This window comes from Pipistrellus kuhlii, unplaced genomic scaffold (assembly GCF_014108245.1).
Source record: "Pipistrellus kuhlii isolate mPipKuh1 unplaced genomic scaffold, mPipKuh1.p scaffold_m20_p_2, whole genome shotgun sequence".
NCBI classification, from domain to species: Eukaryota; Metazoa; Chordata; class Mammalia; order Chiroptera; family Vespertilionidae; genus Pipistrellus; species Pipistrellus kuhlii.
The window spans coordinates 90,674,639-90,746,727 of NW_023425515.1; the positions used below are offsets into that span (position 1 = coordinate 90,674,639).

Genomic DNA, 72,089 nt, shown 5'->3' on the forward strand with positions numbered 1-72,089 from the left:
AATTCTTCTCATTGTTTTTGAGATAAAGACCAATTCCCAGCTTGGTTTGTTCTGTACATCTTCTCCTACACCAATTTAGCCCTTTGCTCTCTATGCTGCACCCTCACTGACTTTTAACTTTTCAGATGAATCATGATGTCTCTTCCAACAGGATAAGCATCTGGAATATATTTTCATTCATTCAATAAATATTATTTGAAAGTGCCCCTTTCACCTAATTAATTTCTATTCAACCTTAAAACCAAAGCCCAAATGTCCTCTTACTCCTAGTACAAGCCAGGTTTTCCTTGTCATAAACCCTTGCTCTTTTTCTTGAGAGCCCACGAACAATATTTGCAAATGTATACTCTCAGGTGTGGTTTTATGACTGTCTGTCACTGTCACTGGCCTGTGAAAGCTTCAGGTAATCAGAAATCATATCTATCAGTTTTTGCTTCTTGCTGCATGCTCACTACCAGAAAGGTGACTAGAAACTAATGTTCTATTAATATGTCTTAAATAAAAGTTTCCTATAATAATTTAAAAAATATGAATTGGTTTAGAGTTATTATTATATATTTCTAAAATTAAATATATATACTAGTAATTCCTTCTTTGTGGCTCCATCTTAGTAAACATTGTAGTCTATTGCTAAATTTCTAGAAGTAAATGTTTTCTTATAATTTTTGTTTTCATTTATACTTCCTTTGCTTCATTATTTCTTGCAATGTATTGCTCAGAGAAACAAATGTTTGAGCCGAAACTGGTTTGGTTCAGTAGATAGAGCATCGGCCTGCAGACTGAAAGGTCTGGGTTCGATTCTGGTCAAGGGCATGTGCCTCGGTTGCAAGCACATCCCCTGGTAGGGGGTGTGAGGGGGGCAGCTGATTGATGATTCTCTCTCATCGATGTTTCTAACTATCCCTTGCTCTTCCTCTCTGTAAAAAATCAATAAAATATATATTTTTTTAAAAAAAGTAATGTTTGAGATCATGATATTAAGTTTGTTGAAGTTACTCAATTAAAAGCAAATTATCTTAAATCCTCTTATAGACTTCTAGACTGGCCTTCCACTAAAAAAAGAAAGTGCTTATGTGAAGAAAAAAAAAAAAAGAAAAAAAAAGATGGCAGCCTTCCTATTAAAGATTCTTCTTCTAAGCATGACATAAAGAAATAGTCTGTCTTCCCTTGAATTTTATTTAGTCGTAAGTTTTTAGCTCAAGTTTCAATTATAAGAGCTGGTAAACATTAATGCTGGAAAAAAAATGAATGGCTGCTTCCAAATAACACACTATTCTTTGAGAAAGATCACTTAAAACAACAAATTCTTCTCAGTCCTATTATCAGTTGTTATGAAGTCTTCTTTGAGTCATTTATCTTTGTGATTATTGTTTTTATACATATATTGGCAATTAAACAGGTAGGGCAGATGGACAATAACTAAAAAAGTATGCATGTATATAAAAGGACTCATTATACTACTAAAATATTGATGATAAAAAACTGAATTAATGTGTTCATTTTTATAACCTTAAAGAATTCATGTTTAATTAGAAGTGATATATAAATTATGCTGTTTGCTAGCACTGTTGATTATCATTCCCATTCTGCCAAACTTAATGTAAAACTAGTTGTTAATTTTCAGGCCAGTAGTCTGCTCTTTGCCAAGACATATGGTGATTATTGATATGAGTCAGTGAAATATCAAACTTCACAACTGAGGGCTTTCTATGTGATATCTTAAAGTAATTTTCAAGATTTGACATTATTCTCAATATATGTTTTCTCCTTTTATACACCAAAAATAATGTTTGTGATATAACTTTTAAAACATGCTATGCATGAAATCTATTTCACATTCAGCTGCATGGTTATTATTTTCATAAAGTGCAGTTAGTATTAGAGTAGTATGACCTTATAGAGTGGTAAAGAATGACTTATCTTTTGCTCAAATCACACCAATCTGAATTTTTCTCACTTTATAATACTTGGAGACCTCTGGGTTAGTCTGACCTTACATAAATAAATATAGCATATCAGCAGCCTTTCACATGCCTGTTTCAAACAAAACTTCATGCCAAAATAGCCAAATAGCCACTAACTTCAAAGTAAGTGATATTTCATTGAGGTAGTACTTGGCTCTACCTTCAAGGTTAACATGACCTCAAATGACAAACTCATATTACTTGTATGCATTTCATGTAGTTAGGATAATTGCTATTTCTATTTTTGGAGGAGGCTAGACTGAAAAATTTTACCAGTAAATGTTTCTGTGACATTGCCCTCCTTGAACCAGTCTCCAACTTTACTAAATGATTTCTATTTCTATTATTATTATTATTATTATTATTATTACCTGGTAAGAAGGCACGCCAACTCTTTCGTTTAATAGAAATCCAATTCTCTTTCTCTGGGTGAGCAAAAAGTATACTTTACAAAATTCTTAACTTAATGAATGACAGTATATGGACTTTAACTTTCCATTTGTCTACAGCATCTTCATAGAACATCCCATACCACTTAATTAGGCTGTGTGGGTCCTTCTTTTATGCCAAGCAAACTCTGCTTCTATAATTTCTATTACCTGAGCTATCTTTTTTCCACCAGGCATTTTCTTCTCTCCAATCTCTGGATACTAAACACTTTTCATGATTGTCTTTGGACCTCATGAAGATGGATGAAGCCTATGTTTGGGAAACATCACCATAGTTTCAAGTAAACCACAGTTTATTATGCTTCTTATAAACTCAGTTCTAAATCTCCCCATTTATCCTTCACCCAAGAAATCAAGTTGGAATATGAATAAGAATATAATTATTATATATGATAAGTTCAATCTATTGCTTTTAATAAAACAATTGGCAAGGCTTTATAAATTATTTTTAGCAGCAAATTATTTGTAACCCAAAGCAATATGTCATAATATTTGGTTAAAAAGTGCTGACCTAGTCAAATGGAATTCTGTTTATTTATCAATGCCCAAATCCAAAGTCCACAATAATTCAGAATATATTCATTTATTTGTTTTTTCTGTCACTCAACAGTTATTAATTGCTTATACCAGACACTGCAGAAGGTTTTGGGGCTATAATGACAGACGGAAAAAGTCTTTGTTCTCAAAATGAATATCCCCCCCCCCCCCCCCAGTTCTTTCTTTGTGCTAGGTACTTCTGGCACTTTAAGTGGATCTCATAGTAATCCTCAGAATCCTTCTGAACATAGCTCTTCAAGCAACTACCACAAATCTATTAGAGATAGCAAAGATATAGATATTGCCACTGTAGCGGAACAGACACACATGTAAATACATAATTAGTAAAATATTAAGTTGTAGACTCAAGTAAATATTTTAAGATCCAAAATTAATGTCTATTAATTAATTTAAAATGTATAATTTCTATGGATCATAAATGAATCCTATCTGAGAGTCAGAGAAGTGATCTCTAAATAGAAAGACTGAAGAATTTAGAATGAAAAATAAAATGTATACCCAAATAGCAAGAATATAAAACCAATGTCCTTGAAGATATAGTCTACTTACATTATTTCAATTTTCTCTTTTCCAAGTCATTATTTAACCTACCAAACTCTTTGATTTCTGATCTGCTTCCCATCTCAATTTTACTGGTACCAGCAATTATCTCCTAGTTTCCAAGTACAAGGAACTCTTTAACTTCTATATTATTGAAAATGGCTCCTTTGAAAATTGCCCCCCTGTTTACAAACTCTACACTTCTAGTTTTCCTCTTACCTCTCTGACAATTCCTTTACAGGTATATGCTTTGATTCTTTTCTTTTCTCTATTTATGATACTTGATGTTCCTCATGGCCCTTCAGTCTCTTCTCCATCTCCTGAAATATTCTATATGGTCTATTTTCTCCGATCTCAGGGAAGCTACATTAAACCACTACAATAGGTACTATTCACTTCCTAGTCTAAATAAACAGTGTCACTAGAATGATACAGAACACAATCTGCATGGACAAACACATACTCTCAAATATATGTCTAGTCCAAGTAGTAGGGTATTTTCTTGATTCCTGGTTGATTTCATCAGTTGTGTGAATTAGCCTCATGTATAATTCCACCTATACAATTATGCTCAAGCATATATCTCCAGTTCTGAGAATTACAAAGCTCCAGATTTGTGTTTTTAACCAGGTGTTTTCAGAGGTTCCTTTCTAAATCATGTTCCAACCTACACGTATCATCCACTCTTCAAACCTGATCTCCTTACTGGATTCAACACTGTACTTATGAAGGCGATCATCACACATTCAGTCTCCCAAACTGGAATTTTAAGAGTCAGCATTCTCTCCATCCAAAGCAAATCAATAACTGGGTCTTGTCAACTCTAACTCTGAAATGTCTTTAAAATCTGTTATTTTTATCCATTCTTATAACACTTATGGTCCTCTTCATTTTTATATGACTTATCCTAGCCTTAATGTACCTCAATGTTACTAGGTGTTTTTTTTTAAATTTTTATGTCTAATCCTTTTTTGTCTATTTTATGAAAACCTATCTTTGCTCTTAGTGTTTTCTTTATACGGTGATGTCTCTTATGAAAACTCCTGTTATAAAAATAATTTTAATATACCAATTCAGATGTTACTCCTTTTAAAGCATTTACTTGTTCTTTTCTAGTTTGATTATCTTCCATGAAGTATTACTCTTCCTCTTCTTCAGGTGCATATAGTGATCTGTGTTCATACTACTAATAAAACACCTTGAAAATAATAACTTCTTGAAAAATAGTTGAATGTATAGAAAGGACTGCTTTGTAGGATTAGAATCCTTAAATGAGAGATGCAGCCTGACAGCAGAGAACCTACAGATAGCATGCTAGCAGTTATAAACTTGAACCTCTATTTCTCCTGATTTCTTGGCAGTGATCACTATGGCTCAAGCCAGAGGGCTAAGGCACACATTGACCAAATCCATTTTTATTTTTTTTATTTTTCAGGGCACAGAATAGAGGGGATAAACTTAAAGAGTAGATCTTGAGGAGCGAATTGAAGGTAATCGGCATAATAAGTCTGAAGGACACAATGAGGCTATAATGTTTCATTGAGAGAATTAAGAAGATATAAGTGATGAGGTAAAGGACTAGATCGTGTAGAGTCTTGTTTTCATAATGTAGACTTTGTAGTTTATTCTGAGTGATATGGAAAGCCACAGGATGTTTCTGAGCAGAAGATAAGGCAAGGGTAGAAAGAGAAAGACCATTTGAAAAATACAGCAATAATCTAGGTGGAGATGATGGTGGCTCAGACTAGGGAAACTGTGGGTATGGTGTTATGAGTAGGTGTCAGGTTTTAGATATATTTGTAAAGTAAAATTGTCATAGTTTATGTTGACTTTGTAAATAGAGAACATCATCATGGAAGATAGAAATTTGGACAACAGAAAAAATAGAGTTGCTTTTATTGAAGTTGGAAAGACTTCAAAAGGAGTAGATTTAATAAGGTTATTAAATATCTTGGTAGAGATGATATATTGGAACTCTGAAGTGCTTGGGCCTGGGAATATAGCATTAACATTTGTCAGAATATGAAGCTTTTAAATAAAGCTATAAAACCAAAAATAATCAGCCAAGATATAAGTATAACTGAATGAAAGAACGATATACTGACTCCTGAGGGATTCTGGAATTTACATGTTAGCAATGCAGAAAACATTCAGCAAAGAAGACTAAGAAAGCCTGGAGTATGGCACAGCAGAATTTCATTGTGCATTGAGTATGAGTGGATGATATAGATTAAAAAATATTTTGGGTTGCCGAAACCGGTTTGGCTCAGTGGATAGAGCGACGGCCTGCAGAGTGAAGGGTCCCAGGTTCGATTCCATCAAGGGCATGTACCTCGCTTGCGGGCATATTCTCGGTAGGGGGTGTGCAGGAGGCGGCTGATCGATGACTCTCTCTCATCGATGTTTCTAACTCTCTATCCCTCTCTCTTCCTCTCTGTGAAAAATCAATAAAATATATTTTAAAAATAAAATAAAATACTTAAAAATATTTTGGGTTAAAAGCCTCTAGTTATTGTGAGAAATCAGAATATGAGAGTCATTGATATATTTAATTATCTTGGAAAAATGTACGAGGGACAGAAATATAGTTGACTACATTCTGGTAGTAATTAATACATCATTTTCATCTCACTATTTTTGAAATTAATAGAAAGAGAAATTTAAAAAGCAATCCCATTTACCATGGCAACAAAAAAATTAAGATGCCTAGAAATAAACTTAAATAAGTCCCTAAAAGAATTGGAAAACTACAGGATGTTGAAAAAGAGATAGAGGAAGATAAACCACCGGAAGAATATAGTGTGTTCATGGATTTGTAGAATCAGTATCATTAAAATGTCCATACTACCCAAGCAATCTATAGATTCAATGTGATCCGCATTAAAATCCTAATGGTATATTTCACTGACGTAGAACAAACTCTCCAAATTTTTTTATGGGATAAGAAAAGACCCTGAATAGCTTCAGCAATACTGAGAAAAACTAGTGAAGTTAAAGGGATCACAATACCAGATATCAAGCTACATTACAAAGCCATTGTTCTTAAAACTGCCTATTATTGGCACAAGAACAGACATCTAGACCAAAGTAACCAAACAGAGAACTGGGAAATTGACCCAAGCCATGATTAATTAATATTTGACAAAGAAGGCAAGAGCATACAATGGAGTCCAATAAACGATGTTGGGAAAATTGGACAGATATGTGAAAAAATAAAAGAAACTTGACTACCAATTTACACCATGAACAAAAATAAACTCAAAATGGATAAAAGACTTAAACATAAGATGGGAAACCATAAAAATCTTAGAAGAATCCATAGGTAGCAAAATATCAGATATAGCTCAATGCAATATGTTTACCGACACATCTCCTAGGACAATGGAAGCTAAGGAGAAAACAAAAAAATGGGCTTACATCAAAATAAAAAGCTTCTGAACAGCAAAAGAAACCATCAACAAAATAACAAGAAAGCCCACTGCATGGGAGAACATATTTGCCAATGTGACATCTGATAAGAGTTTAATTTCCAAAATTTATAGGGAACTCATCCACCTTAACAAAAGAAAGATAAACAATACAATCAAAAAATGGGCAAAGGACTTATATAGACAATTTTTGGAAGTGGACATACAGAAGGTCAAGAGATATATAAAAAAAGTGCTCAAAATTACTAATCAACCAAGAGATAAAACCTACAATGAGGTGCCACCTCACACCAGTCAGAATGGCATTCATCACCCTAATCGGTTTGCCTCAGAGGATAGTGTTGGCCTTCAAATTCAAGGGTCCCAGGTTTAATTCCGGTCAAGGGCATGTACCGTGGTTGTGGGCACATCCCAAGTAGGAGGTGTGCCTACTTGGGATGTTCCTGCAAGTAGCTGATTGATGTTTCTCTCCCATCAATGTTTCTAACTATCAGTCTTCCTTCCTGTCTTTAAAAAATCAATAAAATATAATTTTTATTTTAAAAAAAGAATGGATGTCATCAACAAATCAGTAAACAAGTATTGGTAAGGGTGTAGAAAAAAGGGAACCCTAGTACACTGCTTATTTGAATGCAGACTGATGCAGCCACTGTGGAAAACAATATGGAGTTTCCTCAAAAAAATAAAAATGGAACTCCCATTGGACACTGTAATCCCATTTCTAGGAATATATCCCCCAAAATCAGAAACACCCATCCAGCCGAAAAATGGTTTGGCTCAGTGGCAGACCTCAATGTAGTCATTTGGGTCCTTGAAAATCAGAGAACTTTCCTGGCTATGGTCATGGAGATTAACTATGCAGATTTTGAAGATGGAAGAAAGAAATATGGGTGGTCTTGAGAAGTTGGGAAAAGGTAAGATTTCTTCCCTGGCATCTCTGGGTAGTGATACAAGATTTTTGGGGTGGAACAAGGTGTGTTTCCCTGGACAGAATGGCTTCCCCAGACTCTTGTCCATCGGGGTAGAAGAATGAAACCATGGATGGAAGATGGTATAGCAAAAGTGGAAATTTATTGAAGAACAAGTACAGACTCCCATGAGGGGAGGGGGAAAGAGTCCCACAGTTCCTTTTTCTACTGGTTTATAAATGGTGCCGTTTTTGTGCCTTGGATATGTGAAGCCCTCCTTTATTTTGTAAATATAGATACCTTGGGCCACTCCCAGTTCCCTTATCTTAATGAAATATAACTTCTGCCTTTCCCTTGTCTTATGGAAATGTAACTTTTTGCAGCTCAATATCCTGTGCTTTTTCCATGGATCCCTTTTAATTTTTAAAAATTACCTGAACCTGCCTATTTCACCCCTAAAATTCCCATTTCAGTAGGAACAAAATCTTTATAACAATGTCCCAAATTATGTCCCAATTAAATATTTGTTTAGACTTAGTGGGACAAACACTGGTGACTTGGAGTCAGCAATAACGGCCTATCCCCTGGTACTTCAATGCCTGGATAGCTGAGCAGAACCAGAACACATGACACACAAGATAGAATCAGTATGCAATCACATAAGGTTTATTTACCTATTCTTAGTAGGTCCTAGGCTCCAGCAAAGGCCACCTGGTGATGCACCAAAGGACGATGAAAACAGACAGGCAGGCGGCCACAATTGGTTCAGGCTCACACAGCAGAGCAATCAGAAGCTTGTCTCTCAGAGCGACATGGAGTCCTCCTCTCATCCGGCAGGATACCTCAACTGAAGATGATCTTCAGGTTATAAAGACGGTGGTAAACAACTTGTGTCCTTATCAGTGGGGGCCAGACAGTGAGCATTATTGCTGGGAACAGGGTGTTTACACTTTAAGGGCATAGAGCTTTTACATCAAGATATTGGGGTGTTCATTAATTTTGGAAGTTACAGAGTATTGGGGGTTTCCATTCAGCAAACATTTCACACAATAATTATTTCATACATTAGAGGGGTTACATTACTATAACAAGGATCTTATCAACTTCTAACTTAGAAAAATCCTATCTAATAATAGAGTGATATGCAAATTAAGCATCACTAGGGAACAAAATGGCAGTGCTCTTAGACACAAGATGGTGGCGCCCAGTCCTCTCAGGCCTGCCGTAGACCGCCAGTCTCAGGGAGGGCTGCTGCTGAGAGCTGGCAGTGCAGCCCAGGCTGTAGTCTTGGGAGGTGGCCACACCCGCTGGAGCCATCTGCTACTAGCCTCGGCTGTGGATCCCTGGCTCCATCTGCTCCCAGCCATGGCCCTGGCCTTCTAAGTGGGAGGCTCTTCCCCCCTCCCTTCCTGCAATCTGCTTCCAGCCCCAGCCCATAAGCCTGGGAGGTGACCAGTCCCCCCTCCAAGCGATCCACTTCCAGTTGGCCATGGGCCTGGGAGGCGGCCACACCCTCCAGCACTATTTGCTTCCAGCAGTGACCCAGGTTGTAGGCCTGTCAGCTGGGAGGTACCTTGTCCCTCTCAGTCTGTTTTGCTTCCAGCTGCAACCATGGCTGTGGGCCTGGAAAGCAGCCATGCTTCCTGGGAGAGATCTGCTCCCAGCTGTGGCCAGAGCTGTAGGCCTGTCAGCTGGGGGGTGCCAGTGCCCTTCTCAGAGCTTTGTGCTTTCAGCAGCAGCCAGGACTGTGGGCCTGGGAGGCAGCTAAGCCCCTCTCAGCATGTTCCACTTTCAGCCGCTGCCAGGGGTGAGGCCTATTGGCTAGGTGGCACTCGCGCCCCTCTCAGGGCAATCAGCTCCCAGCCGTGACCTGGGACATAGGCCTGTCAGCTGGGAGACCCCTGCGCCCTTCCCAGCATGTTCTGCTTCCAGCTGTGGTCAGGGCTGTGGGCATGCCTTTCCCTTGTGTTCCGCTTTCAGCCGCCTTCATCTTCTTCTCAACCTGCAAAACTCCAACTTGATTCACCTGTAAAGGGAAGAGAATAGGACAGGAAGTTCCCAGGAAATGGTGACAACTGGTTGCAAGCGTGGACTGTGCTGGAGCTGTGTCCACAGTACTGTGGGAACACTGAGGAAGGAGCAAGCAGATCTGGCTGCAAGGATGGGGAGAGGACCATAGAGACCTGGCCAACCCTCAAAGGGCCCAGTAGAGAGGATTGAGATTATTAAGAGGAGAAAGGCATCTTGGAAGGAGTATTTCTAGCAGAAGGGGAAAAATGGGCCAAAAGTTTGTGGGAAAATAGGTAAGTACAGTGATACCATGTTTCTCCAAAAATAAAACATCCTCCAAAAATAAGACCTACTTATAGGTTTCCTTCTGAGTGAAATATAAGGCATCCCCCAGAAAATAAGGCCCCCCTAGGCTCTGTCTCAGAATGAAAATTAATTTACTATAAACTGGTCTCTAGAGCTGCCCGACTGGGGTCTAGCAACCAGTGATGTTATGCAGAGTCCTGACATCGGAGTGAGCGGTGAGCATGGGGCGGGAGAGAGGAGGAGACTTTCCCAGATGGGTGTAGAAGAACAGGAGGATTAGAGCAGATGGGATGTGGCGAAGGTGGTGAGTGCTGGTCTGTCTCTGGTGACACTACCCGATGCTCGCAGCCGCCCTCATGATGACTGAAGGCTCCAGCTCAGATCCAGACCCCAGCAAGCCCAGTGACAGTCCCCAGGCAGGCCCCAGGGGGTAAATGTCTGATAAAGGGGTAGGGGGGATGTCTGGTGAAGGTGTTCAGTGGCACAGGGGTGGGGGGAGGGGGATCACTTAAAATGACACAGGAGGATCAGAGGGGGCAATCAAAATGACACAGGAGGATGAAAAGGGGTTACTAAAATGGTAATCCCCCCTCTTATTCTCCTGTGTCATTTTAAGTGATCCCCCTCCACCCACCTTGATACCCCAATTCCTTTTTTTTACTCCTAGAAATGAGCACAAAAAGAAAAAGCTACTCCATGGAGTACAAGAAAGGAATCGTGGAAGATTCTTGGGGCCAAAATCTTACTGCTTTCTGCAAAGAGAAGATGTTGAGTATCCGATTGGTCCGAAAATGGCGAGCAGAGTATGGTAACCTCATTGAACAAGTGGACAAGGGAAATGCTAAAAAGCACAAGTGTGGATCAGGTCGGCAACCTTACTTTCCGAGCTGGAAGACCTGATCTGTGAATGGGTTGTTGATAGGAGAGCAGAGGCTTTGGTTGTGAATAGGGCTCAGATTCAAGAATTTGCCCTTGCAATGGCACCACAGTTTGACATAGCCCCCGAAGACTTCAAAGCATCACAACACTGGCTGGATAATTTCCTTCAGCGAAGTGAAGTGTCTTTCAGAACATCTACTGGTACAACATTGTTTAGGTTGGAAGATACTCAAGTTATTAAGTGAGCACTTGCATTCAAGTCCTTTATTGATGATGCTGACTTCTCTAAATACAATCATTCCAACATGATTGCTATGGATGAAACTGCAGTATTTATGGGCCAATCATCTCAAACAACAATTGAACAGCAGGGTGCTTCCTTAGTGTACATTCCCTCCACTGCTTACAAAAGTGCACGTGTTTCCTGTATTTTGGCAATTCGTCTGGATGGCACTAAAATCCCACCTTTAATCATTTCTAAGGGCAAGAAGGAAAAGATTGAACGTGTTTTGAGCGTTTTTATTCTTGAAACTGAAAAAGCCTGGGCCACACAAGGCCAAAGAGGTCTGCTAGTCTGGAATGCAGCCAGCACTCACCATGCTAAATACATGAAGACATTTCTTCACAAAAGAAAAATAGATCAGATAATGATTCCTGCAGGAATGACGGCCTATCTCCAGACTCTTGATATTGCAATAAACAAGCCAATCAAAGACAATTTGTGCATGGAAATTAATTACCACATTGAAAATAGAATGGAGAGAAATCAGTGTGGAAACTTACAAAACCTAAACTGCAAGAAGTTGTGACTTGGGTGAAGAATTCATGGGAGAAAATCACTGACAGTTGCATTGCAAATGCACTGTGAGCAGGCTACCTTGACAAGGAGTACTCATTTAAAGACAGTGCTATTGCTAAACATGAGAGATTTGGTCCACTGATTCTGAAAGAGATGGAGTCACAAGAAATTCACCAGGAAATTCAGGAATTGGATTGTTATGATGATGATGATGACATGATTGTCATTAAATAAATGAGTAAATTCTTGATACTGTAGGATTCACAGTTTTTCTGGTTTGTGTTGACAACTACCATACTAAAGTACCGTATACAGGTAATAAATTTCCTTTATTTTTATTTAACAATAAATGTGTACTGTATTCTTCTTCATGGAAAAATAAGACATCCCCTGAAAATAAGACCTAGCGCATCTTTGGGAGCAAAAATTAATATGAGACACTGTCTTATTTTTGGGAAAACAGGGTAGACCTCTATGTGAAAAAGCCTTCCATCTTGACACCTACATTATTTAACAGACTTGGCTCCAATTGACTTTGCCTTTTCAAAATAATTTTTGGACGGAAAGATGGACAGTTGATTACATGTCTATTGTTTATAAAAGAAAAGGAAACTTTTAGAAAATATGAAAAAGTGTGAAATCACCTATAAACCTTCTACTTATACAAATATAAGCCCAACAACTACATGATATCACCTTTCCAAAGTCTCATGAAATTTCTGTTTAAGGAGTTTATTTTATGGCACTTTTAGTTTGGGTTTACATTTTTACTGGTTTGTCAAGACCACGGCAGGTAGACTGTCCAATATGTTAAAAGAAAAAATCCTATCTAATAAAAAGGGAATATGCAGGGAAGGGCAGTTGTGGATGATCGGACCAGCAGAGGAACAGTTAGGCATCAATCAGGCTGGCAGGGGAGTTGATAGGGGCAATCAGGCAGTCAAGCAAGCACTTGGGAGCCAGCAGTCCTGAATTATGAAAGGGCAGTCTATGTTTAAACAGGCAGTCAGACATCTCCTAAGGGGTCCCAGATTGGAGAGGATGCAGGTTGGGCTGAGGGACAACCCCCTCCCCCCCAAGTGCATGAATTTTGTGCACTGGGCCTCTAGTTAAGATAATAAATGTGAATTGTTTTCAACCATGAAGTCTGAAAATTTGTTAAAGCAGCAATAGAAAACTAATGTATACTGTTATGATTTTTTGAAAAAATGATCATCTCATTTGAATGAAGAAACAACCAAAATAGTGAATTTCAATTTATTTTAATGAGAAGTGGTTTCCTTCCTTATGTTTAAGAGCACTATATCCACAATACTCTACTGTCCTGAGAAGATGACATTTATCTTATAGATGAAGAAATGGAAGTTCAGAGAGTTAAATACATTCATAAGATAACTCAAATGATCAGAATGTTCCTAGCACTTAAAACCCATTTTCTCTTCCAACACATTATCTCAAACACTTTCCAACAGTCCCTTGTTCATTATATATGCTTATGAAATACAAATAAGATTGGAAGTAGGATGATTATGCACAACTTCCTTTTGGCTGCCTGATTTCCTTTTGGCCTTTTGCATTTAGGAAACAGGTGCATTTGTACGGTCATATTAACACAAGAAAGGAAAAGAACAAAATAGTTTAATCATAATAATCTGCTGAAGTCAAAACAAAATTGTTTGGCCTCTGAGAGTTTCCACATTTCATTTTAAAAAAACAACAACAACAACAAAACAGATAAATTAGTGATTTGCTTTTTTAAAAAACTGCATATATCGGCCATGTTGAAAGATGATGAATATTGATATCCTCTTCTGCTTTTCTTGTTCCTTTAATTTCTTGTTGGTGGGAAAGATGAAATAATCAGAGGCATCAGGTGTAGGATGCTCATTAAACTAATTAACAGTTCTTTGGGGAGCCTCACTAGCCTCCCTCTTTTGTCCAGCTTCTGGCAGGAAATTGAGTGACCAGGCGGTACTCTGGTGTTACTGCTTTGCCAAGGGCTAGTGGAGGTTGGGAAAGGACTTTAATTTCTCTTTTCTAGATCCTCAACCTCTCAGCTCATATTTCTTTTATTTCCTTTCACTTCCCTTCAAATGGCTATATTTGATCATAGAGAATCTGGTAAAAGACAGCATATTAGCCGAAACCGGTTTGGCTCAGTGGATAGAGCATCAGCCTGCCGACTGAAAGGTCCCAGATTTGATTCAAGAGAATGTACCTTGGTTGTGGGCACATCCCCAGTGTGCAAGAGGCAGCTGATCGATGACTCTCTCATCGATGTTTCTAACTCTCTCTCTCCCTTCCTCTCTGTAAAAAATCAATAAAATATATTAAAAAAAGACAGCATATTAATATTACATCTTGAGGTCTAAGGTTCAGATTCAGTAAGTTCTATTGCAATCTGACTATCTTGCTTTAGTAGTAAGATGCCTTGTTCTTTTATATTAATTTTAATATATAATTGCCTTACCAAGGATATATGAGGAATTTTTAGGACCATTGCAGAGTCTGTCTTTCTTGGCCATGTTGTTCACTGAATGTTATCCTTTATTAAGTGGCTTGTATTTTGCTATAAGAAGAGCACTGCAGGGCTATTTATTTCCTATATCTACAGAGTATAAAAGCAGTCCAATGAAAGGAGGAGTTGAGAGTGAGCCACTGGATGATAGGAAGTGGGAATATTTGTTTGTTTGGGCTATGTGGCAAGTTCAAAGATGAAGACTTTTGTTTTCTGAAACCATGGTGAGCATTCTGGTGTTATGTCAGACATCAGGGTTTCATGCAGGTTGTAAACATTTCCTGCTGGCCAAGTATGTTTCTATAATGGGAACCCAGTAGGTTCTCTGATACTTGCACTATAATTGTGCCAAGAGTTCCTGTATTCAACCGGGGAGGTTAAAAGTCAGTCTGGTTTCGCAGCTGCTTCTGGTAAGAATCAGTTTTCCAGAATCTTTATAAATATGCATTTATACTCAGACAATCATTAATCACTGGTCATCATCTCACAGGGACATTGTGGAGTTGTCTGGAATGAAATTGGAAGTACTCCTCTCTGTGTGTATATGTAATGGTGATGACTAGGGTGCTCATGGACACTGACAATGATAGGACCATTAATGAGTATAAATCACCATGGAGTTTCATATCACAATTTGTTCAGGCATATGGTAAGGTGGAAATGAACAGATATGAAATGTTTAAATGGCAAACTTATTCTTTCTTTAGAGTAAGTTTAGAAATTGTTTATCTTCATTTTGATTAATCTTCATTTGGCACTAGTTCCCAACACTTTCATTTTCTTTTTCTCAATCTCTCTTTTAAGTAGTTATTGATTTATAAACTAGTACTTAAATGCAAGCAAAATGGAGAGACTGGTATAAAGCAATCCTATGGTGAAAAGAAACATCTTTTTGAGATGCAAAGAAAAACCCTCTAATGGATGTGTTTAATTAGTTGTGTTTTTTATGCTTCAGCGAGACATGGGGGTACCCTCTATTCCCTTACAGTTTTGCTAATTGTGCCCTAACAGATAGTATGAGCTGTCTTTGATTAACCTATTTCAGACCTTGCTCTGTGATCTAGATCACAAAGTTGACATAGAGAATTATTTTATTTTCCTTGATAAAAATAGCCTGGAATGGTAGAACAAATGTAGAAGATTTTACAAGCATTTGAAAGAGGAGATCCCATGAGCTTGTCTAACTGCTAGTAAAGTGTGCCATGCACACCTCTTCGCAGGGGGCAGAGGAGAGCTTTAAAGAAGGATATATCCAGGCATCACAAATATTTTAAAGATATCATAACATTCTAAGGAGAACCAAAGTGTAACTTAAAAAAAAATAATAAAAAGCACAACATAAATGGTGAAAGTTATATTTATCCAAGTGCCTTAATTTTTCTGGGAGAATGTAAATAAGAAGATATGTCTATTAGAGTCATAATTAGAGAAGGTAAAGCCCCTTCAATGTTCTCTTTGATACTATCTTCACCCAAAAATGATAAGGAAAAAATGTGTAGTTGTGTTCACACATATGAAGATTTTAAACTTTTAATAAGAGATAATAATTAAAAGCTTCCATCCATATTATATTTTTTAGATTGACAGTTGTTCAACACTCTAAACTTTAAGCCCTGTATATTATAGTCATTGATAAGCATTGATGAACATAGGCCTTCTTTGAGTCTAGATGTATAAGCTTTTCTTGTTTGTAAATAGCATTCATTGAAAATCTTGAGGGTTTTTTTGTATAAATATAAAGTTTATCATATAATGATATGATAGTCTATAGTCTATAATCATATGGTATTGAATATGTAAAATGTGGCTAGTCTGAATTGAGATACGCTGTAAATATGAAATATATACATTTTAAAAATGTAAAAGATCTCAATAATATTTTATATTTATTACATGTTAAAGTGATAATAATTTGGGTATATTGGGCTTAATAGAAATATTAAAACTAATTTATTTCACTTTTTAATGCAGCTATTAAAATTTTAACTTACAATTTAATTTAAAATTACATGGGTAGTTCACATTATCTTTCTATTGAACAACACTAATCTAGAGTATATTTGTATTTCTACAACTTCAGGCACTAGAGTAGCTTTAAAAAAAATAAAAGGAACAAATGAGATTTTAACCCTAAAGATGAATATACTTTAACTTAAACATGTAGAGAAAAAAAAAATCAAAAGAGAAGAAATGAGGCAATAAGAATCCGAAAGACAATAGAAATCAGAAGGGTCATGTGATAAAACATGAATGCAAAATAAGGAGTACCATGGTACAAATATGCACAAAGCTACTATCCTCATCTTGGTCTGCAATTCCCTTTTACTTCATTTGCAGGCAAATTCAGCAAGGCCAATGACTGCACCTCTGCTTATGAAACTTTAGGTGGAGTCACTTTGATGGAACAAATTGTTATTATTAAATATACTTCCAGCTTTTTATATATACCAAAGTGGTCATTGCCTATATTTTCGTTATTCTTCTTTGTTGGCTTCTTCCATGTGCTGTGCATCAGCCAAAAAATCTAAGTATGAAACATCAAAGCAACTTGACAAATCTGCAGGCTCATATCTTATCCCAGGCTGAACCTTCACAGTTATATGAAGAAATATAATAAAAATTGATTCTGCAAAGATACCTAAGCCCTCACCCTTCCTTACATGCTCAGGATAAGAAAAAGATATATACCATCTCGAAATAAATTTCTACAGCTCTCCTGGCCTTGGATGAGTAAAAAAAAAAGAACGTAGTTTTTAGTTTTATGGATCTTTTAGCCTTCACTAGCACCAATGTCGAGGAAATTAAACAATCTTTATTTTAATTATACAGGAATGTCAGTCAGTGTACTAATACAACTACAACTCATTCCACTCATGCCCAATGAAATTATCTACTGTGAAGGATTAGCTGCCACATTCAATAGTAAGGAAGCTCTTGTTTTCCAATAAGGAGGTTAATTGGCTTCAGAGAAACACATGTACAGAGCACATAGGCCTAATCTTGGTTTTGAAAAGGTCCTATATGAGGGAAGTTAATGTTTCCTGTTTATTAGCTGTTTTACAACAATAATTATGCTTACATGGTTGACTCTGATGTGTCAGTATAACAGCTACTTAATGTACCCTCTACACCTGTGTGCAATTGAGTTTGTCATTCCACATAGTCCTCACTGCTTGCTCATTGGATGTTATTTCCTGTCTGCAAAGGGACTAAAGTGCCTAAATGGTGGAAATTCCAATGTCAAAAATGGGCTGCCTTTCTAAGACTTTTGTTTTTAAATTTTAAATGTAACCATATGTTCTACAGATTTAACTATGTGATTAAAAAATAGAATAACAAAAGTAGAGAATGTTTTCTATGCTATAAGAATTTTCCCTGTGTCTCGTGCATACCCGTTAGGGAGGTGCTTCTGGAGATTTAACAGCATACAAAGTCTTATTAAACTGCTGGTTCTGATTGGTACGTCTGAGAAGTAGAGTCATGATTTTCATTTCCTACAAGCCCCCCAGGACTACATGATCTTGGTTCATGGAGCAAAGTTTGAGAACCAAGTCATTGGGCTACTTAAGACTTTAGTCATTATGATAATTACTCACAAATATTTACTAAAATGAAGGTAAGTTATTATTTTCTGGATAGCAACTATGCTTTCTATTTCCCTTGAAAAGACTCGTAAAGCTTGGGTACAGTGTGGCTCTGAACATGCAAATCTAATAAATTTTGTGAAGGTATTTTGATTAGTAGATGATTAGTATTATAATTTACTAATAAGACCTATTCTGACCAGGAAGATGTTCGAAATCACATATAGTAGTGTTGAAAACAAGACGAAAGAACCCTGCCTGATGTGGCTCAGTTAGTCACTGGTGTACCACAAGGTTGCCAGTTAGCTTCCTGCAGGGCACATGCCCAGGTTGGGCTCCATCCAGCTGAGGTGTGTGCTGGAGGCAGCTAATTGATGTTTCTCTCTCATTGATGTACTGATGTTTCTCCCTCCTTCCCTCTTCCTTCCTCTTACTCTAAAAATCAATAAAAACAAATTTTTCAAAAAGACAAAATAACCCAAATAGAATCACTTATGCTAAGCCCCACTTTAGCACACTGAGACAATTACAGTTTCGAATCTTCCAGAAATGAAATCTTAATTAGTCAAGCAGGAATCACCTCTAATCGGCACTGATCAGTTAGGCCAGCTGTCATCCCTTAAAGGAGAGTAAACTTTGAATAATCAATCCTCTTTTTTTTCATGTAGTGTAACTTCCTTTTTCTTGCTCTCTTATAACTATAACAGTTTTTAGTTTTGTACAGCTCCTCAGAACTCCTTCCTTTTTGCTAGATTGGATGCTTCCCAATTTAGATTGATTTTTGCTCAAATATAATTAAAAGTTTTAACATGCCTCAGTTTATCTTTTAATGATAGTATGTCTTGAAATAGAAAACTAGGGGACATGATAAGTAAATATGACAGTGGAATTTCTAACTGAAACAATTAAGTTTATTAATCCCTTAATTTTCAATCTTTCACTTTACCTTCAATTCTCTCACCCATAGAATTTTTATTCCAGTTTGCTTGGCTCACTTCATCCTGAGGGCATGCTAATCAGATTTCAAATAGCTCTTTAAAAATGACACTATGTCAAAAAGTCAATTGATGTCAAAAGCAAGGATCTGGAACAGTAACAATCCCCAAGACTTTGAATTTCTTTAAGTAGAAGAGAGTACTCTCCCTTGCTAAATATTTTTGATAGCTATAAGAAATATTAATATCAGTTCCTAAAAAAATGAGGGCCAGGATAAAGAGTTTATGTAAAAGTGGACTGAAGGACAATCACCAGGATGATTTGATTTCACCATGTAAATTTTTAGTGATCACTCTAAACTAGCAACTTTTCAATTAAATTAAATCTGTCGTGGTGGAGAAACAGTGCGGCCAACGGGCCCCACACAGAGATTCGGCTGTAAGTAGTCAAGTTAGCACTTTTAATTGAAGACAAGCTGTATTTGTTTAAACCATTGCTTAAATAGCATTGCATATTTTTATTCCCTTGTAGGCACACAATTAAGCAGTGCAAGTTTAGTATTGGACTATTCATTTTTCAGTCTTTCTCCTATCTCTATGTCTACCTTAATGGCAGTAAAGCTGTAAGATAAAATAATCTTTTCTTTCTTCTTGCTCTCTCTACCATGTTATGAGAAATTTTTGTCCTGGAGAATATTAAGTCTAAATTATCTCTGAGCCCAGTTCAAGGCCAGGACTTGAAGGGAACAGTTTAAAGCAGTAGGATCCTGTTAAACTATCATACCACAAATCTATTATGATATAAAAGACAGGAAATAATGCATCCCTCTCTATTTCAAACTCTAGTGACATGACACTATTATTATAGAATAAAGTACCTTCTTTTCAAGGTTGTTCTTAAGAGCTGTACATTTCAAGAGACTTTGCATTATTAACAAGGTTTGTATTATTAAAAAATCATGGAGGTCATAAATTAATGGCATCAATATTCCATGGAACTAGAGATTTGTGTTTGGTTAGAGACATTCTTATTTCTATTGATCTAAACCCAGACCCTTTTTTGACTCCTCAACACTCTAGCAATTTGGATTGGCTGTCACTAGTTCAGTAGTACAAGTACCAGAACCTAGCTTTTGGGGCCTCAGTTATCTCATGTTTTTCTTTACCTCTTCTTCCTCTTCTCTGTTCTCTTTCTCTGTCTCTCTCATTGTGATTTAATTGGGAAAAATTGACATTTTCTGCTAAGTGAGGTTACACCCAACTTAAGTCTCACTTCCTTTCATCCTTCTCTACTCAATGTAATATTAAGAACCTTAGGAGGGGCAGGCCTCTACATAGCAATATTTTATTGAGGGCAGCTGCCCTGAATTCCTTCAACTGTTGAATGTCCATTGATTTAATTCAGAATTGAATCTGAGGCTAATTTTTCTTCCATTGATGGATTTTCAATTTCAGAAAATATCTTAAAAGATGTCAGTAAGATATTTTATTGTTCATGTGTTGATTATAGAGTATGTATCTATTGAAGATTTAAATTTTCTTTATGAAGCTCTTTGTGCCATCCATCAGTGTGGTCAGACAACAATTAGAATTTTTAGAGATAATATAATAACTGGCCAGCCCACATGGATGAACATCACTCTTTGGGACATGATGCAGCTTATAAGTTAACCTCCTGTATAATACAGAGGGAAGAAAGAGAACTCTATGTTGGTGATGCTGAATTTTATTAGAGAATAACTGTTCACCTTCTGAAGGCTAACTTGAGCTCCACTATAAACATGCAAAACAAGAAAATTGCATGCTTTGGGGTATACTTCCTAAAGCACCATAAGGTCTATTTCAGAAACTAACTTAACAGTGAGTGATGCTAAATGCTACTGAGGAACTTGCATTATTTTGCACAAATGAATTGACTTTGTGGCAGCATATATAAATATTTCATTTGCTAAGTGTAGTTAGTTATCAGATTGCACATGAACAGACAGAATGACATATGAGAAGTTCCAAGAACACTGTGTAATAGGACATACAGCTGAAATATAGTTCTCTCATTGGCAAGCATTCAAGCTCAGCAAATGCAACTTTTTCTTTATTCTTTAATTAAGATAAAAATATTTTAAAATCAAATTGAGAACATAATTATATTGTCATTTTCAAGGATCAATGCCAAATTGGAAGTTAGAAACTACAGCTGAAGAGCCATCAGTCTCTCTAGTTGCTTGATGTTATTGGAATCTGTTGACAATTTAACACCTGACTTACCCCTAAATTAGCTATCTACTATTTCTCTTTTTCATTTTGGAGCTTAATTGACAAACTAGTTAAAAAGGAGAGAAAATAGAAAGCAAAATAATAATTTAAAAATTACAAAATCTCTGAAAATTAAACTGTTAACTCAACTGTTCATAATTTTCAAAGCAAAAATGAAAAGATTAGAAATATTTAGAATTGGAAGGGAAGGAATCATAAAAACAATTTAACATAAACCTTCTCCTAGGAGGTTTATATACAAATCTCTTGTAGATAAAGTGTCTACAGGATCATGAGTAGTTTGTCAGAGATAAGACTAAAATTCCTGCTTCGTAATCCTCTGGTCTTTCCAGATGTTCTTTCTGATCATTAAGAGACCTTATTTGTTTGTTTCTAAAATATTATTTGGGAGACAGTGTGGTTTAGTGAATCTGGGTTTTTGAATCAGTGATATTTAAGTTCACATCCTGGTTCAGTCTCATTTTCTTCATCTAGAAAATAAGTATAATTTTTAGAAATGGTTTAGTAGAGTGGGTACAGTGCCACAAACCTAAGGGGCTCAGAAAATTGTAATTAAGTCTTTTTGAATCTTTGAGGTCTGGGCACTTAATATGCACTCAATAAACAGTTCTGAAAAAATGAAGGAATAAATGAATAAATGACAGAGCACATAAGAATGAATAAGTGAATAAATGATAATAGTAAGAATTGCTACTAAAAGATAAATGCAAGAAGGAACTGAGTTTTTTCTTTGGATTCTTTTAATCTGTTAGAAATGCTTTTTTTCCCCTCTCTCTCATTCATTTGGTTTGTTCATTTGGCTTCTATAGGAGTTGAAAAATGACCCAGCGTATTGAATATCAAAATGCACTGTATCATTCAAAAATATATATCACCTCAGTGCAACCTAAATTAGAAAACCTAATTAAATACCTATCTTGCACTAACCAAACTCAAGCAGCAAACCTCTCCCAGGAACAGGCTAGTTTAATTAAATTTACTAAGTAATGGAGGGCAGTATGGCCTTGTGCCAGGATATTTCTTTTTATTTTTTAAATGAATGCATCCTCATACCATTTCAACAACCTGGTGAATCAGACTGCCTGCAAAAGTGGAGAGTCTTCAATATTAAGTTTTCTAAAGTGTGTTTAAGACCAGAGGAACAAAGAGGGCAAGAAGAGTTTGGTTGTTCTCTGTGGAAACACAACAAGAAACACTATCCTTTATGCTCCCAAGAGGCTGAACTTTTACTACAGGAAGGTCAGGATGAAGCAGTTGAATGATCATAAACAGTCTCTCTGCAAGCTCTCAGCCCATATCACTTCTTAACAAATAAAGCATGAAGAGAAACTTAGGTGGGAGTTTTTACTTTAAAACAGTCTAGTCTGAAGATAGAAAATATTTAGATGTTCTCTCTAAAGTTCCTTTAGCTCTCTACTTTTTTAAAAAGCAAAGGAATTATAGAAAGAATGAGATTCAATAGAGCTAATCTGTATGGAAATTTGTAAAGAAAAAATTTTTAATATTGTTTTTGCATTATAGAAGAAATACTTGCACACTAAAAAAGTTAAGAACCAAGGAAGAAATATAAGACAGGGGGAATATTTCATACTCTATTGACACATCCTGGTGGTTTTCATAATCTTTTTTGAAAAAAGTCAATACTTTTGAGACATAATTTATATACAATAAAACAATCTCTTATAAATGTACAGTTCAATTGGTTTTAATAAACATAAACGTAAGAGAGCAACCACCACCCAGGCAAAAAATTGGTTTCCCTTTTATATACTTTTATATAAATATAATTTAAAAAGGATATATTTCTTTCTGTATGCTTCTCTTATTCTTCTCTTATTCTTCCGTTTTGATATTCATTTATGTTGTGGTATATATTAGAGATTTATTTCTCTTTGTTTCTGAGAAGTATTCCATTATATAGATATATTACCATGTTTATCTATTCCCTTCTTGATAGACTTTTGGTCTTTAGTTTCTTACAATTATGAATATAATTGTTATGAACATTCATCACAAGTCTTTATGTAGACATATGTTCTTATTTCTGATAAATACCTAGGAATGAAATTGCTGGGTTGTATGGTAAATGGATATTAAACCTTAAAAAACTTGCCAAATACTTTTTCAAAGTGATTGTAAAATTTTATTTTTCCTATAATAATGTAACAGTTTTAGTTGTCCCAAAATACTGGCAACATTTGGCATTGTGCATTATTTCAATTTTGGCAATTCTATTAGATATGTAATGGCATTTTATGGTTGTTATTTAATTTGCACTCTTTGCTGAGTAATGATGTTGAACATATTTTCATGTGCTTATTGATCACTTATGTATGCTCTTTTGTAAGTCTTTAGTTCAAATCCTTTGCCAATTTTATTTTTTTAGATGTGTTTTTATTGATTTCAGGAAGGAAGGTAGAGGGAGAGAGAGATGGAAACATCAATTATGATACTCATCTATCCTCTGCCTCCAGCACACACCCTATTGGACATCAAGCCTGAAACCATAGCATATGCCTGACCAGAAATGGAACTTTGACCTCTTGGTTCATGAGTCAATGTTCAATCTCTGAGCCACACTGGCTGGGCTTTTCTGCCCATTTAAAAAAATGCTTCTCTTGTTTAGTTGTTAGAGTTCTTAATATATGCTCCATATAAATTGTCAGACATGTGTATTGTCAGTCCATTTTTAAAATCTGTGGCTTTGCCTTTTTATTAATAATGTATTTCAAAGACCATACATTTTTAATTTTGATGAAGTCCAATTTACCTTTTTTTATTATTTTTTATTAAAAAAAAAGATTTATTGAAATATCTGGCCAGGGCAGCCGCAGAGCACCACACGCAGGTGGACTCCACACGAGGCCTTTTTTTTTTTTTTTTTTTTAAGACTCATGTTCTTGTGTCCTCAGAAATTTTGCTTACCCAATGATATAAAGAATCTATCTTGTATTTATTCTAGAAGTCTTGGCAAAAACTCTAAGCAACACTTTATAGTATCTCTTAAAACTTAAATTATTTTTTCATTTATAGTTCTGGTTTGTTTTATCGTTTACTTTGTTTTTTTTGTTTTTAATTTCCCCAATATATTTACCTTCCAATAGTGTGCCATCATCATTTTTTTAATCTATTGTTGACAGTATTAAAGATATCTCCCTTTTCCCCCAATGGTTCCCCTCTACCAGGTCCCATCCCACATCAGGTCTTCACCACCCTACTGTCTGTGTACATAGGTAAAATCTTTGGTTAATCTCTTCCCTCTCTCCCCTCCCCCCTTTCCTCTGAGATTCATCAGTCTGTTCCATGCTGCCATGCCTCTGGTTCTATTTTATTCACCAGTTTATTTTCTTCATTAGATTTCTTATTTATTTATTTTGATTTTTAGATCCAATTGTTGATAGATATGTATTTATTGCCATTTTATTGTTCATAATTTTTATCTCTCTTCTTCCTCCCCTCCTCTTCTTCCTCTCCCCCCCTCCTCCTCATTCTTCTTCTTTTCTAGAATACCCTTATGGTGGTGATGAACTCCTTTAGACTTTTTTGCTTTGTGAAGCTCTTTATTTGACCCTCAATTCTAAATGAGAGCTTTGCTTAGTAATCTTGGTTGTACATTTTTACTATTCATCACTTTAAATATTTCTTGCCACTCCTTTTGGCCTGCAAATTTTCTGTTGAGAAATCAACTGAAGTCCTATTTACACTCCCTTGTAGGTAACTAATTGCTTTTCTCTTGCTTCTTTTAAGATTATCTTTTTGTCTTTAAGTCTTGGCATTTTAATTGTGATATGTCTTGATCAAGGCCTCTTTAAGTTCCTCTTGTTTGGGACTCTCTCTGCTTCCTGATTTGTAAATCTGTTTGTTTTACCATGTAGGGGAAGTTTTCTGTCATTATTTTTTCAAATATATATTTATTGATTTTAGAGAGGAAGGGAGAGGAGAGAGAGATAAAAACATCAATGATAAGAATTATTGATCGAGCTACCTGCTGCATGTCCCCTACTTGGGATCGAGCCTGCAATCTGGACATGTGTCTTTGACTGTAATCAAACCTGGGACCCTTCAGTCCACAGGCCAATGCTCTATCAACTGAGCCAAACTGGCTGAGATTGTCATTATTTCTTCAAATAGGTTTTAAATATCATTCTCTCTCTCTTCTTCTGGTACCCCCATAATGCAAATGTTGGTACTCTTACACTATCTTTTTATTATTATTATTTTTAAATATATTTTTATTGATTTTTTACAGAGAGGAAAGGAGAGAGATAGAGAGCTAGAAACATCGATGAGAGAGAAACATCGACCAGCTTCCTCTTGCACACCCCCTACTGGGGATGAGCCCGCAACCAATGTACATGCCCTTGACCGGAATCGAATCTGGGACCTTTCAGTCTGCGTACCGATGCTCTACAACTGAGCCAAACCAGTTTTGGCCTTTTTATTATTATTTTTTTTCTTTTTGCTCTTCTGATTGGTTATTATTTGCTCCCTCAACTTGTTGATTTGATTCCCAGATGCCTCCTCTCTACTGTTGAATCCATGTAAACTATTTTTTCAATTATAGTATGCTTAATTTCTGACTAGTCGTTTTTTATGTCTTTGACATTTTCTCTAAGATTCTTGAAGGTCTCATGAAGATCCTTGCATAACCTCATAACCAAGGTTTTGAACTTTGTATCCAAAAGTTTGTTTTCTTCCATTCTTTCATTGGTGACATGTTTCTTTGACTCTCCATTTTGGCTGCTCCCTTTTGTTTGTTTCAGTATATTAGGTAGAGCTGCTAATACTCTGCTACTGGAACTGGTAGAGTATTGTTGTGTGGTAGGTGTCCTGTGGGGCCCAGTGGCTCAGCCTCTCTAGGGGCACTCTAGGTGCACTTCTGTGTGGCTGTATGCACAGTCTTGTGGTTGAGTCTCAGTGTTGGCATCACTGAGAGAAGTTGACCTCCAGGTCAATTAAATGTGAGGACCAGTTGTGATTACAGTGGGAGAGCTGCTATGCAGGAAATATCCCTGTGGAACAGGACTTGCTTCAGTGGGGCTTTGGTGCTCATTGAGTCTGTCCCTTGAGTGTGTCACTTGTGGATAAGAAAAGTTGTAATTTGGTATGTACTGAACTTCCCCACTGGGTACACTGACTCTGGGACATCATGGAGGTGCAAAGTCAGCCACTTCCTGAGGGGACCTGGCAGGAGCTACAGAGGAATCTGCAGACAGCTGCTATTTGCTATCTGTATTAGTCATGGAGGTGCCCTCAGTGAGGCCCAGCTATAAAGCAAGGCAAGCCTGTGCTAGTGCCATGTCTTGGGTCTTTTAGTGTAGGTTTGGAGACACTGTCACCAGTTGCAGCTTGTTTGGAAGATTTTAGCAAAGTCTGAGGCCTGAACCAGGACAGGTCATTCATATGGAAAAGCTTTTGCAAACAGCTTGGGTGGGCTGCAAATTGGATGTGGTAGGGTCTCAGGGAATCCCCAGGGCAGAGAAAACAGTGCTCCAGGCTAATGGAGACTCACATATGGCTGCTAGTCAGCTCTGCAACAGGGGAGGTTCCAGCACAGGAACAATGACCCTTGTGAGCACCCCTATATGTGAGGGAGCCACCCCAAATTTCCGCCCTAATGTCAGACAACCCAATTTCTCATATGTGTTTGAGTCCCCCAAAGCTTCCTGATGCTGGGAGTCTAAGTTCATGCCCTTTAAATGAAACACCTGATCTCCAGCAGGCTCCATCTTCCTCAGCCATAATCCCCACTGGTTTTTACAGCATGTACTTGTAGAGAGTTCTCTTCCCAGTTCTGGAACCCTGGGCTCTGGGTTTGGTAAGGGGCTGTTTCTCACAGGCAACCTCCATCGAGATGATCTCCCACCAGATGGAAAAAAAAAAAAAAAAGCACATGTTTCAGACTAGATTGTTCTGTGCCTCCACCCTTCCTACCAGTCTCAGTGTGCTTTCTTTAGCTCTAGCTGTAGGACTTTCATTCAGATGGTTCTGGATGATGGCTGTTCTGTATTTTAGTTGTAATTTAAATGTGGTTGTGGAAAGTGGTGAGTATAGGCATTTACCTATGTATTTTACTCTTGATTTCTTTGATTTTTGTCTTATGTGGTGGTGATTTTTTTAGGCCTCCAAATATTTAAAAGTTGTCTAGATATCTTTTTAATCTAGATTTCTAGTTTAAATTCATTACACTTGGAAAAGATGCTCCATATATGGTATAAACTGTTTGAAATATTAAGACTACAGTATTTTCCGGCATATAAGACGACTTTTGAAACGAATAAAAGTCAACCAAAAATCGGGGGCAAAAGACCAAAATTGCACAATTACCTGCAGATTTGATGGCAAAGTAAGTCTTTTCTTTGAAGTGGGGGGTAGTCTTTTACAGTGAATATAGACCTACACCTTTGTTTTAACTGTAAAATTAGGGGATCATCTTATATGCCAGAAAATACGATATTCTGGCATTCTAGGATATGATTTATCTTGGTGACTGTGATCTCAGAAGGCAAAGATTAAGAAGAACAGAATAATATCAATTTTTATTTTTACTTTTGAATATGTTTACTTTTTCAATCTGAAATATTAATTGTCAAATATCAGAGCATAAAATTAAAATTTCTCCAGGAACATACATAATAAATTTAGGAATAAGAAATTGATCTACATGTAGCAAATTACGTGTTAATATTTGGGTATTTATCCTAATTCCAAAAAAATCAACAAAATTAACTTTGCCATGTCAAATTTCAAATTCACTTTTCTTCTCATATCTTTTAATAATAATAGTACTTTCCAAGGTGACACAGCTCAGTGCTTGAGTATTGACTTATGAACTAGGAGTTTATGGTTTGATTCCTGGTCAGGGCACATGCCCAGATGTGTACTTGATCCCCAGAGGGGGGCATACAGGAAGAAGCCAATGAATGATTCTCTTTCATCATTGATCTCTCTCTCTCTCTCTCTCTCTCTCTCTCTCTCTCTCTCTCTCTCTTTCTCTCTTTTCTTTGAAATCCATAAAAATATATTAAAGATAATAATATTACTTTACCAAGTTACCAAGTCTCCATATTAAGACCTTTAAAAAAAAAAGTGTTCCAAACATTTGGCAGATAATTTAGACATCATGTATAAGCAAAAAAGGAAGCTAATCTAACTAGAATACTTCAGAGTTGGCCAAATATGTTAATCCAACCTAATAAAAGAGTAATATGCAAATTAACCATCACTCCACTTCATAAGCCATGCCCACAAGCTACACCTACCAGCCGATCAAAACAAGTATGCAAATTAACCCCAAGCAAGATGGCTGCAGCCACAGAGAACAGGAGGGAGGCTTGGGTTTCTATGGCAACGAAATAAGCCAAGCTTTCTGCCTGCCCTAGCAGGCCTAAGCCTCCACTCAAGGCTACAAAGTTTCAATTATAGAAGGTAAACAAATCCAAAATAAAATGGTTGCTGCCACAGAGCGAGCAGGAGGCTTGGCTCCGCTCCAGGCTGCAAAATTTCAATTGTAGAAAGTAAATATATCCCAGATACCAGGGCCTCCGCTTGGGTCATGGCGGGGAGGGGGCTGCTTCACTATCTTCAATTTTTGGATTCTTTTTTCTTTTTGCTTTCCCGGTTGAGTATTTTTTGCTTCTTTGTATTTCAAATCTTTGACTTGATTCTTGCATTCCTCTAGTCTGCTATTGGGTTTCTGTATAATGTTTTTTATTTCAGTCAGTGTATGTTTAATTTCTAGTTGGTCCTTTTTCATATCCTCAAGGGTCTTGCTAAATTCAAGGGTCTCTAAGAAATTCTTGAAAAACCTTAGAACCATGGTTTTGAACTCTATACCCAGTCATTTGTTTTCCTCCATTTCTTTCGTTTGTGATCTGTTTCTTTGTCTCTGCATTTTTGCTGCTTCCCTGAGTTTGTAGGGTGGCTTTGTGTGCTAAGTGTCCTATATGGCCCAGTGTGTCATCCTCCCAATTACCTGAGGTGGACACTCATAGTGCACCCCTTTGTGAACTGTGTGTACAGCCTTGTTGTAGTTAAGTCTTTATTGTTGTTGGTGTCACTGGGAGAAATTGACCTCCAGGCTAATTGGCTGTGAAGAACTGCTGTGCTGGAGACATGCTTATGGGGTAGGGCTTGTTTCAGTAGGATTTTGGTGCTCACTGAGTCTGCCTCTTGAATGTGTCACTTATGGATGTGAGTAGTTGAGATCTGGTGTCATCTCACAATGACCATTAGATGCACTAGCTTCTACACTAACACCCCAATGGGATGTAGATCAGCTACTATCTGAGGCCACCAAGCAGGAGCTATAGCAAGAACTACAGTTTTCTCCTCTTTGTTTGGCATTTGCAGGTTTTGGAGCTGTCTGACCAGAGCTGCAGTTTGTTAGGTTAAGTTGCAATAGAGCAGGCCATTTATATGCAAAAGCCTCTGTGTGGATCTTGGGTGGGTTTGTAGGTTGTGCAGGGCAGGGTCTCAGGGATGTCACTAGGCTAGGGCATGGCAAACAGCAATGGCTGCCAGTCAGCCATCTCTGTGTCTCTACGTTTTCAAGTCCCCTCATCCTGCACCCCAGAGCAGTAAACAATGCTTTTTGCATGCACATCTGCAAAAAAAGTCACCCTCACTTTCTGACCTGATAGCAGATAGTCCAAATCCTCCCCATAGGAGTTTGGGTCCCCAGCATCTCCCCAGAAACTGGGGTTCAGAATAATTGGGATCTTGACTCTCTTTGGGTTGAAAAAATTAGGGTACCCAGTCACCCACTGCCAGTCTGATTTGCGTGCCTCTGTACCTCAGCTTTTCAGCACTTGTGCATGTCTCAATGCTCTTTTCTCTTTCCTTCTAGTTGTAGAACTTCCACTCAGCCAGCTTTCCTGTGGTTCTGGGTTATAGATGTTTTGTCTTTTAGTTGTAGTTTTGAAATTGTTGTGCAAGGTAGCAGTTTAGGTGTTTACCTATGCCACCATCTTGGTTTCCTTCCAGACACTGTTCTTTTAACCATTTTACTGTAAGCAACCTGTAACTCAGTAAACTGAGTCTTACATACATTGCACAGTCACATAAATAGTAAAGGAAAGAATCATGTCTTTCCTTTGGACCCAGAGCTATTTAACTCTAGTCTACTCAAAACAAAATGTTACTAATTCAATCTTTCCCTCACTCATTTGTTTATTCATTCATCACATTGAGTACCTATTATATGTTTGGCATTTTCAAAATATTCAAGATATTTAAGAACATATAAAGATGAAGTAAAAAGAGGCCTTGCTCTGGCTTGTATATGCAATGATTAGAGCACTAGGCCTGCACACCAAAGGGTCATGGGTTTGATTATCAGTCAAGAGCACAAAATTGGGTTGCAAGTTCAATTCTGGCTCTAGCCCCAGTCAGGCATGAGTGGAAAACAACCAATCAATGTGTATCTATCATCTCTCTCCCCCACACCCTGTCTTTCTTACACCTTTCTTCTCTTCCGTCCGCTCAATCTAAAAATCAATGGAACAAATATATTGAGTAAGAATTAATGTAAATAAATAAGTAGAATAAAAGAGGTCTTTTCATCAGGGAGTTGACAATCTTTAAACAATTAAATAAAAATTTAAAAAGTTGTCAGGCCATTGTTGCTTAGTGGTTGAGCATCAACCCATCAACTATTAGGTCATGATTTGATTCCCAATCAGGGCTTTGATTCCCAATCAGGTTGCAGGCTTGATCCTCAGTAGGGTACATGTAGGAGGCAGTGGTCCAAGATTCTCATTCATCATTGATGTTTCTATTTCCCTCTCCCTTTCCCTTCCTTTCTCTGAAATAAATAATATATATATATATATATATATATATATATATATATATATATATATACACACACACACACACATATATATATATATATATATATATATATATATATATATATATATATATGTTTTTAAATTGGCCATTGGTATTAGAGGGATTGAAAAAATAAACTAAAGAGAGAGAAAATAAGTTGGCCTTGTTCATGTGATGAAATAGACTCTCTTTACTATTTAATATGCCTAATTAGTCTTGTCCTAATATGTTTTTTTTAAGTTCTCTCTTTTAGTTTACCTTTGCAACTGAAAAGAGAATAGTTATTTTTAAAACCATTGAGCCATTAAATGTAATTCTGTAGATAGTAAGGGAATGATTTCATGTAAATTTTATTTTATCATAGCCATTTAAGCTAATAACCAGGTTTATTGGAGAGATTCTCAGAGCCATTTATTCAAAGAGAAAAAAGAAAGGAAAGATGGGACTTTGAGTAAATAGTGATTACAGTGTTTTCCAGTCCACCAATCGAATTGCCTGGAGTTGAAGTTTAAAATAAATTCCTGTGTGGAAGAGTGGGATGATGCAGGATAAGAATCCAGTGAGAGGACAAAGAAAACATGAATGTAAGTTTAAAGAATAGTAAGTGTTCTTTGTATAGAAGGAGGGTGTCCAAAGTCTTTATATCAATAAGATTTTGAACATTCAAAAACTCTGGACCTGTCAAAGTATTCCATCTGGGCTTGTAGTCCCAGACAAATCAAAGCCGATCAGTCTTTTTTACCTTCCAAATTACTTATCACAATGACTTGAGCTATTCAATCTAAGAACTGGTTAGACACATTGAGAAAAGAGTGAAGGAGGAGAAAAAGAGTTTTTCTATCTAGTTTGGATGCAGGGCTTAACCTCAACATCACTTTTTAAAACTTATGCTTGCTTGGTTTTTAACAGTTTGGTTGAGATATAATTCACCTACTTTGCAAGTTACCTATATAAGTGTGCAATTCAATGGCTCTTAGTATATTCAGATTTGTGCAACCATAACCCCATTCAGTTTTAGAACACTTATCACCACAAAAAAGCAATCCTGTAACCCTTAGTTATCACTCTCTAAACCCTTAATACCCTCCTGCTCTTGGCAGTCATCAATCTACTTTCAATCTGTACAGATTTGCCTATTATGGACATCTATAATAATACAAGCACAGTATGCTAATTAGACTGGACTTTTTTCCGAATGACCTTATGGATGAAGCCAGGACTGCAAGGGAAACCCCCTCTCCCAGGTGCCAGAGGGAAGCTGGTGCCAGCAGCCAGGGAAAGGAAGGCTGAATCTTGCATGAATTTCATGCATCGCCCTCTAGTTTTATATAAATGATGTTATGTCTGGTCCTTTATGACTGGTTTATTTCAATTAGTATATCTTTTTATCTTGAGCTGAATTTTTTTCATTTTTAAATGTATTTTTACTAGAGGCCTGGTGCACGAAATTCATGCAGGTGATGTCCCTCAGCTCGGCCTGCACATTCTCCAATCTGGGACCACTTGGGAAACGTCCAACTGCCAACAGTCAGACATCCTTCTCTTAATCTGGGACTGCTGGCTCCTAACTGCTAGCCTGCCTGCCTGATTGATGCCTCACTGCTCCCCTGCCAGCCCGATAGCCCCCAACTGCCTTCTCCTCAGGCCTAGTCACCCCCAACTGTCCTCCTCTGCTGACCTGTTTGCCCCCAGCTTCCCTCCCCTGCTGGCCATCTTGTGGTGGACATCTTGTGGCATCCATTTTATGATGGGCATCTTGTGATGGCAGTGCACTTGAGCGTGACACTACTTAGGCTTTTATTATATAGGATTGTTGATAGAATTACAGATACCTTCCATCTCTCCTTTCCCCCTTCCTTCCAGCCCCTTCCCACCCCCCACCCCCACTCCCAAGTTACTCACTACCCTATTGCCCATGTCCATGAACTATGTATATAAGTTCTTCAATTTATCTCTTCTTATCCCCCCAAACCCACATTGAGGTATGTCAGTCTGTTCCATGCCTCCCTCATTTGGGTCTTATTTTGTTGGTCAATTGATTTTGTTCATTAGATCCCACACACAAAATGAGATCATGTGATATTTGTCTTTCTCAGTTTGGCTTATTTCACTTAGCATAACATTTTCTAGGTCTATCCATGCTGTCCCAAAGGGTGAGAGATCCTTCTTTTTTATAGCTGCATCATATTCCACAATGTAAATGTCCCACAGCTTTTTATCCACTCACCTACTGATGAAAACTTGGGCTTTTTCCAAGTCTTAGCTATTGTAAATACCACTTCTATGAACAGGGGTGCATATATTCTTTCTGATTGTGGTGTGTTTTTTTGTGTGTTTTTTTTCGGGGGGGGGGCGGGGGGGGGGGGGGCAGAGAGGGGTTCATGACATATTCCCAGAAGTAGGATCACTGAATCAAATGGAAGTTTCATTTCTAATATTTGAGTAAACTTTGTACTGTTTTCCATAGTGGCTTCACCAATCTGCATTCCCACCAGCAGTGAACTAATGTTCCCTTTTCTGCACATCCTCCCCAGCACTTGTTTGTTAAATTTTTTATTATAGCCATTGACAGATATGAGGTGATATCTCATTGTGGTTTTAATTTGTATTACTCTAATGATTTAGTGAATTTGAGCATATTTTTCATGTATTTCTTAGCCATTTGTATGTCTTTTTTGGAGAAATGTCTATTCAGGTTTTCTGTCCATTTTTTAATTGGATTATTTGCCTTCCTTTTGTTGAGTTCTATGAGTACTGTATATATTTTTAATATGAACCCTTATCAGATGATTTATTAGCAAATATGTTCTCCCATTCAGTGGGTTCACTTTTCAATTTGATGGTATTTTATTTTGCTTTGCAGAAGCTTTTTATTTTTATGTAGTCCCATTTGTTTATTTTCTACTTAGTTTTTTTTTTCCTCTAGGAGATGTATCCATAAACATATTGCTACATGAGATGTTTGATATTTTAATGCCTATGTTCTCCTCTAAGATTTTTATAGTTTCTTGCCTTACATTTAAGTCTTTTATCCACCTTGAGTTTATTCTTGTGTTTGATCTATGTTGGTCATCTCATTTTTGCATGTGTCTTTTCAGATTTGCCAGCACCATTTTTTGAAAAGACTGTCTCTACTCCATTGTATGTTCTTGCCTCCTTTGTCAAATATTAATTGACCATAAAGGTGTGGGTCAGTTTCTGGGGTCTCTGTTCTGATCCATTGGTATACTAGTATATGCCTGTTTTTGTGCCAGTACCAGGCTATTTTGATTATGGTGGCTTTGTAGTATAGTTTGATATCTAGTATTGTGACCCCCACCTACTTTGTTATTCTTTCTCAAGATTGCTGCAGCTATTTGGGGTCTTTTATGGTTCCATATAAATTTTTGGAGTATTTTTTTCTAGCTCTGTGAATTATGCCATTGGTTTATAGGGATTACATTGAATCTGTAGACTTATTTGGGTAGTAAAGACATTTAATGATGTTAATTATTCAAATCCATGAACATGGTAAATGTTTCCATTTGTTTCTATCTTCCTCTGTTTCTTTTTTTCAATGTCCTATAGTTTTCTAAGTACAGGTCTTTTACTTCTTTGGTAATTTTATACCTAGGTATTTTTGTTGTTGTTTTGCAATGGTAAATGAGATTACTTTTTTAGTTTCTCTTTCTGAGAATTCATGATTGTTGTATAAAATTTCCATCAATTTGTGGATGTTGATTTTGTATCCTGCTACCTTGTCAAATTCACTTATTAAAACTAGTAGCTTCCTGGTAAAGTCTTTAGGGTTTCCTATGTACAATATCATGTCATCTGTGAATAATGACAGTTTTACTTCCTCCTTTTCAATTTGAATGCCTTTTATCTATTCCTCTTATTAATCACTGCTTCACTTTCATCAGTTATTCTTGGTATATTCAAGTTTTCTGATTCTTCCTGATTAAGTTTTGGAAGATTTATGTTTCTAAGAACTTGTCCATTTCATCGAGGTTTTCCAATTTGTTGGTATAGAGTTGTTTATAGTATTTGCTTACAATCCTCTTTATTTCTGTGGTGTTCATTGTTATATCACCTCTTTCATTTCTGGTTTTATTTATTTGGATCTTTTCTCTTTGGGTCTTGATGAGTCTGGTCAGAGGTTCATCAAATCTTGTTTATCCTTTCAAATAGTACAATGAACTTCCTTCTCAAACTGCTTTTGTCATGTCCCATAGGTTTCTACCTGTTTTACATGGTTGTTTTAATAATAAAATAAGAGATTTGAAAATATAAGCTGATATACATCAGTAGGATATCACAGTGACTATTATTGTATATATTCATCTATTAAAGAATCATGCAATATTTCTTATATATCTAAATTTCCTTGCATTTTATTCTTTGTTTTTCTAAGATGTCTGTTATTTATTTTCTTTAAATTTTTTGTGGATTTCTCTTATCATATCCCCCCACAAGAAACCCCAGTGTAAGATGTCTGTGATTAATTAAGCACAATAGTGGAACAGAGCATTTAGGAATGCATTTTAATAACCTGACCATAATTTACAAACAAAAAGCAATGCATTTTAAGTTAGAGGGTTGACTTAGCGACATTTCTGCCTTCAAATTTTAAATCTCCTTCGATTATATATGCATTTGTATAAAGATGTCAATTACACTCTCTTGGTTGGAAACATTCTCCCAATTAATTTACTGTCAACATTTGATATCCTCAATAAAGACTCTTGTAACTTTAAAATCTACAGCAGGTTGTTCTTTGTATTTTTCCAAAAGTTCTCTTTTTTTATTCAGTTTAAACTTTTTTGCTGATTGAGCAGCTTTCACCTAACAATCATCATCTGCCTTTGAGGGAAAATTTTCTGTTTGCTCACTGCTTCATAGCAATGCTCTTAGCCCCTCTCTGACTTGTGTCCCTTGCAGAACATTGATCATGGTTGAGAGGATCTATAGTGAAATAATCCAAGGGCTGTGGTGTGCCAAGGCCTGTCATGCATGTAGAAGTCATTGTACTAGTAAATGGATAAGCTGCCCTTTACATTGAGGAGAAATTAGGTTGAGGAAAAACTGGAGACAGAAAGCATGCATCATTTTTTAGATTTGGTCTTTTTAAAATTGGTTTTGTTTCTGTTGGAGATGACAGAGTGGAAAGGGCTGATCTAGAAAGAACTGTTATTTCTGTAATTAAAAAGAAGCAGAATCGAAAGAGAACTATTGTTCAAGCTATGTTTGCATTACAGCACATGTTTAATTATCAGCCTTTCCTTTATTAACCCTGTTCCTCAAAATGTCTTCTTCCAAAAAAAAAAAAAGAAAAAAATGTCTTCTTCCCTTTACAACTACAGAAAAATAAAACATAAGGATTTTTTTCTTTTGTGCTTAGTAGATGGCATTATCTAACTCTGTGGGTCAATATGACCTTAACTTTCATCTCATTATATATCTACAACAGTGTCTTATCAGTGCTTCCTACTCTTTGGTATTTGTATAATGTTTAAAGAATTAATGTGAATCCATGGAACTTAGCTCTTAGTAGCAAAAAATCAAATTATGAATTCTTAATGTGGATGAAAAGGGCCACATGCTAACTTGACAAAATCAGGGGAGGCCTGCATAGTAGTCTTAGAAACTCAGAGACCTAAAGTAACCACAAACGATGGTCTGAAATTAAACTTTAAAAGCAGTTATGGTGGGTAGTTACATACTATGCCGGTATATTCACGGACAAGGTCAACCTTTACTGTAACAGCCTATCTGTCTTTTTGCATCTATAATTACTCTAGTGGTTTGATGCACAAAAATCTGTGTGAGTGGGGGGGGGGGCCCAGGAAGAGGGCTTCCCCCAGCCATGCTTCTCCATACTAGTACCCCTTGAAGGATGTCTTACTGCCAGTTTACAGGGATCAGGCCTGAAATGCCAGTCGGACATGCCTTTCATAATCTGGGACTGCTGGCTCCTAACTACTCACCTGCCTGCCTGATTGCCTCTAACCACTATGCATGCTAGCCTGCTCACCCCCCAAATGCCCCACCCCCTGCCAGTCTGATCACCCCCAATGCCCCCCTCCCCCCCAACCAGCCTGATCACCCACAACTGCCATCCCATCCTGGCCTGATCACCCACAACTGCCTTCCCCTCTTGGCCTCTAACTACCTCTACCTTGGCCCCCGCCACCATGATTTTATCCTGAAGAATGTCCACAAGGTCTCCTGGAAGGTCTACCAGTCTAATTAGCATATTAGTACAGTGGCATGGTTCATGGGTGGGGTTGGCTAATTTGCCCAGAAGGGTGTCCCAGATCAGGGTGGGATTCCCTTGGGGTGTGGAACAGCTTGGCTTGGGGCCCGTGGTGGTTTTCAGGCTGGCCACACCCCCATGGGGTGTGGGTCACTGCTGGGAAGGGCATGGCCAGCCTGGGTGAGGAGCTGAGGTCTGTTTGCAGGCTAGCCATGCCCCCTAACAGGTCCCTCACCACATGGGGCATGGGCAGCCTGGGTGTTTTTAGGTTAGCCACACCTCTTCAAGCATGCAAGTCCCTGCTCAGGGTGGGGGTTCCCTTGGGGCATGAGGCAGCCTGGCGAGGGGCTTATGGTGGTTTTCAAGCTGGCCATACCCCATGGAATGAGAATCCCTGCTGTGGGGGCCATGGCCAGTCTGGGTGAGGGGCTGAGAGCTGTTTGCCGGGTGGCCACGCCCCCCAGGGGAACTCTTACTCCATGGAGGCATGACCAGTCTGAGTACCAGGCTGAGGGCTTTTTTCAGGATGGCCATGCCCCCCAAAAACCCAAGCTCCCAGCCCTTCCTTTTTCCCCCCAGCCACTCCTTGAGTGGAGGCCAGGATGGGCTGGAAGCCTGGATCGGCCCTGGAGCCCCAGGCCCTCAGCCACTCCTTCAGCAGAGGCCAGGGCAGGCGGAAGGCTTGGCTTCCTCTGTCACTGAGGGCAATCCAAGCCTCCTGCTCACTCCAGCTCCATGGCTGCCACCATCTTCATTGGGTTAATTTTCATATTCACTCCTGATTGGCTGGTGGGCATAGCAGAGGGTTAATTTACATGCTTCTCTTTTATTATAAATACCCTTTGAAATGTCTAGGTAACTTGTAACTTCCCTTTTCCTGGACCCCTTGGGGCACAACCTAATGTGCTGGGCCCCAGGACAGATACCACAAATTCCTTCATTTTTATCATGTTAATTGTTCCCACACCCACCTAAGTATGTGTCTATCATTTTACTTTTTATCCAATCCCAGGGGTTTCCCTGATTTTCTTTCTCTCACCTCTCTAGTCTATCACCAATGGATTTCATGTAACCCACCTATATTCTTTTCCTTTGATTGTAATGTATAAATACAAATGTAACAATGTATAAATACAATCTCCAGAGCATTATCTCAATTCATTGAGGTTCTGCTTCCCAACATATGTTGACAGTTTGGCTGAAATAAACTCACAAAAATTCTTTACAGGCTTCAATGGTTTTTTTACATTAACATTAATTGCTTAGATTCTTCTGAACTAAAATTATAAAATTAACTACTCTTGTGCAGAAAAAGTAGAAAGTGGGGGAATTAATTGATACTAGTAGGCTTACTATAGAGTGGGAAAATTGTTTTATACTTGTTCAGATGAAAAATATTAGATAATCCTATCTAATAAAGAGGGAATATGCTAATTGATTCTCATGCCTTTGCAAAGATGGCGGCCTCACAGCCATTAAAGAGGGGATATATTAATTGACTTCCTCTCCCTCAAAGATGGTGGTGCCCACAGCCACAAGATGGTGGTGCCCAGTCCCCTCAGCCTTGCTAGGGAGGCAGGCATGCAGCAAAGCCAGGCCCACTCCCAGGTGGGCCCAGTCACTCTGCGTACCTGCCGCTGGAGTCCCCCAGTCCCTTCAGCCCCTCAACCACCCAGGGCCAGCTTGAGGTACAGGCAAGCCTCGGATGGTAGTTGCCCAGCTGTCCAGGGCCACCCAAAGCTCAGGTAACCAGGGCAGGCCGAGGCTTGCACTGCTGCCAAGTGACAGCAGCAGAGGTGTGATGGGGAGTCGTCTTCCCCTGATCACCTGGTCGCCTCCTGCCTCTGAAGGCTCCCAGACTGTGAGAGGGGGCAGGCTGGGCTGAGAGGCCCACCCTCCAGTGCATGAATTTTCATTCACTGGGCCTCTAGCTAGTTTATAATAATACAAGAATAAATGGTTTTGAATATTCATAACTGTAAACCTACTTTTGCCCCACTCTATTTGTCTTTACTGGTCATTTCATCTTCAGATACTAAGCCTCTCAACTGCAAATAACTAAGATCTGAATGTATCACAACATTGTTAAGAAAACCAGTTACATCACATTAAGGTGAGACTGAAGTACTGGAACATATTTACAAAAAGACTGTGTGCTCATTGGCTTGGGGATATTTTTAATGTGAATGACTTTTACTTTAGTGTTTCTCAAAGTGTAGTCCATAGACCAGCAGCAGCACCTTACCCTAGAAACTTGTTAGACCGGCAAATTTTCTGGCCCCATCCACACCTACTGAATCAATCTCTTGGGATGGGATCTAGCAATCTCAGCATTAACTACATTTCCTTATTAAGAGAAGCTGGAAACCAAAGCCCAATATATTTTTCTGACATCATCAAAAGTTTCCCAAACCATTTTTAAAATCTTTATGACTGAGTTAAAATTATCTGGACTTTTAAAACAAACTACTACAGAGGGAAGGCAGGGAGTGGGGGATGAAGGAAGACAGGGGTAGGGGGTGGGGGATGAGTAGTGATCCATGGTTTTTGGACTGGAACATGTGGTGTGCCCCTGGGCAGGATAGTTCCCTGGATTCTTTGTCTGCAGAGACTGAAAATGGCATAGCAAATGTGGAGATTTATTGAAAACATGTATAGACTTTCATGTGGGGAGGGGGAAAGAGTCCCATTGATTTCCTATTTCCATGGTTTATAAAGACTGCAGTTCCTGTGCCCTGATATTCCCTCTGGTTAATATTCTCTTTTGAATTGGTTACTATTGAGCTCAAAGGTAAAATATCATATGGGACATATGATATCCGCCTCCCTTATTGTTCTCCTATTCCTTTTGGGTTTTCTTCCTCTTTTGTTTTGTAAATATAGACCTTTTGGCTACTCTCAGTTCCCTTGTCTTATGCAAATGTAACTACACCTGGATCCCTTGTGTTATGGAAATGTACCTTCTCCCAGTCTGTAGCCCTGGGAGTGTTTTCATGGACCTCCAATTCTAAAAATTCCCTAAACCTGCCTATATCCCCCTAAAATTTCTATTTCAAAAGGACTTGTATGCATGCATATAAGCATAGCCCATGGACACAAACAGTAGGGTGAGTGAGAGCATGGGCTGGGGGTGGGGGAATGACCAGTGGGCTGAAAGGGGTCAATGAGAGAAAAAAGAAGACATATGTAATACTTTAAACAATAAAGATTATATATATATATGAAATAAAATATTTTATTTAGTAATAAAAATAAAACAAACTATCATTCTTTGAGGAGTGGTATTTTGGTTTTTGAATCTTAAATCTTTCTTAGGCAAGCAGAGACACAGAAGTAAATTAAACCCATACATTTTATTAAGTCAAATAATTAATTTTCTATTCAATAAAAATGACTATTGTTGATGGTTCATGGCATATTGCCAGCATGTAATGAATCTGAGAAATCAAAATTAAAAGATGAAACAGAGGGACCAGAGACCAGGATGAGGATACAGGCTTTATTGGAGAGAAGACCGCTGCCAGCTGCCTTCCAGAGGGGAAGGAGCACACGTGCAGGGAGTGAACATGCCTTTTGAGGGGAGGAAAAGGAAGGGATGAGGCTTAGGGCACTCAGCAAATGCTGATTGGTGGTTTCATGTAAGGCACATGATTAGGGACCTAGGGACTTAGGAATAGGGGGGCTTAGGGTATTTGGCAGGTGCTGATTGGTGGTTCAATGTATAGTCCATATAAGATGCCTGGTTAGGTGCTCAGGAATGTTCAGACTGCAGGTGGAGTTTACATCATTCTCTATTCCAGGCATCCTCAAACTTTTTAAAGTGGGGGCCAGATCACAGTCCCTCAGAGAGCTGGAGGGCCGGACTATATGAACTACTAATTCCTACTGTAACACCTCGGCTGCGCTCACTGCCCAAAAAACCTGGCGGGCTGGATCAGACTCATCTGCGGGCCGCATATGGCCCGCGGGCCGTAGTTTGAAGACACCTGCTTGGGGGAAGGGAGGATCTATTAAAAATCTTGGACACTCAATCAAGCCAAGACCCTGAATTGGCTAAATGATATTAGGAAGAAATAAGAAAATTAAAGATGAATTGTGTGAGTGAGAAGAATGTATCAGTTTTACGGACTATCAGTGGACATGCAGCAGGATGTTCAACTCCCAAAGCAGCAGCCAATGGTATATATCTGTGGAGACTGTCACACAGAGAATAAAATAAAATCCCAGGATCAAATCAGATGCAGAGAATGTGAATACAGAATAATGTACAAGAAAAGGACTAAAAGGTTGGTGGCTTTTGATGCTTAATAAAAAAGAATTCAGAAAAATATCTTTATTTGCATTTGGATTTGCTGTTAATGTTGTATAGGTTTTGATGAGTACACTTATCTTTAGAATTCAACTAAATACACTTGATTTGATTTTTAAAACCATATTATATTTAGGTATCTATTAGTAGTTTACAGAAATAATTTTTGTTCAATTAAAAAAAGATGAATTGTGTCTTTTCCAAGGTTAATTACAGAACAAACATCTATGTACAAGGTGGTCTAGTATGTGACATATGTTGAAGGGCTAGGACTAATTCATTGGAGATAATGCACAAGTACTGTTCATTATTTAAGAACATATTACCCTCTGAATTCTCTAAAAGTCAAGGTCAACTTTGTATTCATACTTTATTTATATTCTTTGTTAATTTAGAAATAGTCTTTTGAGTACCCCTCTAAACATGTCATTGTATAGCCTACAGGCACTCTATTGAAAATATTCAGAATAATCATTCAACTTTATTCAGTCCCTGGTATTTTCTTAGCACTGTGCCAAGTGATATAAAAAGTGCATAAATATAAGATATATGGAGATAGAGATAGATATATAGATTATACAGGGAGGGGCAAAAGTAGATTTATAGTTATTCATATGGAAAATAGCACAATAAATAATAAATAATAATATAAGAATAAACTATATGCTTTGCATACTCACAACTGTAAACCAACTTTTGCACCATCCTGTATATATGTCTCTCTATATATCTTAATCTCAAAAACATATACAAGCTGATTAGGAAATGACAAATACTATTTATTAAACATCTGTGATAAATATATGATAAATAGTTATTATATACTAGAGGCCTGATGCACGAAATTGGTGCACTGAGCTGTGTGTGTCCCTCAGCCCAGCCTGTACCCTCTCCAATCTGGGACCCATCGAGGGATGTCTGCTTGCCCATTTAGGCCAGATCCCAGTAGGATGAGATCTACACGGGCATTCAGACATCCTTCTCACAATCCAGAAATGCTGGCTCCCAACTGCTCACCTGCTTGCCTTCCTGATTGCCCCTAACCACTTGTACCTGCCAGCCTGATCACCCCCTGACCGACCATTCCCCTGCCAGCCTGATTGATGCCCAACTGCTCCCCTGCTAGCCTGTTTGCCCCTAACTGCCCTTCCCTGCCAGCCCGTTTGCCCCCAACTTGCTCCCTCAAGTTGCCATACTAAAATGCAACAATAGGAGGACTAAGAAATTGCATAATCCAGGTGGAATATAATAGCATCTTGAGTCAGGGTGGTAAGTATAGATATAGAGAGCAGGTCATATTTTGGATATATTTTGAAAGTGGAGCTATCAGAATTTGCTAGTAGGTTATATGTGAGGTTGTGGGGGAGAAAGACCCAAGGATGAGAGCAAAGTTTTCAGTCACAGTAATGAAAAGGATAGAGTTGCAACTAACTGAGATGGGAAAGACTGTGAGAGAAGCAAGGTTTGGAGGTGAAATTAGGAGTTCTTTATTGAAACATCCCAGTGGAAATATCAAGTTGACAACTAGATGTGTGAATCTGAAGTTCAAGGAGGAGGTTCAAACTGGAAATGTAAATTTAGGAGCCATCAGAATATTTCTGCTATTTAAAAACACAAGCATGGACTTTGTCACCAAATAGTTCATATAGCTGGATCAAAAGACTGGGCCCTGGGGGCACTCCAGTGTTTAAAAGTCCATTCAGCTCTTAAAAGTCATCCCAGAACTAGGCTTTACAATAGTAGATGGGTTTTTTGCCCTGTAGTAAAATGTTTAATCTTAGTCACACAACTATGTGTCCTTATACAACTCTAGATTAAATACTTGATATAAATCATATTCCCAGACAAGGAGAGTAGGTAATATTTTCAGCTCTACATGAATTAAATGAGCCTGACCAGTCTTCTAAAATGTCAGACCATTTCATGTAAGCACTCAGGCTTCCAGTACACTTGCCTATTCATGATGTTAGCCCCACTCATCATTTCGCACTGTTCTTCCATTTAATTTCTTAAAAAATAATACTTTACTTGTGGGCCTGGCTGTATAACTATTTTTTTAAAAATATATTTCATTAATTTTTTGCCCCCCTCCCTCCCATACTTACCCTCCCTCCCCAGAGTTTTATGTCCATTGGTTGTACTTATATGCGTGTATACAAGTCCTTCGGTTGATCTATTATATTATCTCCCCCAAATCTCCCTCCCCTCCCCGCTGTAATTTGACAGTCTGCTTGTTGCTTTACTGTCTCTATATCTATCTTTTGGTTCATCAGTTTATAATGTTCTTTATTATCCATAAATGAGTGGGGTCATGTGGTGTTTCTCTTTCATTGATTGGCTTATTTCACTCAGCATGATGTTCTCCAATTCCATCCAGGTTGCTGCAAATGATGAGAATTCCTTCTTTTTTATGGCAGCATAGTATTCCATTGTGTAGACGTACCACAGTTTTTTTATCCAGTCATCTGTTGACTGGAACCTAGGCTGTTTCCAAATTCTGGCTATTATAGATTGTGCTGCTATGAACATAGGGGTGCATATGTCCTTTTTGATTGGTGTTTCTAGTTTCTTGGGATATAAATCCTAGGAGTGGGATTACTGGGTCAAATAGGAGTTCCATTTTCAGTTTTTTGAGGAAACTCCACACTGTTCTCCACAGTGGTTGCACCAGTCTGCATTCCCGCCAGCAGTGCAAGAGAGTTCCTTTTTCTCCACAACCTCTCCAACACTTGTCGTTTGTTGATTTGTTGATGTTGGCCATTCTGACAGGTGTGAGATGGTACCACATTGTTGTTTTGATTTGCATCTCTCGGATAATTAGTGACTTTGAGCATGTTTTCATGTGTCTTTTGGCCTTCCTTCTGTCTTCTTTTGAAAATATTCTATTTAGGTCCATTGCCCATTTTTTAATTGGATCATTCATCTTCCTTTTATTTAGTTGTATAAGCTGTCTATAGATGTTGGAGATTAAACTTTTATCAGTGGTAACATTTGCCAATATGTTCTCCCATACAGTGGGCTTTCTTGTTGTTTTGTTGATGGTTTCTTTTGCTGTAAAAAAGCTTTTTATTTTGATGTAGTCTCATTTGTTTATTTTCTCTTTAGCTTCCATTGCCCTAGGGGTAGTATCAGTGAAGAAGTTCTTTTGGCATATGTCTGAGATTTTGTTGCCTGTGGATGCTTCTAGTATTTTTATGGTTTCCCATCTGATGTTTAAGTCCTGTATCCATTTTGAGTTTATTTTTGTGAATGGTGTAAGTTGGTGATCTAGTTTCATTCTTTTGCATGTATCTGGCACAAGAACAGACATATATAATAGATCAATGGAATCTAATTGAGAACCCAGATATCAACCCAAATCACTATGCTCAATTAATATTTGACAAAGGAGGCACAAATATACAATGGAATCAAGACAGTCTCTTCAATAAATGGTGTTGGGAAAATTGGACAGATACAAGCAAAAGAATGAAACTGTATAACTATTTTTTAACTATATTTTAACTATGTGTGTGCTTGAATCAGAAGAAGTATGTCATAAAGTGAGCTTACTCTTCACCTTGACCTCTTGGCATTTGCCCTATGCTTTCACAAGCATTCACTACAGTTGGCTTTTCCTTTCTTGAATACTTCTCTGACATTGGCTTTAATTGTACTCACTATCCTAATATTTTCCTGCCTCTATGGCTATTTCTTTGATCTTTTGCAAATTCATCTTCCCCTCATAAAACTCTAAATGCAGAAATTTATTGGGTCTTAGTCCTAAGCCTTCATCTTTATCATGCATTCTCTCTCCCTAGTCAATTGCATCTCTATTTCCAGTTTAAAATACCATTTACTAGTATATGCTAATGAATTCCATATCTTTATCTTCCTGCCCAATCTCTATTCTAAATTTAGACATATATTTAACTGTATATACACTTAGTTCTTAGAAGCATCCCAAACTTAAATGATTCAAAATGAAATTTTTGGTATTTTCCTCTAATACATTTCCAATTTCAACATTCATCCAGTGGTTTATGTCAGTAACAGGAATTGTGTCTTTGACATATCCTTCTTCTTCATTCCTTCATGTCAAATCTTGTTAATGAAATCTCCAAAATATATGTCAAACCCACCCTTTTGTCAAATAATTAGATAAGGCAAAGAAGCCTAAAGTTCTGAGAAACAATATGAAGCTGATGGAACTCCATTGACATTGCGCAATAAAAGAGTCTCATCTGATCTTGGATGGAACACAATAGAGATATTATACTTCAATCCTTTTTGGGGATTAGAACTATAAACATTTAAGGTTAAAATGGATTTTAGTGATATCTTGCCCTATTTACTATCTTCGTAATAAAAAATAAAAATAAAACCCAGAAGGTAAATGTATTATTCGAGTTCTTACAATTAGTAGTGGAAGATTTAGGACTAGTACCTACAAGTCCTAATTCAGTATAGTGCTATTTCAGAGCCATGTAGGCAGGAAATCATATCTGGGTTTTGATAAGTATGAGTCTAGTGCAGTACAAACATTGTTCATTATCCTTTATTTTCTAAAAAGTAATACAAATCTGGTTTTGTAGAAATTTTCAGCTCTGTAGTAGTAGTAGTGTGAATTGTTTTGTCCTAGCATCAACATGGTTTGACTTAGAACAAACAAGCAAATTAACAAATACCCTGGCTTGAAAAGAGCTCAGAGCTCAGGTTGCAAATCACACAATTACTTGTGGTTGATGGACTTTGGATATTTGTGCAAGGTCTAAGATTTTGGAAGAAAACTTCTGGGAAAGCAATGGCTTTCTGCCATCTCCACCTAAGCCTTCCTTGAACTCTGCTACAGCTTTCAGGATGATTCTGCTATAAGCTTCAAACACTTAAGACTATCATCCTTTTTTTATGAGAAAGATAATCCTGTTAATGTTTCAACAACTAAATTGTCTACAAATATGCACTAACAATTAAAGAGGGGTGGAGATAGACCAGATGGATCAATGGGGGGAAATGGGGACATATGTAATACATTCAACAATAAAAATTTAAAAATAAAATAAACAAACAAAAAAAACCAATTACATATGATAACAAAATTGTGCCTTTCTGTCTCTGAAGAACCTTATAATAGAATGAACAAAATGTAATTGAATTAATTCCAGAAAAGATTAAGGCAGTTGCCAAAACCGGTTTGGCTCAGTGGATAGAGCGTCAACCTGTGGACTGAAGGGTCCCGGGTTTGATTCCAGTCAAGGGCATGTACCTTGGTTGCAGGCACATCCCCAGTAGGGGGTGTGTAAGAGGCAGCTGATTGATGACTCTCTCATCGATATTTCTAACTCTCTATCTCTCTTCCTTCCTCTCTGTAAAAAATCAATGAAATATATTTACAAAAAAAAAAAATTAAGGCAGTTGATGACAAAATTTCTTTTCTTACAGAAAAGAGTTGTAGTATTTATGAGTGAGAGCACAAGTTCTTTCCTTACCTGAGGTAAACCCTATTATTACCTTATTACCCTTGCAATTAATTTGCCAGATTAAGATTAAGATCTTAATTAAGAATTGCAATTAAGATCTTTTATTAAATTATTTTTAAATACTAAGCATGAAATCATTGACATAGGACTTAAAAATGTTACAAAAACACCAAAATCAAGACTATTTCTTTCATTCAAAATAAAATTATCTGATCATATCTGCTTAATTTAATAAACACCTAACTTCTGTACTTTGGCAAAAGGAAAGTCATTGAGACAAATACTGCTTATATTGCCAAATATGTGATTTTGGCAACATGTTTTTCAATCATATGATATGTATAGTTTGGGTCACATAGATTTTAGGTTCATGAAGAACTGTTTTAAATCTTGCCTCAGTCACTTCCTCACAATACTGAGCAAATTACTTAAAATACAGATGCAAATGCTCAGTGTCCCTACCATGCTAAACTACTTAGCATTACCTAAGGTCATTACCACATTTCAGCATTGTTGTACCTAATGTCTCCTTTCTTATTCTCATGAAAGCCTTCATCTCCGCTATCCCTTCATTGTCCTGTTAACTACTCACATGCTAAGATTCAGTTTTGTGTTACCTCTTTAAGGAGTTGCCTCTGACCTATTAGAATTTAGGTTTGTACTCAGCATACCTGCCTTGAGTGTTAAACTCACTTTCAATTCTGTTTTGTTGTCTTATCTTCCAATTCCTTCAAAGCAGGAATCTTGACATTTATTTTTTCATTTTTACCACTTAGCATGAAGCTGAGCCCATAGTAGGTTTGCAATGTATTTTGGTAAAAAAAAAAAAAAAAAAAAAAAAAAAGGAACATGGGAAATGCAGAGGAGCTAGAGAAGTTAATAAAAACTAAAGTTACAAAACTCTTGATCTCTAATTAGTGTGATAAAAAGCATATGTGTCCAGAATTACCTACACTCACCAAGTATTAGAAAAATAAGCCAAAGACTAAATGATAGCTACAGGCTACTCTTTGCTGTTCAAAGTCCAGTTCCTTGCCTGGCAAAGCCTGCAGTAGCTATTCAACCCCTCCTTTGGAATCAACTCCCAGGCCCAGCTTCTGGCCAGCTTCTTTTCTTTTTCCAGCTATGTCTCGAAGTGGAAAGAAAAAAGTAACAGGTTGCCAAAAATCAGACACTTCAATTCTATTTTTTCTGTTAACGTAAGAAAACATTCAAACCTATAAAGAATTTTTGTGAGTTTATTTGAGCCAAAATGTAGACAATTGCCGGGAAACAGAATTTCAATGTATTGGAAATATGCTTCAGGGAATGGCACTTTTTCATCTTGTTTTATACATTACAATCAAAGGAGTAGATGTAAGTGGGTTACATGAAATCCATTGGTGATAGATTAGGGAAGTGGGAGAAAGAAAAGTGGGGAAACTTCTGGGACTGGATAAAAATTAAATAATTTATTTTGCACTAGAGGCCCACTGCACAAAATGTGTGCATATAGGCGCGGGGGGGGGGGGGGGGGGGGAGGGGGCAGAGTTGTCCCTCAGCCCAGTATGCACCCTCTCCAATCTGGTACCCTCTCACAATCCAGGACTGCTGGCTCCCAACTGCTTGGCTGCCTGCTTTCCTAATTTCACCTAACCACTTCTGCCTGCCAACTTGATCACCCCTAACCGCTCCTCTGCCAGCCTGATTGATGCCCAACTGCTCCCCTGCTAGCCTGTTTGCTCCTAACTGCCCTCTCCTGTAGGCCTGGGTCCCTCCCAATTCCCCTTCACTGTAGGTCTGGTTGCCCCCAACTTCCCTCCTCTGCCAGCTTGGTCACCCCTAACTGCCCTCCCCTGCAGGCTAGATTGCCCCCAACTACTCTCCTTTGCAGGCCTAGTCCCTCCCAAAGTCCCTCCCCTGCTAGCTATCTTGTGGCAGCCATCTTGTGTCCACATGGGGCAGCCATTTTTGACTACATGGGGGCATCCATCTTGTGTGCTGGAGTGATGGTCAATTTACTTATTAACCTTTTATTAGATAGGATAGAGGCCTGGTGCTCAGATGGGGGCCAGGTGGTTTGCCCTGAAGGGTGTCCCAGATCACGTTGGGGGTTCCCTGGAGTGTGGGGAAGCCTGGGTGAGGGGCCTGTGGTGGTTTGCAAGCTGGTCATGCCCCCTGGTGACTCAAGCAGATGTCCTGGTATCTGGGACATTTTTTATCTTTTATAATTGAAACTTTGCAGCCTGGTGCTGAGCCAAGCCCTCTGCTTGCTCTGCGGTGGCAGCCATTTCTGTTGGAATTTATGTATTTTCTAAATTGAAACCTTGTAGCCTTAAGCAGAGGCCTGGGCTGGCCAGGGTGTGTGGAAAGCTTGGCTTCCTCCATTGCCAGGGGCAACCCTAGCCTCCTGCTCTTTCCAGCTCTGTTTGGATTTATGTATCTTCTATCATTGAAAATTTGTAGCCTTGAGTAGATGTTTAGGTTGGCAAGGCCAGGCAGAAAGTTTGGCTTCCTCCATTGTCAAGTTAACCTAAGCTTCCCTTCTGCTCTCTGTGGCCATAACCATCTTGGTTGGGTTTATTTACATATTTGCTCATGATTGGCTGCTGGGTGTGGTGTAGTGGAGTTAATTTGCATATCACTCTTTTATTAGAATAGTTGGGTACATAATAGTTAACAGTAAGCAAATAACAAAAGAACAATTAACAAGGGAATTTTAGGTCTCTTCCTAAACATTGGAACATTGGTTGTGCCCTGAGGGATTCTGAAAAAGGGAAGTTACAAGTTACCTTGACATTCTATGGATATGTTATCATAGATGCAAAAAGACAATAGGCTCAGTAAAGATTTAAGTTGATCGTTGTCAGGGAAGATATTGGCCTAGGACATGACTATAAATTGGTTTTTAATTAAAAAGTTTTAATTTCAGACCATGCTTTGTGGTTACTTTAGGTCTTTTGAGTTTGCAAAGCCACCAAGTAGGCCTTCCTTGAATTAGGTTAGCATGTGGCCTCTTTTTTAGTCACATTTTCTTCTCTTTTTCATCATAAGCCATTGGAAAACATCTTCTCTGTATGGGTAGAAGAACTGAACAGTCAAGTATCTAACTCCAACAGCAGATCTAATCCTAGAGCCTAATCCTAATATATAAAAACCCTGGGTCATAAGACCAGTAACAACCAACCAGAAGTCAGTCCTTGCACTGCAGGCACAGTGCCCCAGCACCGACTACTGAGGGGGCTGCAAATCAGGGCCAGAGAGAGGCCTGAAGAGAGAAGCAGGGACTGATCTGTTGCCTCTGAAGCAGATTTTGATCAGCACTTGCTTCTCTCTTTCTCTCCCAGTCTGGCCAGCAGCCATGCCTCCATTTCTCTCCAGGCCTTCATCAGGCAGCTGATCAGCCCAGCCTTCCTGATCAGACCCTGTTAATAGGCCCAGGGATGCTGACTGGCATAGGAACTGACCAATCAAAACCAAATGTGGATGCTGTGAATAACCAATGGCTGCCTAGGAGGCAGAGCTTCTGATGCTGACTGGCATAGAAACCAAACAATCAAAACCAAATCTGGGTGCTGTGGGGAGCAAATGGCTGCCTAGGCAGTGGAGCTTTTGACTGTCATAGAAACTGACCAATCAGAACCTAATTGGCCATCAGAGGAGGACAGTTGGGGGCGAGATCAGACCTACAGGGGAGGGCAGTTGGAGGCAACCAGGCTGGTAGGGTAGGGCAGTTGGGAGTGAGATCAGGCCAGCAGGGGAGGGCAGTTGGGGTGGTCAGGCAGACAAACAGAGGCAATTAGGCACAACCAGGCCAGCAGAGGAGGACAGATAGGGGTGATCAGACAGGCAGGCAAGTAAGCAGTTAGGAGCCAGTGGTCTCAGATAATGAGAAGGATGTCCAATGACTAGTTTTGGCCCCATTCCTCTGTGGGATTGAGCCTAAACTAACCATCCAACATTCCCCCAAGAGGTCCCCAATTGGAGAGGGTGCAGGATGGGCTGAGGGAACCCCAACGCAGAGCACAAATTTCATGCACTAGGCCTCTAGTCTATTATAATAAAGTATAATATGCTAATTAGACTGGCTGCCCTTCCAGACATCCTTCTGGATGAAGCCAGGGCTGCAGGGGAAGTTGGGTCTCAGGTGCCAGAGGGAAGCTGGTATCGGCAACCAGGGGAAGGAAGGCCTACTTTTGCATGATTTTCATGCATCAGGCTTCTAGCCCTATCTAATAAAAGAGTAATATACAAATTGACTATCACACCAAGACATAAGATGACTGCTCCCATGTGATCAAAGATGGCTGCCCCCATGTGGACACAAGATGGCTGCCACAAGATGGCCACCACAAGAAATTAGGGGTGACCAGGCCAGCAGAGGAGGGCAATTGGGGGGTGACCAGGCTGGCAGAGGAGTGCAGTTGGGAGAGACCAGGCCAGCAAGGGAGGGCAGTTGGGGAGGACCAGGCCTACAGGGAAGGGAAGTTGTAGGGATTGGGAAAGCAGGGAGGGCAGTTAGAGGGTTACCAGGCCACCAGTGGAGGACAGTTGGGGGGACCTAGGCCTGCAAGGGAAGGCATAAGGGGGGTGGGGGAACCAGGACTGCAGGGGAGGGCAGTTGTGGGCGATCAGGCCAGCAGGGAAGGCAGTTAGGGGTGACCAGGTCAGCAGGGGAGAAAAGTTGGGGGGGCATGCTTGCAGGGGAGAACTGTTGGGAGGGGTCAGGCCTGCAGAAGAAGGCAGTTGGGGGGTGGGGGGACAAGGCCTGCAGGGGAGGACAGTTTGGGGGAACCAGGCCTGCAGGGGAGAGCAGTTGGGAGCCAGCAGTCCTGGATTGTGAGGGGGATGTCCTATCACCTATGTAGGCCCGATACCAAGATTGGGCCTACATAGGCAGTCAGACATCCTTTAAGGGGTCCCAGATTGGAGAGAGTGCAGGCTAGGCTGAGAGCCACCCCTCCTGCACAGATTTTATGCACTGGGCCTCTAGTCATTATATAAATAATTGAGTTTATTAGACAAGTTTAATTTGGCAAATAGAGAGTCTTTGAAGAGAAAGCAAGTATTAGCCACCAAATTCTGTCTATTCTTAGACAATAAAAAATGTTTATAGCTACTCCTCAGCTGCTGAATCCATTACAGCCATTGAAACAATATATGTTAATAAGGAGCCACTTAACTGGAACTACTATATCTATGTGATTTTTTTTTTAATGAATAAGGTAGTTACCAGTTTTTCTACATTTGAGCCTTTGATAAATACTTTTTTTAAAGTTAAATAAGATATGGGACCTTGGCCTGGTAATTCAGTTGGTTAGAGCATTGTCCTGATACACCAAGATTTCAGGTCCAATCCCCTATCAGGACACATATAGGAAACAACAAATGAATACATAAATAAGTGGAACAACAAATCATTTGATGTTTCTCTCTTCTTCTCTTTCTGTCTCCCTTCCTCTCTCTCTCTCTTTATTATTTTTTTAAATATATTTTATTGATTTTTATATGCCCCCCTCCCTCCCTCCAACACATCCCCTCCCTCCCCAGAGTTTTGTGTCCATTGGTTGTACTTATATGCATGTATAAAAGTCCTTCGGTTGATCTATTATCTCCCCCAGATCTTCCTCCCCTCCCCGCTGTAATTTGACAGTCTACTTATTGATATACTGTCTGTATATCTATCTTTTGGTTCATCAGTTTATAATGCTCTTTATTATCCACAAATGAGTGAGGTCATGTGGTGTTTCTCTTTCATTGATTGGCTTATTTCACTCAGCATGATGTTCTCCAATTCCATCCAGGTTGCTGCAAATGATGAGAATTCCTTCTTTTTTATGGCAGCATAGTATTCCATTGTGTAGATGTACCATAGTTTTTGGATCCAATCATCTGCTGACGGACACTTAGGCTGTTTCCAAATTCTGGCTATTGTAGATTGTGCTGCTATGAACATAGGGGTGCATATATCCTTTTTGATTGGTGTTTCTAGTTTCTTGGGATTTATTCCTAGAAGTGGGATTACTGGGTCAAATGGGAGTTCCATTTTCAGTTTTTTGAGGAAACTCCACACTGTTCTCCACAGTGGTTGCACCAGTCTGCATTCCCACCAGCAATGCACGAGGGTTCCTTTTTCTCCGCAACCTCTCCAACACTTGTCGTTTGTTGATTTGTTGATGTTGGCCATTCTGACAGGTGGTACCGCATTGTTGTTTTGATTTGCATCTCTCGGACAATTAGTGACTTTGAGCATGTTTTCATGTGTCTTTTGGCCTTCCTTCTGTCTTCTTTTGAAAATGTTCTATTTAGGTCCATTGCCCATTTTTTCATTGGATAATTTATCTTCCTTTTATTTAGTTGTATAAGCTGTTTGTAGATGTTGGAGATTAAACCTTTATCAGTGGAATCATTTGCAAATATGTTCTCCCACACTGTGGGCTTTCTTGTTGTTTTGTTGATGGTTTCTTTTGCTGTAAAAAAGCTTTTTATTTTGATGTAGTCCCATTTGTTTATTTTCTCTTTAGCTTCCATTGCCCTAGGGGTAGTATCAGTGAAGAAGTTCTTTTGGCATACGTCTGAGATTTTGCTGCCTGTGGATGCTTCTAGTATTTTTATGGTTTCCTGTCTGATGTTTAAGTCCTGTATCCATTTTGAGTTTATTTTTGTGAATGGTGTAAGTTGGTGATCTAGTTTCATTCTTTTGCATGTGTCTGTCCAATTTTCCCAACACCATTTATTGAAGAAACTGTCTTGACTCCATTGTATATTCGTGCCTCCTTTGTCAAATATTAATTGAGCATAGTGATTTGGGTTGATATCTGGGTTCTCGATTCGATTCCATTGATCTATATGTCTGTTCTTGTGCCAGTACCAGGCTGTTTTGAGAACAGTGGCTTTGTAATACAGCATGAAGTCTGGTATTGATATCCCTCCTACTTTACTCTTCTTTCTCAGGATTGCTGTGGCTATTCGGGGTCTTTTATTGTTCCAAATGAACTTTTGGAGAGTTCTTTCTAGGTTGGTGAAATATGTCGTTGGTATTTTAATGGGGAGTGCATTGAACCTATAGATTGCTTTAGGAAGTATGGACATTTTGATGATGTTGATTCTACCAATCCATGAACATGGTATGTTCTTCCATCTCCTTCCATCTTCCTCTATCTCTTTTTTCAGTGTCGTGTAGTTTTCCTCATATAGGTCCTTTACTTCCTTAGTTAAATTTATTCCTAGGTATCTTAATTTTTTTGGTGTGATGGTAAATGGAATTGCTTTTTTAGTCTCTGTTTCTGCAGTTTCTCTGTTGGTGTATAGAAAAGCCATGGATTTCTTGGCATTAATTTTGTATCCTGCTACATTGCCAAATTCATTTATTAAGTCAATTAGTTTTTTAATGGAATCTTTTGGTTTTATGTACAAAATCATGTCATCTGCAAATAAGGATAACTTTACTTCTTCTTTTCCAATTTGGATGCCTTTTATTTCCTCCTCTTGTCTAATTGCAATGGCTAGTACTTCCAGTACTATGTCAAACAGGAGTGGCGAAAGTGGGCATCCCTGTCTTGTTCCTGTTCTTAGAGGGAATGGTTTTAGTTTTTGCCCATTGAGTATAATGTTGGCTGTGGGTTTATCATATATGGCTTTTATTATGTTGAGGAATGATCCTTGTACTCCCACCTTGTTAAGAGTTTTTATCAGAAAAGGGTGTTGGATTTTATTGAATGCTTTTTCTGCATCAATTGATATGACTATATGATTTTTATCTTTCAATTTGTTTATGTGATGTATCCCGTTTATTGATTTGCGGATATTGTACTAACCTTGCATTCCTGGAATAAATCCTACTTGGTCATGGTGTATGATCTTTGTGATGTTCTTCTGGAGTCGATTTGCTAGAATTTTTTTGAGGATTTTGGCATCTATGTTCATGAGGGATATTGGCCTGTAATTCTCTTTCATTGAGTTGTCTTTATCTGGTTTTGGTATTAGGGTGATGCTGGCTTCATAGAAGGAGTTTGGAAATGTTCCTTCCTCTTGGATTTTTTGGAATAGTCTGTGGAGGATAGTTTTTAGTTCTTCCTTGAATGTTTGGTAAAACTCTCCTGTGAAGCCATCTGGCCCTGGGCTTTTGTTTGCTGGAAGCTTTTTGATGACTGTTTCAATTTCTTCCAAAGTCACTGATTTATTGAGAATTTTAGATTCTTCCTGATTGAGTTTTGGAAGATTATATTTTTCTAGGAATATGTCCATTTCCTCCAGGTTGTTCAGTTTGTTGGAGTAGAGTTGTTCATAGTATATTGTAACAATCCGTTATATTTCGGTGGGGTCTGTTGTTATTTCACCTCTTTCATTTCTGATTTTGTTTATTTGGGTCCTCTCTCTTTGTTTCTTGGTTAGTCTGGCTAGAGGTCCATCTATCTTGTTTATCCTTTCAAAGAACCAGCTCTTGGTTTTGTTGATCTTATGTATTGTTTCTTTGGTCTCTATGTCGTTTATCTGTGCTCTGATTTTTGTTATTTCCTTCCTTCTACTTACAATGGGCTTTTCTTGTTGCTCTTTTTCTAACTCTTTGAGTTGTAGAGTTAGGTCATTTGTTACACTTTTTTCTAGTTTTTTGCAATAGGCTTGTAAGGATTTGAACTTTCCTCTCAAAACTGCTTTTGCTGTGTCCCATAGATTTTGGATTGTTGTGTTTTCATTGTCATTTTTTTCCAGGATGTTTTTAATTTCTTCCTTGATTTCTCTGGTAACCCAGTCCTTGTTTAATAGCATGCTGTTTAGTCTCCATGTGTTTGATTTCTTTGGATTATTTTTATTGTAGTTAATTTCCAGTTTTATGCCATTATGGTCTGAGAAGATGCTTGATATGATTTCTATCTTCTTGAATTTGAAGAGACTTTGCCTATGTCCCAAAATGTGGTCTATCTTTGAGAATGTCCCATGTGCATTTGAGAAGAATGTATATTCTGTGGCTTTGGGGTGGAATGTTCTGAAGATTTCAATTAATTCCATTTGGTCTAGTGAGTCATTTAGGATTGATATTTCTTTGCTGATTTTTTGTTTAGATGATTTGTGAAAGGGTGACAGTGGGGTATTAAAATCTCCTACTATGACTGTATTGCTGTTAATCTCTCCCTTAATGTCCTCCAGCAGTTTTTTTATGTATTTGGGTGCTTCCGTATTGGGTGCATATATATTTACCAGGGTTATTTCTTCTTGTTTGATTGCTCCCTTTAGTATTATGAAGTGGCCTTCATTGTCTCTTGTTATGTCCTTCACTCTGAGATCTAATTTGTCAGATATAAGTATTGCTACCCCAGCTTTATTTTCATTTCCATTTGCCTGGAAAACCTTTTTCCATCCCTTCACCCTCAGTCTGTGTGCATCTCTTTTTCTGAGGTGGGTTTCTTGTAGACAACAGATGTATGGGTCTTGTTTTCTTATCCAATCTGTTACCCTATGTCTTTTGATTGGAGCATTTAAACCATTTACATTTAATGTTATTAATGATAGGTACTCATTTGGTGCCATTTTTATTCTATACCCCTGTGTTCCTTCTTCGCTTCCTATTTCTTTATTTTTACAGTAGACCCTTTAGCATTTCTTGCATTGCTGGTTTGGTGGAGATAAATTCCTTTAGTCTTTTTTTGTCTGTGAAGCTCCTGATTTCCCCTTCAATTTTGATTGATAGTCTTGCTGGGTACAGTATTCTTGGATTCAGACCCTTTCTTTGCATGACTTTGTATATTTCATCCCATTCCCTTCTGGCCTGATAAGTTTCTGTTGAGAAATCAGTTGTTAGTCTGATGCTGGTTCCTTTATATGTAACTTTCTGTCTCTCTCTGGCTGCTTTTAAGATTCTAACTTTGTCACTGGTGTTCGCCAATTTAATTATAATATGTCTTGGTGTTGGTCTTCTGGGATCCATTTTGCTTGGGACTCTGGGAGCATCTTGGATTTGTGTGGGTTTTTTCTTCTCTATCTCAGGAAAATTTTCTGTCATTATTTCTTGAAATACGTTTTCCATATCTACCTCGGTTTTCTTTCCTTCCGGAACCCCTATTATTCAAATATTGTTTTTTGTTTTGCATTGTCCCAAAGCTCCCGTAGGCTCTCCTCCTGCTTTTTAATTTTTTTTTTCTAGAAGCTGCTCTAATTGGGTATTTTTTTCCATCTTGTCTTCTAGCTCACTGATGCGATCCTCTGCTTCTTCTAGTCTGCTCTTGATGCTTTCTATTGAGTTCTTCATAGTAGCGATGTCATTTTTCATTTCATCTTGAGTCATCTTCATTTCCTCTTGGGTTTTTTTCATTTCCTCTTGGGTCTTACTCATATTGTCAAATTTGTCTTCCATTCTTTTTAGTCATCTTAAGATCGTTATTCTGAATTCTTGCTCTGGTAGGTTGCTTGCCTCTATATCGTTTACTTCCTTTTCTGGTGAAGCCTGCTTTTCTTTCATATGCGGGCTGTTTTTTGGTCTCCCCATGATCTAGGATGTCTGGTTGTGTAGTTCTCTCCTGCTTTGATTTAAAGGCACAAAATACAACACAACCAGGTACAACACACAAGGCACTGAATAGAAATGTGTTTGCGATATTAATAACCACCAATAAGGGTGACTAGAACCCAGCTAACAAAAACATACAATCAAACAAAAAGCATAGGCAAATCAATCTTATAAAAGAAAAGCATACAACTTCAGTAAAGTTAACATTCAACATACAACTTCAAAGAGTTAGAGAGAAAGACTGTTTTGTATTTTTTGTTTTGTTTTGTTTTTAGAACAACTGCGAGGGAGGTGTGAATGGGTTTGGAGCAGGTAGTTGGAAATTAGATATATACAAGTAGGGTGAAATTTTAGGAGGGGGTAGACAGAAGGAATGGGGGAAATCTAGAGCAGGTAAGGGTTAAGATAAACAGGGTATCAAAGGAAAAGATTGGAAAGAGGGTGAAGGCATAAAGGTAGGGTTGAGATAGAATAAAGTGTTGGAGAAAGAAGGATAGATAAAGACTGTAGAACAGTAATCCTGAAATTTAATATATATATATATATATATAATCAAATGAAATAAAAATAATAAAAAATAAACAAAAGAAAATAAGATGAAAAAGGTAAAATAGTAGTAGTAATAATGTTGATTACATATACAATGTAATAATTATCAAGATAAAATCAAGTGAGGAAAAAGAAAAAAAGTTTCTTGAGTAAATGTTGCAAATAATGAAAACAAAAATAAAAAACAAAAATTTAAAAATTAAAAAAAATAATAATAAAATTTAAAAATTTTAATTAAAATTTGCAGTAATGAAGGTCATTCGCTTCCTCTATTGTTATGATCCAGTCCTGATTTTTAGGCAGGTTTTGCTTTGTTTTTTTTACACTAGAATCAATTTGTGAATTAGCCTCTGGGGGCAGTGTTTCTAGGTTGACTTCCAGACTCTCTAGAGTACGGGTGTCGAACTCAATCAGAGAAGGGGCCAAAATCTAAAATCTAGCCTAAATCACGGGCCAAATGGTTTACTGAACAGTCATAAACTGTCATTGTGATGGAAACGCAGTGGAGTGCAGTGATGACAGCGCGGTGCGGGCCACATTGCAAGGCCTGGTGGGACGGATTTGGCCCGCGGGCCTTGTGTGTGACACATGTGCTCTAGAGCCTCTCCAGCTTTTTTTTTTTTTTTTTCATCCTTTCTGAAGCTGGAACTATGGAGGGGGGAAGGGGATAGGTCCGAGCAACTGGAATATCCCGCAACTCTCCGATATCCCTCTGAGCTGGATCCAAATGTGTTGCTCTTTAGATATCTCCCCTGTTAGGAGCCCTGTCCACTTTCAAGGGTGACAACAGCCCAACAGCGGGGGCTTCTACTTGTAATCACCGCCCTTGTCCTCCAGCTTCCGCGAGCGCGCTCTGTGGGTGCAGGCTTTTTGTTTTCGCCGCGAGCGCTCTCCACCCTCTCCCCGCGAAATCTGACCTTTTCGCTGAGCAGTGGGGCAATCCTGTGAGGGCAGGTGTTTGCGCCGCCTGGGATCCGCGTTCTGGGGGTCACAGATGCTTGGCGGTCGCTGCGGCTGTGGATATTCAGGCCTCTGACACGATCCTATCTTCCTCTCAAGATGGCGAGGTTTCCCCGTCCAAGCCGGTAGGTAGCTCCAGGCAGGGACACAGCCCTCGTGGGTGCTTCCCTGTGAGGGGCACCTCTGTCAGCAGCCCCCCAGCAGTTTCTTCTGGTGTTCACTGTCTCCCAGCTTGCCGATAAACACTCACAGCACAAGACCCTCAGTTGCTCTCTCTTTCTGCTTCCGGAGAGGGCTCAGAATCTGCCCATCTATTCTTCCGCCATCTTACCTCTCTCTCTCTCTTTAAAATCATTTTATAAAGATAAGTAAGATAAAGTAGGTTGAAGAAAATGACTATTTCAAATGTAAATGCATGACATTTAGCATCTGCATTTTTTAATGAATGAGAATTATGCTTCACAATGTTCCGTTCATGCTGCTGTGCAGATTAGTACAGACCTGGGAACTGAGAGAAATAAGGCAGAGCCTAAAGAAATGAAACAGGAACAATGAAAATGTTATGATACAAATGGGCTGGGAGAAGGCAACAAACCAAATGCACTTGGAGGTTCAGAAAAGGACTGCTTATTTGTACTGGTGCTGGCTCAGAGGAATCATCTCTCAAGGCTGAGCCCCGAACATGGCTGGGCTTTGCCTTATATACATACACATTTATGTATGTACTAGAGGCCTGGTGCATGAAAATCCATGCACTGGAAGGGGGTCCCTCAGCCCAGCCTGCCCCCTCTCACAGTCCAGGACCCTCAGGGATGGGAGGTGACCACCCAGTGTTCAGGGGAAGGCAATGCCCTCATAACACCTCTTTCTGCTGCCACTGCTGGCAGTGTGAGCCTCAGCTGGTCCTGGTTACCTGAGCCTCAGGCAGCCCTGAGCCACTGGGCAGCCACCATCTGAGACTCACCTGCACCTCGGGCATTGGCTGGATAGCCACCATCTAAGGCTTGACTGCACCTCAGGCCATCCCTGGATGGCTGGGGGGCGTGAGGGGACTGGGGGACTCCAGAGGCAGGCACATGGAGCGGCCAGGCCCACTCCCTTGTTGTGCACCTGCTACCTGGGCGGGGCTGCGGGGACTGAGCGCTGCCATCTTGTGGCTGTGGGTGCTGCCATCTTTGAGGGTGTGGCAGTCAATTAGCATATTCCCTCCTTATTGGCTGTGAGCACCGCCATCTTTGTGAAAGAGTGAGGGTCATTTAGCACATTCCCTCTTTATTAGATAGAATATACATTTAGGGCACACCTACACATTTTAGACATTCTTTCTATGTTACATGCTAAGCTTCTGAGTATCTGTTGCAGCAGAACTTAGACCCTCCATGCCAGCCAAGCCCCTCTAGAGGCTCAGAACAGGAAGCTCACCTCTCCATTTCTATGTGTGCACACTACCAACCCCCCTCCCCCCACTGTTTCCCTGTGCTCTTGGCTGTTTCTCCCACTGCATTGGGCCTGCAGCCATTTGGAGCCTTCGGCTAGGGCCCTGTCATGTGGAGCAGGCCTTAGTGGGGCCCAGCACCCCAGCATGGGAGGATGCGGCCCAGGGCAGCCCAGGAGCTAAGCAGGACCCCTGTGCCAACCCTCTGGGGCCCTGGCCTCCAGAGCCACCACTGCCTCCTGGTCCCCAAAAGACATGACCTCCAAGCCATATTCAGACTGGTGCCCCTATAGTGTCTTAGATTATGTGGGCTGCAACCTGAGACAGCAGACGCTTGAGAAGAGTGGACCCTGCTGAGTAGAAGCAGAAGAAGCAAGCAAGATTACAGAAGCTGAGGCATGCTTACGGTTCAAGGAGGAAGGGGTCTTGACATCTCAAAAACAAACTGTCAGGTTTTGGCTATGAAGCCCATTGCTCCCAGACTTGTCCTTATTAGAAATAAGGAGGTTCAAGTAAATATTTTTTGCAACACAATGTGTTTTTTAAACTTGACTATAAGACATTTATTAACATTAATTCTAATTTTAGAATAAAATAAAAGTCCTAAAATCTCATTATTAGGATATACTAAAGTCAAACAACACATGATATCAGGACCATAAAGTACCTCTAACCTTCAGATTTGTGAACTGACTTTTAGAACTAAGAAACCTTATGTCTTATTTTATTCTTTTTTTTAAAATATATTTTATTGATTTTTTACAGAGAGGAAGAGAGAGAGATAGAGAGTTAGACATCGATGAAAGAGAAACATCGATCAGCTGCCTCTTGCACAGCCCCTACTGGGGATGTGCCCACAATCAGGGTACATGCCTTTGACTGGAATCGAACCTGGGACCTTTCAGTCTGCAGACTGATGCCCTATCCACTGAGCCAAATCGGTTTCAGCTTATTTTATTCTTAAAGTTACCAATTAGGAAATTGAATCATATATTTTGATAGATTATATTTTCCTCCCTCTGTAGTTCCCATTTCCTAATTAATAAAGCCGTTATATTCTTTTCCTATGGCTTTATTTGAAAGTGTGATCAGGAGAGGCTTTGTGGTAGGCAGATACACAGACATGGGCAGAGCAAGAACAATGGGTCAGGTACAAAAGGTCATCAAGGTAGAAAACCCCAGATGCCTAGCAAAGGACAATCAATTGTAGGGTGGGACTCACCCCCAAGGTGTTTTTTTCTCCCCTTGAATATAGCTAATCCTGAGGTTTGGGCCCCCTGTCCTTTCCTTCTTAGAGATAACATCTAGGCCAGAAGTTACATTTCAGCTCCAGGCCCAGGTAAGCACAAAGCCAGACAAGGTGGCCTGAAGACCAGCTGCGTTGAATAGTGACCCCCATCTCGGTGCCTATAAATCAATCAGTGGAGAACTAAACCCTGAATGGAAACATCTGGAAAGCTACTAAATATTCTATTGAGATCTCCTCTGGGACCTCCCCTAAAATCATCATCCTTAAAACCCTTAAGACTGCCCTAACCGGTTGCAGACATCCTCAAACTTTTTAAAGTGGGGGCCAGATCACGGTCCCTCAGAGAGCTGGAGGGCCGGACTATATGAACTACTAATTCCTACTGTAACACCTCGGCTGCGCTCACTGCCCAAAAAACCTGGCGGGCCGGATCAGACTCCTCTGCGGGCTGCATGTGGCCCGCGGGCCGTAGTTTGAAGACCCCTGGCAGAGGATAGAGAGTCAGCCTGTGGACTAAAGAGTCCCAGGTTTGATTCTGGTCAAGGGCATGTACCTTGGTTGTGGGTACATACCCAGTGGAGAGTGTGCAGGAAGCAGCTGATTGATGTGTCTCTCTCATTGATGTTTCTAATTCTCTATCCCTCTCCCTTCCTCTCTGTAAAAAAATCAATAAAATATATTTTAAAACAAACAAACAAACCTTAGGAGAGAGGACCCAGTGTACTCTCCCTCCCTGGAGCACACTGGTGCCTTTTCCTTTCCCCTCCCCACTTCCATTTCCTGCCACAGGCATGTTACCATTAGCTTCCTCACTCCCAAGCTACAAAGGTCCTTTACCTATATAACTAGTTCCTAAGCCCATTTCTTCTAAGAATTACTTTTTCTACCTCTGATTTTATAAATAAACTAGACGCCAGGTGCACGAATTCATGCACAGGTGGGGTCCCTCAGGGTGGCCTGCAGAGATTGGGCCCCAGCTCACACCCCCAAGCTTATAGCCCTGAAGCCCTGCCTGGCACCCCATCTTGACCTGGTGCTGCCCCCTCACTTGTTCCACCATCTTGCCTGTGGGGTGATTGGTCAGGGCCAGGTACCCCATCCGGCTCCCTTAGCACCTGGGAGCCAGGCGTCGGCCCTGGTCCTCACCACTGCTGCTGGTTGCCATCTGCTGGGTAATTAGTGGGGCAACTGGGATCCTGCTTGCACCCACCTTGTCCTGGCACCACCAGCTCACCTGCCTATTGGGGCTGGCAGGGCTTCCACTGCCGCCCACTGCCAGCACCATGTCACTGGAGCCCATCATGTTCCATGCCACCCCCTCGTGGTCAGCACACATCATAGTGACTAGTTAAACTCCAGGTCTCCCTATTGAACTCCCAATCAAAGGACTGCCCGAGGGGACAATTTGCATTTTAGGCTTTTATTATATCAGATGTTCTCTTATAGTATGGGTCTTGATTCTGAATTCCATCCTAACCACAACCCAAGTACCTAGATTGTTGAACTCAGTAATCCATCAGACACCTGGTGCCATCCCTGCAGCCTACAAAAGTTTATCTGAATCACACAACCAGAAAAAGTCAACTTTTACCTTAATTGAACCTGTTGATTATATTTTTGCATCTATAGTAACATACTTTGGAAATGTCAGGTAACTTCCATTTTCCCAGACTTTTCAGGGCACAGCCATTGCACCAGGGTGCTGCTTTTCTTGGCCTGGAGCTGAAATACAATCCAGATGTTATCTCTAGGGAAGAAAGGTCAGGGATTCAAACCCAATGACCAGTGATATGAAAGGTCAGGAATCCAAACCACATGACCAGTGATATGCCAAGGAAGAAAAGATCACCCTGGGGGTAAGGTCTCACTCCACAGTTGTTTGTCCATTGCTAGGCACCTGAGACTTTCCACCCTGGTGACCTTCTGTACTTGGCCTATAGTCCTTGCTCTGCTCATGTCTGTCTAACTGCCTATCACATTACCATGCATATTTCTACCAACATTCTGTTCATGACCACTTAGGTATTCCCTAAAGAGATTTAGGTTTTCTCTACAGCTCTTTTCCAGCTGGACTCTGATCAGAAATGCCTTCAAACATTCATTCACAGCAATGTAGGCTTTTTCTAGAATGTACTCCAAACTCTCCCAACCTCTACCCATTACCCATTCCAAAGCCACTTCCACATTAACAAGTTTTTGTGGACAAAAAAGGGGTTCTGCAGAAAGTATCCTCTTGGATGATCTGATAATAAATTATTAACTTGTCAGGTCATGGTGAGTAGACATGCCTTATACTTCTTTAGTAAAAACTTTGTCTTTGCCTTAAGCAAGTCCTGTCCATTGTTTCTGTGTATTTACGTTAACACACTTTTGAAATGCCTTTTTTTGGAACCTCTCAGAAGAAAACCAACCTCAAGAAAGCACCTAAACTCATCCTAGCTGGGAATCTCCATTGGTTAGAGCATCATCCTGATGTTGTGATATGCCAAGGTTGTGGGCACAAACAAGAGTCAAACAATGAATTCATTGTTTGGAAGTGGAATTTCCACTGTTTGGAGTGGAATTTCTCACTCCCTCTCTCTCATTCTCTTCCCTTCTCTCTAAGCATCATCCTGATGTTGTGATATGCCAAGGTTGTGGGCACAAACAAGAGTCAAACAATGAATTCATAAATAAGTGGAATTTCTCACTCCCTCTCTCTCATTCTCTTCCCTTCTCTCTTCCCTTCTCTCTAAGCAACAAGTGAATAATCTTGTTAGCTCTGCTAATCTAATTCCCACCTTGCTTTTTTCCATTCCATGCAACCTTCACTAAATTCCCACTTTAATTCCAAATGCATAAAAGAAGTTGCACAGTCATTCTTAGAAGCTTTTTCTTAGTCTATTGAGATCTTGCTTCCAGATATATCCTTTGTTTGCCTCAAATAAAGTTTTATAAAAATTCTCTACAGCTTTGTACATTCTTACTTTGACATCTTTTTTTCAAATTTAATTTCATTTTAAAATGTTTATTGTTAAAAGTATTACATATGTCCCCTTTTTATCCCTATTGACCCAACCCCCATCCTCATCCCCAGCCTTCACCACACTTTTGTCCATGGGTTATGCATATTACTTTTTTTTTTTTTTACACATCTTTACAGAACCATCCTTCACTTCTTTATGTTGTGTTTTAGTCCATTTGAATAGTTATAACAAAATATCACAGACTGGGCAGCTTATAAAGAACAGAAATTTATTTTTTGCAGTTCCAGAGGCTGAGAAGTACAAGATTAAGGTGCTAACATAGTCATATTCTAGTGAAGGAGTATTAAATATAGAGTGCTGGCAAAATTGGTATTCTTACAGAGAAAAAGCAAACATTAAAGATTATGTCTATTCTACAGTATGCAAAAATATCAATTCAGATGTACCAAAAATTAAAAGTAAAAAAAAACACTATAAAATCTCATAAGAAAATATTTAAGATTATCTTTAAGAATCTCAGGGAAGGATTTTTAAGTAAGATCTAAAAATCCACAAGTCATGAAAAAAATTCACTATTTGCATTAAAGATTAATAAACTATTTACATTACACTTTTGTTTATTGTAAAATACAATTTAGAAATTAAAATGAACCCAAAACTGGTAGAAACAGTCCCAATAAATATAATCAACAAAGAGTTAGCATCCAGAATATTTGGAGAACTCTCCAATATTAACAAAGCAAATGTAATCAAGTATTTAATTCAGGGATGGGAAACCTTTTTCTGTCAAGGGCCATATAGATATTTATAACATCATTCTCAGGCCAAACAAAATTATAAACTTAAAAACTAGACTGCTATATTTGATCAAACATTTAATTAATTCACTCCTAATGCCTTGGCAAAGCCAGACCAAATGATTTTTCAGTCTGGATACCCCCTAACCCCTTTTATTTTGAATGATAACCTTACTGGACAGAGTATTCTTGGATTAAGTCCCTTGCTTTGCATTACTTTGCAAGTTTCCTTGCATTCCTTATTGGTCTGATTTTTTTCTGTTAAGAAATAATTTGATAATCTAATGGGAGATCATTTGTACATAAATGTCTGTCTCCTTTAGAGCCCTTAACATTTTCTCTTTATCATAAAAATTTCCCATCATAATGTTTTAGTGTGGGTCTTTTTTGGTTCATTTTGTGTGGGATTCTCTGTGCTTGTGTGACTCTTTTCTTTCCCACATCTGGGAAATTGTCTGATACTGTTTCCTCAAAAAGATTTTCTAACCCTTGTTCCTTTTCCTGTTATTTGGCACCTTTTTTTTTTTTTTTTATATATGTTTCTTTTTTTTAAATATATTTTATTGATTTTATACAGAGAGGAAGGGAGAGAGATAGAGAGTTAGAAACATCGATGAGAGAGAGTCATCGATCAGCTGCCTCTTGCACACCCCCTACTGGGGATATGCCCGCAACCAAGGTACATGCTCTTGACTGGAATCGAACCCGGGACCCTTCAGTCCCCAAGCTGATGCTCTATCCATTGAGCCAAACTGGTCCCGGCCATATGTTTCTTTATTTCATGTTCTTCCAAAGCTCTCAGGCTCTCCTCCTGTCTTTCACTTTTTTCTCAAATTGTAGATCAGTTTGGATGTGTTTTGCTTCCCTGTCTTCTAATTTGCTAATTTGGTACTCCACTTCTCCTAGTCCACTGTTGAAACATTCCATGGTGTTTTTTATTGCAGCTATATCAATCTTTATTTTTTCTTGATTCTTACATAAGTTGTTGACTTTTTTCCCTCCATCCAATTTATGAACTGTATGATCTTTATTCTGAATTCTTTTTCTGACACATTGCATGACTCCATTTCACTTAGCTGTTTTTCTGGTGATTTATCCTTTTCTTTCCTTTGGGGGTTACTTTTGTACCCATTTTTGTTCTCACTGAAGGATCTAGATGTTGAGTTGTGCAGTGGCTGCTCCTTGGGTGGCAGTTGGTCCTTGGGTGGCAGAAACTCCTCAGGCAGTCATGATAGCAGCTTCTCCTCATTTTGCAGAGACTTGTCTATTGGGCGCTGTTCACAGTATTGGTGGCTCCTCTGGCTAATGGGGGGAGGCTGCTCATAAGGCTTCTGTTTCTCAGGTGGGGTTAGGATTCCCATAAGGCTGCTGTTCCTCAAACATGGGAAGGATGCTTGCAGGGACTGCCACTACTTGGATGGGGCCAAGCTGCTTGTGCCGCTGATGCTTCTGGGACAGGGGTGGGCTATTTGTGAGCTGCTGCTCCTTGGATGAGGGTGGGCTTCTCACGGGAACTGCTGTTCTTCAGATGAGGGCAGGCTGCTCATGTGGCTGCTGCTCCTTGAATGGGGGGGGGGGGGGCTTCTCACGGAGCTCCTGCTCCTCAGATGAGAGCAGGCTTCTCCCACAGCTGCTGCTCCTCAGATGGGTGTGGGCTTCTCATGCAGCTGTTGCTACTTGGATGGGTACAGATTGTGTGTGGCTGCTGCTTCTCAAACAGAGGTGGTCTGCTTGCATGGCTGCTGCTCCTTGTGCAGGGGCAGGCTGCTCCTTGGACCAGGGTGGGCTGCTCTTACAGCTGCTGCTTCTCAGACAGGTGTGAGCTTCACGCACAGCTGCTGTTCCTTGGTTGGGGGGGGGGGGGGCATGCTGTTCACACAGCTGCTGCTCCTTGAATGAGGGCAGGCCGTGTGATGCTGCTAGTCCTTAGCTTGCAGTGGGCTGCTTGTGAGGCTGCTGCTCCTCAGAGGGAGCTAGCTGCTCACATGTTTTCTGCTCACATGGTCTCAGTACCCTGGGCTAAAGCATTGGTCCCATTAGATGGGGATGTGCTTCAGAACTCACAGGAGCTTATGCCTAGGGTGGATGAAGTTTTAGTGACCGTGGGACCACAGCTGAGGTAGCAGGTTCCTATCAGGGTTGACTGTAGAGTGCGAGGTGTTATCTTAGTGCACTCTGGGAGGAGGTGAGGCTTATGTCCCAGTCACAGCAGCTCCCCCCTTCAAAAAGGTGAGGACTCTGAGGAAGAGCTGGCCACTCTGGGAGTGTTTGCAATGGTAGCATAAGCTGCCTAGTTAGGCGAGCCTGGTTAGCCTTTCCCTGGAGGTCCTGCAGGATCTATCTGTGCTTTACTCCCACACACACACAAACTCACTCCACACAGCCACACTCTCCTCTTTTACTCCCTCATTCACTCATGCTCACTCCCTCTTTGCCACCTTCTTCCTGCCTCTGTAGTTAGGTCTGGGTGTTATTGACACATTCGTGGATGAAGTCTCCTCTCCTTGTGTCTGGTTATGTGTCTCACTCTCTAACAGATTGGTTTCACAAGATCAAATTCACCTTGAGAAGACATGACATAAAGAGAACAAAACCTGAATGTACTCATAACACCAATAACCCCAGTATAAGTAACCACCAGAGAAAAGAGAATTAGCGGAGAGAAAAGAGAGCACAAATGATATCGAAGAGAGAAAAATGGTATGAAAGAAAAGGAAAGAAATAAAAAGGAAAAAATATATAGGGAGAAAACACCAGAGAACAAACAGGTAAGCCAAAACATATAAACACTAACTTCCCAGTAAAGAGGATGGGGCAGAAACTTACATACAGAAAGTAAGGTTAAGAATTGGATGAATATGGGGAGGACTTCAGTTCAGTATAGAGGAAGTAGAAAGAGGATGAGTGGATAAGAAGAAAGAGAAGAAAATAATAATAATAATAATAACAATAATATTTTTTAAATGATTAAAAAGTAGGATAAAAATAAAATAAATTTGAATGATGGAAAATAATAAAAATAAAAAATAAACAAATGTAAAAAGGAAAATAAGGAAAAAAGAGATAACAAAATAATAATAAAATAAAATAAAAATGAAAAAGTGAAGTGTCATTCCTTTGGCTGGTTTAAGGTACCAATCTTCTATATTATCTGTGGCTTCTCAGTTTCCTATTGTTGGGACTGAAGGCCTCTCTTTAGGCCAGTCCCTGTGGACTCTCAGGGACTATTCAGATTTTTATTTCTATTTTTGGAGGGGGGTTATCCTTTTAAACACTCAGGGTGTAGTCTGGGTGTGGCTGTATTAGTTGCCTGGAGATTGAAGGGAGGGACTATCTCTTCAAGACAAAATGGTTACTTAAGTACCACATGTGTCAGGTATGTCTCAGCACTAGACTCGAGGCCACCTCTCCCAGACCCTCTTCTCACCCCAGCCTTTCCCCAGACTCCACAAGTCCACACCTCCTCTTGCACCTCAGTCCATATCTGAAAGGTCCTATGAACTAGGTTTAGTGTAGAAAAGCCAAGATTAAAAAGGGGAAAGAGCTATGCCTCTGTGAGCCCCTCTCCTCTGGGCATGGCATCTTGAAGGGGTTCAGTTTGTTGTGACTATGGCCCCAGATCTAGAATCTCTTGCCACCAATAGTCCTATAGACCTTTTTTCCACAGTCAGACACAGTCAGGGACATAGCTCAGTGCTCTGAAGTTTCCCTCTGACCCTCTGGGCTCAGAGATCTCGCAGTTCTCTCCATCCCATATCCCTGATTTTACCATTCTCCAGGCATCCTCTGTCCTTCCTGGCTGCGAATAGTCTCACCAGCTGTGTCTACTTTGCCAATTCTGGATGGATGTTATTCAGTTTAGTTGCTCATTCTATCTGCTCTGGAACAAGGCTCAGGACACATCTGCCATTTTGTCTCCCTGGACAGACTTTTTAGGTGCCCACAGTCAGGGAGGCTGGAGTCTCATTGTTTGTGGGTTCGCAGTTGAGGCAGCTGGTCCCTGGGCGTTGTGGTTGTAGGGTCCTAGGAGGTATCCGAGGTCTTCCTGGTTGAAGGTAAGGCTGGGCTTTTGATCACAGCTGACCTCCCCTTCAAGATGGCATGGTCTCTGCTACAGAGCCGGCTGCTCCAGGAGAGATTTCAGCAGCAGTAGAGACTGCCTGGTCAGGGGAGCCCTGTCTGCCAGTCCCCAACAGTCTTATTGAATATAGCTGTCTCTCACTCACAAAAAAGACACTCCCCACACGTGACACACTCTCCTGTCACTCACACACTATCTTGCAGCCTGCTGTCCTGGCAGGCAGCGATCTTGGATCCGGCATTGGCTAAAAGTTTTTTTTGTTTGTTTGTTTGTTTTTGGGGTTTTTTTGTAAGTTCCTATAAGAGAGAGTTATGAGAGTCAGACTCTGAGGGAGATTGAAAGATGCTATAGTGCAGGCTTTGAAGATAGAAAAAGTATCCACAAGCCAAGGAATTCAGATGGGAAAGAGGCAAACAGCATCTGTATTTTTTAAAATTGGGTAGTGATAAGAAGCTAATAGGAAATCATTGAGCAAAGAGACACTACTTCCAATTTCCTCTTTTCCTATGAATATTCTGTGGATATTTCCACAGAGGTGAAAAAAAATTTTTTTTAATTATTAGCCCTGAAAAGGGCAAAGGGATGGATGAAATTTTTTCCCCTAGAGTCTCCAGAAGAAATGCAGCCCTACTGATTTTAGCCCAATGACACACATCAGACTTCTGACCTCCAAAACTACATGATAATAAGTGTATGCTGTTTTAAGCCACTAAATTTATGGTAATTTATTACAGCAGTAATAAGAAATTAATTCAAGGGATAAGTTGGCTCTGCCCAGTGTATTAGTTCAACACTTAGTATTAATCCACATTAATATGTGTATTAGTAAAAGTTCTCTAAAGAAAAAGAACTAGGTGTGTGTGTGTGTGTGTGTGTGTGTGTGTGTGTGCGTGCGTGTGTGTAAAGAGAGATAGAGATGATTTTTGAGGAATTGGCTCATGATTTTGAAGCCTGGAAAGTCAAACATATGCATGGTAGACCAGCAAGCTGGGGACCCAAGAAAGACTTGATGCTCTTATTTGAACCTGAAGACAATGTGTGATTAGAATTTTTTTCTAGGGGAATGTCGGTCTTTTTCTCTTAAATGTTCACAACTAATTGGATGAGGCCCACCTACATTATGTTATTAATCTATTTGACTTAAAGTCTACTGATTTAAATGTTAATCTCATCTAAATAAATACCACAAATCTTTCAACTGTGTTGTTCTGTGTTACTTACTGTCCATTGTTGATACCTGATGGCCCAAAAGGACCAAAGAAACACCTACCATTACATGTACATTTTCAATAGCAAGAAGAGGAAGAAAAAATATAAAAGAGATGGTGCCCCTCCTTTTTAAAAGAGATTTTTCCCAAAGTGACATATTATACTTCAGCTTACACCGTATTGGAAACACCTTAGTCAGTTGGTTGTCTTTCCTTAGTTGCAAGGGAAATGTGTTTTTACATGGCAACACTGTGCCAGCTGTAAAAATCAGGGTTGTTTTACTAAAAAGAATGACAACCGTAGGGAATAAAGTAGCAATTTATTTTTTATTTTTTTTTTGCCCAGCTGGACTGGCTCAGTTGGTTGAGCATCATCCTGTGCACCTAAGTGTGACTAGGTTTGATTCCTGGTTAGGGCACATGCCTAGGTTGTAAGTTTGATTATAAGTTTGATCTATGGTCGGAACATTTATGGAAGAGAAACATAATTGATGTTTTTCTCTCACATCAATGTCTCTCTCTCTCTCTATTTTTCTCTCTATCTTTCTCTCTCTAAGCATGTCCTCTGGTGAGGATTAAAACATCACAATTTTTCATTTAAAGAGAAAATTAATATTTAAATTTTCACCAAAAAGAATAAATTAAAAAAAAATTAATTTCAGTATGGACCTGGTAGAAATGAAGTCCTATCAGAATTGTTTCCAACCTGAACCATCAGAGGGCAACAGTAAGAAAGTTCCTAAAATCTTCAGCAAAATTCTTCCTATAAGGAATGACAAACACTAGTTCCATTTTCAGCCTCAGCAATATTGACCTAAATAAGTCATAAGTTGGTTAGGAGCTCACGTAGACTAGACCAAAGCTGGGAACTTCCTTACAAGTACAATGGAAATCAGGAGTTGCTATAAAGGGTTTTTTATTTTTTGTTTAACCTATGTGAAGGACTCTGTAAGCATGGCTATCCCACAGGGCCATCAGCCCTTCTGCCCCCTCCAAGTATGTTGCCTTGTTTTAAATAAGTGATATACATGTAACAATTTTGTCACATTTCTAAGGGAAATATTTTTAGAGTATTTCTGATTAAGCCTCATTAAGTGCCTCAGTATTATCTCAACTTTGTTTCTGGGCATATAGTTCAAAACACTTACAAAACTGAATAATAGTTTCAGCTCTGGATATATCAATGCTTCTTAATGTACATGTGCTAGGTGCTCAAACATTAATAATGATCCTGGAGCAAGAGCATAAGAGTAGACAAAATGTAATCCAAGTATGAGTTACTGACAGTCCCTCAGTCTTGTGTGACTCCTTAAGGTCTTCTGATATGTCTCTGGGAGTTGGTTACTATAGATGATAGATAGATAATAGATAG

At 39.1% G+C, this 72,089-nt stretch overlaps 1 protein-coding gene across 1 annotated transcript; it reads left to right on the forward strand.

Annotated features, from left to right (window-relative positions):
• Positions 1 to 7,795: 7,795 nt before the first annotated feature.
• On the forward strand, positions 7,796 to 55,235 carry LOC118723719 (DNA-directed RNA polymerases I, II, and III subunit RPABC4-like). The gene is made up of 4 exons (XM_045583794.1): positions 7,796 to 7,853; positions 41,357 to 41,676; positions 49,813 to 49,823; positions 55,225 to 55,235. The coding sequence occupies exons 1-2, from the start codon at positions 7,796 to 7,798 to the stop codon at positions 41,527 to 41,529; spliced, it is 231 nt and encodes a 76-aa protein (XP_045439750.1). The 3' UTR covers positions 41,530 to 41,676; positions 49,813 to 49,823; positions 55,225 to 55,235.
• Positions 55,236 to 72,089: the final 16,854 nt, after the last annotated feature.

Bases quoted from the DNA above. Each gene is read 5' to 3' on its own strand.
- LOC118723719 (XM_045583794.1), top strand. From the start codon at position 7,796: ATGCAGATTTTGAAGATGGAAGAAAGAAATATGGGTGGTCTTGAGAAG. The intron at 7,854-41,356 runs GTAAGATTTCTT...ACGGACTATCAG, and splicing joins TCTTGAGAAGTTGGGAAAAG to TGGACATGCAGCAGGATGTT.